The sequence below is a fragment of the Salvia splendens genome, chromosome 20 (genome assembly GCF_004379255.2).
Source record: "Salvia splendens isolate huo1 chromosome 20, SspV2, whole genome shotgun sequence".
Classification (NCBI taxonomy): Eukaryota; Viridiplantae; Streptophyta; class Magnoliopsida; order Lamiales; family Lamiaceae; genus Salvia; species Salvia splendens.
In genome coordinates this window covers 11,592,721-11,664,809 of record NC_056051.1, presented here as the reverse complement: position 1 = coordinate 11,664,809, position 72,089 = coordinate 11,592,721, and the positions used below count along the sequence as shown (strand labels likewise).

The following is a 72,089-nucleotide window of genomic DNA, read 5'->3' as shown; positions in this document are numbered from 1 at the left end:
AGGGTGGTTTAAAATAGTATGTCATGCCGATTTTATGTTTTGAATTGCCCATCTGATTGTCTACTGGGATATTATCCTACTAGACTTTGATAGTTAACGAATTCGGGTCTGACTAGGGAGTGAGTCCCTACTCGGACTAGTGCACTGATAGGGATCGTGAGCTGTCCCCTAGGTCGGCCGGTCCAGTGATCGAGATTGTGGCCACAGTCTCGTTTCACATGATGGTTCAGATATGGTATATGATGGAGGATGATGATTGTCAGCGCTGACACTTTTAAAGGAATGATTTTGGTGTCTCTCGGTCTTTTTAAAGTAAAATCTGAGTTTCACTCTATGATGGCTTGACATAATTTAAATGATAAATGTATTTCGGGCATGAGTTCACTGGGTGCATCAAGTACTCAGCCCCTGCATATGTTTTCCCTATGTGCAGGTTGAGCGAGGTCGGGAGGCGGAGGATGTTGAGCAATGAGCCAAGAATTGTAATCAATAACGTTCAGGTTACTATTGTGTCTTCATACATAGTAGTAGCTAACTCTCAATTGCTTCCGCTACTCTACGTTTTAAGAATTTCTTCTATTTCCTTGGAATTGTCAAACCATGTCATTCACGTTATGTACCTTCGGGATTTGAAACTTTGATTTGATAATGAAATTTCCTCTTTTGATCGTTAAGTTGCATTGTCTTGATTGTTTTCCCCCTTCTTCCCCGCTTCTTAATTCCCCCAGTAGTCGCGACTCCCCGTGCTTCCTATCCTTAGGAAGTGCGGTCGTGACAGAATTTCCTTGGGGCTGTACGGATACCGGCCCTAGATCCTCTTCCTCCTCCTCGTCCGCCTCCGCCTCCGCCCCGGAGCTTCCACCGCCTCGGCCTCTTTCCGGATTGGGTTCAACCGAATAATCCTCCCTAATCTGGGATAATCCCTGTGAATACCTCGAGGCGAAGGGACAGACGTATGCATCCATTTCAAAATGGGGTGGTTGGTACCCCCGGCGTCGCCGAACCCTGGCTGCCCAGCGTCGACGAACCGGAACCACCACCCAGGACATTGTACATGCCCCGCAGTCGCCGAACGCGTTGATGTCAAACCCGTCGGAGCCGCTACCGCCAGAGTTTCTGTCGCCGGACATTTTTTGATGAGAGGTTAGATAAAAATTGGAGAGGAAATGAAGATGATTTGGGAAAAATAGATGTGTATTTATGTGTGAAATGAGGATGAATTAGGAGTATTTATAGAGTAAAAAAATAAAAAATAAAAAGAAAAAACGGTCGAAAAAACGGTCGAAAAGTGGGGCGTCACGCATGGCGCCGGAGCCCGCCGCATCGCGCGGGCGCGTGGCGAGACGGCTCGCCATTCGTCTCGGCTGGACGGGACGTTCGGCGCGCTGGGGACGAGACGGGACGCTGCAACGCGTCTCGCCGCCGTCTCGTGATGGGTTACGAGCCACCCGCGTGACGCGTTGCGGGTGGCCTTATTACATCCCCCATCAGCACCAGGAACTGATTAACTGTGGGTAAGGTCTATATGCAACAGTTTGGTGGTTTTCCATCCAATACTCTTATCTTTTTTACCTACAATCTGCCTCCATAAGCATTCGTAAGGTCTGTCACATAGATAGTATTATTTAATGGACCCCTAAGGCGGTATTATGATGCTTGTTTACCATGATTAGCTAATTAATGTATTTTTTGTCCTAATACTGATCTAAAACAACCTCCTTAATTAAACAAGAGTGGTTAAGTTGGAGCTCACCGTCATCTTCGTTTTGCGCTTCATTTACCATTGACATTTTAGTCAAGTTGTTAGGTTATGTTTGTCCTTGGCTAAGGAACTCTTTTTTTTTTCTAATTAAAATATCTAAACATTGGAAGTTGACCAATCTGTTTTAAAATAACAATTTTCAAATGTGTGTGCATCTTGCAGAAATTCTTTGTTTATATAATTGAATAGTTTTATAGCATTTGGCAGTAAAATATGAAGTAACTTACAGTTTCAGCTCTGCTTTGCATTACCAATCACTTAATGTTATTAGAGAGTGAAGTTAATTTTGTTTTAACAAAACAGCAAAAATCTTTTCAGATTTGGTTACATATTGTGGCTAATTTTGTTTTCACAAAGCAACAAAACCCTTTTCTTGAAAACGGGACATCATCCGGTCTCAGTAATAATAAAAACCAAATTAATTATGAATCATTTCTAGTCAAGTTTGAGCCTAATAATCTTTTTAAAAAATTAAATAGATTGAATTATATCGACTGTCATCGTCCATGGCAGTTCTATCGACATGGCAATTAGAAGGTAGCTAAGTATGTTTAGCAAGAATTGGAAAAAGGAAACGTAAGAATGGGGAGAGAGATTCTACACTGATAGTACCTATTAGATAATATCTTGGTTACTGCTCCCTCCAGTCCCCATTAAATATCTCATATTTGACCGGTGTGAATTTTAAAAAATTGTTTGACTTTATGAAATAAAATGGATTGAAAAAGTATGTGGCTCCTATTTTATAATAATTGTGAGTAGAATTAGTTAATGGAATGTATAGTTCATTTATTAAAATAGTAAAAGTGATATAAGACATTGATTAGGGACCCGTCTAAAAAAGATATGGAACATTTAGGGACCAGAGGGAGTATTCTTAGGAATGATACAGAGCGAAAGACGCACGACATACACCTATGTAGGGCTGGCAAATCGTGCGGATTGGGTCGTTATTGGGTCAACCTGATAATGACCCAACCCAATAAGGTCTAACCCAAACCCGACCTGTTAAGGAAACTGTAAATCTGAACACGAACCCGACCTGCTACCTTCAAATCCAAACACGACCCGCACCCGACACGAACCCGTTATCGACACGATATAATATGGGTTGACACGACACGATAACAACCCGAACATGATATTACACGATTAAGCCTTAATTTTTAACCTAATTTACACAATTAAAATTCGTTTTATACTATTTAAACCTAATTTATAAGAAATTAAAAAAGTAAAGTAATATATATATTTTTAAATAATAACAAAAATAATAATATTATTTCTTAATGGGTTACCCGTATCCGACCCGCATCCGACCCGTACCCAACCCGAAATTATCGAGTTCTTAATGGGTCAACCCGATAAGGACACAGATCCAATAAGACTTGACCCCAACCCAATAATTTCGTGCGGATTCGTGTCAGAATATCGTGTCGTGTTGAAAATTGTCAGCCCTACACCTATGTATGTGTTTCAAACAATGCTTTATGTAACATTATTTGCACAACTTGACTCCTCGTTTTGCTAGACTAAAAAGTTGTATATTAAAAGCTCAACATCCCTGCCCGTCACACTTAATCAAGAAAGAGATAAAGAGTTTTAAGAAAAAAAGACGAGAAAAGTTTTATATGGAAAAAAATGTGAAATCTAACCGATGAGTGGTTGATTTCAATGTAAGAGAGAAATATTTTTATGCTTTGGGGAAAGTGCATGTTTTGAAGAGGAAAGATGAGTTTATACAAGTCGAGAAGTTTGAGATTTGAAGTGAGAAAGACGGTTCATATTTTAGTTAATGGTTTTATGACAGATGCTTGTTTTTTTAGTTCAAACCTTTTAAAGTGAAAGTAAAAGTTTTCTTATGAGGGATTTAATTCAAGTTTGAGGAGAAATTGTTTCCAAAATTTCGAGAAGTGTAAAAAGAGTTCTACAAGTGTGAAAGGATTAATTTAAAATAAGAAAGTGAAATAATATCCTGAATTATGAGTTTCATGCTGATTTCTATGTGGTACATATATATTACTATTGTGGTATTTATATGACCTGAGATGTCAAGTTATGTTTAAGGATGCATGTTGCTTGCATAGTGTGATCATCAATTTTGAGTACAATACATAGTTGATAAGCGTGAATGTGAGATAATTAAGGAATGAGATAGATGTGATGATCTCTAACTTAGTGGTATGTGACAAGTCTTGGATTTATCACAAACGATAAGACAAAAAGATGTTTTGAGAATGAGAATTGAATTTCACATGATCGTAATAAGTAGTAATACTACGTTTTGCGCACACATACCTCCTTTCAGACTATACCCATCTCAAACTGATATTGAGGAAAAATCTTTATCTTAACGAACAATACAAACCACACACAAGGGTGCTCAATTTAGAGTTACAGGGCGACGACCAATGTTCGAGTATCGCAGCTATCAGAAAGAGGAGGGAAAAGCTCTGAGAGAGTTCGTCGCCCATTTCTAAACCCTTTGGAGAAGATCAATGGATAGGAGACGGAGTATGGTGGCATCCGGAAGCTAGTTGAGCTAATTCCCAAGAGTTGCAATGAGTGGATGGGAGAGATGGCTAGTCGTTTCACCTGGTACGAACCACGAGATGACGAGATGGACGGTGTCATGCACGGCTTCCTGAAGGTCGTGTATTGTTCTCTAGTTGATACCCCTCATGAGCTACCACCATCAGCGAATAAGGAGGCAGATGATAAAAATACGAGAACAAACACGTGGTCGAGGCTGAACCCGTGGCGGGAAATGAAGACGGAGCAAGAGTAGGAATGGTTCCGGGCTTCGAGGGGCGACTATGAAGTGAATCCCATGGGCGACGATGATGAAGACCTTAGCTGGATTGACGACCTTTAGATGTTAAATTGGATAGTTTAGTCTTTCTTTAGTTATCGAATTGCCTCATCGAGAACTTTTGCATCCATTACTAGATATAGAAATCACTACTTCTCGGTTCGATAACAAAAGAAATACTAAACTATCAAGTTTAACATCTAAAGGCAGTCGATCCAATTGAGGTCGTTATCATCGTCGCCCATGGGATTCACTCCATAGTCGCCCTCGAAGCCCGAAACCATTCCTACTCTTGCCATGTCTGCATTTCCCGGCACAAATCCATCCTTAACCACGTGTTTGTCCTTGTATTCTTCCACGTCTGTCTCCTCATTGGCTGATGGTGGAAGCTCATGAGGAGAATCAACTAGAGAACAATACACAACCTTCAGGAAGCCGTTCATGTCATAGTCAATCTCGTCATGGTTCGTATCAGGTGAAACGACTAGCCGTCTCTTTTATCCACTTCTTCCAACTCTCGGGCATTAACTCAACTAGCTTCCGGATGCCACCATACTCCGTCTCATAGTACCCATTGATCTCTCTCCAAAGGGTTTCTAAATGGGTGACGAACTCTTTCAAAGATTTTCCTTACTCTCTTTGATAGTTGCGGTACTTGAACATTGTTTGTCGCAGTGTAACTTAAGATTGAGCGCCCTTGCGTGTGGTTTGTTTTATTCTTGCCATCTACTCCAAAGAGGAAGATTTTTCCTTAGTATTTGCTCAAGATGGGTATAGTGTGAAAGAAGGTACCTATGCGCAAAACGTTGTATTACTACTTATTACGCTCTCGTGGATTTCCATTCTCATTCTCAAAACATCTTTATGTCACGTCGTTTCGTTTGTGATAAATCGAAGGCTACTCACACACCACTAAGTTAGAGATCATCATTCCTTAATTATCATACATTCACGCTTATCAATTATATACTTTACTCAATATTGACGATCACATTATGCAAGCAACACACATCTTTACACTTAACATCTCAAGCCGTAGAAATATAACAATAGTAATATAAATGTAACTTGCAGAAATCAACATGCAACTCATATTCAAGATATTTCACTTTCTCATTTCAAAATTAATCCTTTCACACTTGTAAGACTCTTTTTACACTTAAAAAGTTGTATATTGAAAGCTCAACATCTCGGCCCGTCACACTCAATCAAAGAAAGAGATAAAGAGTTTTAAGAAAGAAAGACGAGAAAAGTTTTATATTAAAAAAATGTGAAATCTAATCGATGAGTGGTTGAGTTCAATGTAAGAGAAAGAAATATTTTTATGTTTGAGGAAAGAGCATGTTCTGAAGAGGAATGATGGGTTTTTACAAGTCGAGAAATCACCATGAAACTCATAATTCAAGATATTATTTTTTTTTCTCATTTCAAAATCAATCATTTCACACTAGTAAAACTCTTTTTACACTTCTCAAAATTTTGGAAACACTTTCTCCTTAAAATAGAAATAATCCCTCACAAGGAAACTTTTACTTGCACTTTAAAAGGTTTGGACTAAAAAACAAAAGAAGTATCGTCATAAAACGATTAACTAAAATATGGACTGTCTTTCTCATTTCAAAACTTAAATTTCTCAACTTGTAAAAACTCATCAGTCCTCTTCAAAACTTGCTCTTTCCTCAACATGTAAAAATATTTCTCTTACATTGAAATCAATCACTCAACGGATAGATTTCACTTTGTGTTTTCATAGTATTAAACTTATCTAGCCTTTCTTACTCAAAACTCTTTACCTCTTTCTAGGTTGAGTATGACGGGTCGGGATGTTGAGCCTTTCAATATACAACCTTTTCGTCTAGCGAAACGAGTCTAGACCAAGACTGAAGAAGACTCTCGCTCCAGAGCGGAAAGAAAATTACCCTGTTACAACTATGTTACCACCACACTTTCTAAGGATAGAAAACACGGTGGATCGCGTCTAGAGATCAATGTAAAGAAGTAGGAAAAGAAAGGGAAAATAATAGCAGTAAAGATAACAATAGTACTCGACTCAATGTAGATGTGCCCAAGATTTACGATTTCAGCGGTTAACCGTGAAACGGTTACAGTTACAAACCGGAACAGTGAGAATTTACCCGAACTAAAACCGTCAATTTTAGAACCGTGGTTCGGTTCAGGTTAAAAAATTTCAAAACCAAAACCACCGGAAAACCGTGAAACCGAGCCGGAATAGTAAAAAAACCGCCAAAAAAACCGATGGTTCGAAATCGTAAAAAACTGCTAGAACACCGCCGGTTCGGAACCGAAACTGAAAGCAGCGGTTTTGATATAGGAATCGTAACCACGAAACACCTTCACAGTTCGATTCCGTTTGGCAATTTCTAAAATCGGGACCGGCGATTCCGAACCGTAAATGCCGGTTCTGGAACCGTGGGCACCTCTAACTAAATTGGAATAACTGGGAGTAACATCAAAGTATAAAATCAACAAAAATTCAAGACGTGGCAACTTTCTCGATCATTGGACCAACCAACTCGAAAGATGGCGCATGATCCCCTCTGTGTACACTAGCCCCAGTAGGAACTCATTCCCTAGTCAGACCGAAATTTGATTAACCTCTTTACTATATAAAATCAGATAGGCTCATCTTCAAACAAAATACAACATATTTGGATTATAACTCATACTTGAAAGATATATGTCCGACAATAATGTAGGATAGAAAAGTCCACCTTGTTTGCTTAATTTCCTCAATACAAAACTCAAATTTTTGTTCTGGCCTCAAAAGACGTGTAAAAATCATCCTTTTGAAATAACATAACATGCTAAAATTAGACATTGGAAAAAAAACTTAATTTAGAAAAATACATGCATTTTGTGATATTCATTCATCTTTCATCTCAAAAAATTATATAAAGTCCATGTTGGTAAATAAATTACTTAATTAACTCCATGAACTAATCATATGTCATTAGATTTAGGGATATTGATCCCTAAAACTATGAACTTTGGCCAATTTTTTGTATTTCCTACGAATTTTGAAATTGGTATATAATATCATAAATTTTGTATTTTGTTTGTTATTTCCCATACATCTTCAATCAAATCGGCCTGGAGTGTGGTATGTGTTGTGCTCCTGCGCAAAATATTGTTTCTTCGGTCCAACCAGTTGGCGAACTGTCTTGACGAATGATAAGGCTCATTTCATGCATCGGTTTGGGGGTAAAATGTACGCTACTTGATCGGTTTTATCGTGCAAAATAAGTGTTAAATGTGCAGAATTGCCACTTGACCAAGGCAACAAGGCCAGATTGATCAAGCAAGTACAATAGGCGAACAAGGCAAGAAAGCATGGGAGTTCATCAAGGGGAGTAATCAAGCATCAAGGATGGGACAACTGGCTTCCAGAAGAAGGACACATGAGGCTATGAGCTGGATGGTGCGCAACATTCTGTTATCAAGGACAACGTTCTAGAAGGGGACATGTGTTGATATATGAGACGCAAGGACGGAGCTGAGTCACGAATCTGTAACAGAAAAGCGTCGTCATTCTAGAAGGAAAGCACGTAGCAATCAATGAGTCGCTCACTCTCAGCATGAGCGAATATTCCCTGCCAAGATCGTTATCCAGCTGGAAGTCATGCCAAGCCTATAAATAGAGGATGTGCCACCACGCAAAGCAGATCTGATCCTTTACTTTCCGTCTTTAGTTTAGTTTAGTTAGCTCTCTAGTCTAGTTCAGTTCTCTAGATAGCTTAGATACAGTAACGCTTAGTTAGAAAGGACGATCGAATGAGCGCTGTAGAATACTTGATATCTGTCGGCGTATTCTTAAGTTTCCCGCCGAGGATCTCCCCGGTTTTACTTGCTTTCGTATTTTCGAAGTGTTAGCTTAGTTTAAATTTCACGCTGTACTGTTCTGAGTTTTAGTTTTAATCAAAGCTGTTTTCGTTTTCATCATGGTGTTTACTGTTTCACGTAGTTAATTTTCATTCCAGTCTGAAATTCACTTGACCCACTAGTTAAAATTTCCTTGATCAAGTTAGTGACTTAAATTCTGTCTAGAGTAAAAATCAGTAGTTAAAAACTCCCTAAGTTAAAGCGTGGCAGCAGCCAACCCCCTGTTCACTACTCACACACTTGATACACTAGCTTCTCTGTGGGATCGACCCCGAACTTCCGCTTTACTGTTAAAGTAGTGCAAAATTGGGAGTTTATAAATTACATTGGTGGCGTGTCGCGAGATCAACTTGATCAAGTGGCAACGACATTTGCTAACTGATCCATCCGGTTCAGTTATCTCTTCCATATAACTTGAATCCAAGAGAAAAAGCCGCAACGTTAGGCCCGCCAAAATGGCGCCGTTGCCGGGGAAGCATGGTGTTATTTTATGTTTGTGTGTAGCGCATAGGTGTATATAATTTTGTTTCCTTCTTTTCTCATTTGTTTTCTTCTTCTGTTGATGAGAAGGTACCAACACGGTGGGCACTAGAATCTTTCCTTTTTATACAGAGAAACTAACGCGCGTTGGAGAGTCCAGGAAGCCGGCGTAGTTACCACTCGTTACAGAGCCGCGCTAGCAGCAGTAGCCGCTGATCAACTGACCAGCGAAGAAGAAGAAGAGCAGAACGCGCAACCTAAACCACCACCACTTGAACAAGCAGAGATGGCCCTCGTCGCCGATGACTCAGGAATTGGCTCTCTGCACGCTCATGACGAGAAAGAGACCACACACGCCATCGCCGTTACTCCTGGGATGCGGACTATCGCGATCAAGTCAGGAGTACTGGCCGTTTTGTCCCATTTTTACTACCTTTCAAAAGAATGTCCGTACGCCTTCCTGGAGGAGTTTTACCGATACTGTGATATCCAGCCTGTACCGACTGGATCTACGTCTGAGGACTATAGGCTGAAGGCCATCCCCTTCGTCTTGAAGGGTGATACTGGAGTATGGCTGTCGAGACTGCCAGAAGGGTCCATCAAAACATGGGCCGAGTTCCGAATGATATTCCTTGATTGCTTCTTTCCAACGTAAAAAACGAGTGCCCTCAAGCGGGAGATTACAGAAGCCAGACAGGAGTACGATGAGCCCCTCGGCCAGTATTGGGATAGATTCCAAGGCTGCTTCAAGCATGCCCCAACCACAAGCTGGGGGAGCGGGAGATCTATTCGATCTTCTATGGTGGACTGACAGTCGATAGCAAGAATGATCTAAACCTCGCAGCCCAAGAGGATTTCTCAAAGACCCCATTCAGCCAAGCCAAAAACATCCTGGAAAGGCTTATCGAGGACAAACGCTCGTACGAGACGTCCCGTGGCTAGTACAGAAGGGGTGCGGTGCACGCAGCCGAGGCACGCAATAACGAAAAGTTGGAGGCTCGATTTGAGCAGATGGAGAAGAAGCTGCTTGAGGTAGTGGAGAAAGCCAGATCGCTTCTACCAGCTGCACCGAAAGAGACGCAGTATGCGCCGCCACCGCCTCCGCCAGAAGAGCATCACTACCACTATTGCGAATTCCCCCCTGAGGTAGAGCCGCTGCCCCAAGTAAATGCCATTGGCCAGTGGAACGCAAATGATAACTGGATCCAGGGAAAGCAAAGAGACGCCCCATGGAGAGATCACCCAAACTTTCGATGGATTGACCAGAATCAAAACCAGCCACCACAGCCCTCTAGACAGCAGATGCAACCTTCTGAAGAGCAGCCCCTTCTGAAGAGCAGCCCAACTGGCCTGCTCGGATCCAGGATAGACCAAACACTGGAGGGAATAGAATGCAGAGAAGTCAGACAGGTTGGTCAAATGGACCCCAAGGAAACTAGTCCAGTGGAGGACAGCCCAACTGGTCAAGCCAACAACAGGAAGGGAACTGGGGATACAGATTCCAGGGTCCACAGTCAAACAACCAGGAAAGACAACCAAACAACCAGATGGTCAGCTACGTTCCACCACACCAACGGAGAAATTTGTACTCTGGAAATTAATAGCACAATCAGCCGCAATACCAGCAAGAGCATTATGGGCAATATGACTACCCGCAGCCCAACTACCGAGTGGGGACCGCCGGATCAAAGATACAACCGACACCCTAACGATAGTCAGGGGAATATGATAGTACCGCACCATCCTAACAATGCGATGCTGGAAATCCAAGAGGCTCAGAAGGAGCAGCGGGCGGCGTTGGAGATGCTGACAAAACAACTTTTGCAAGTTGCGATGTCACTAGGCGAGCTGAGAGGAAATGAAGGAAGGATTCCATCCACTGTGCAGCCACCCGGTCGAGAAAATATTAGCGAAGTAACCCTAAGATCAGGAAAAGCCTACCAGGGCCCTACTCCACCCGCGGAATCTCCAACATCTATGTCTGGGACGAGCCATGAAGGAGAAGGAGAATCAAGTGGAGCAGAGCAAGCAAAAGGGAGTGAAAAGGGCAAGGCAAAAGTGGGAGGTAAATCCTCAGAGGAAAGTCGGAGAGAGGAAGCTGAGAAAATTAAGCCATATCCGTACCGTGGAATGGTGATAAGAAAGAGGGATGCCACAATCGATGTGGAAATTATGTTCAAGGACATAGAAATGAAGGTACCACTCTTGACGGCGTTAAAGATACCCCCGATCAGCAAATTTATTAAAGACTACCTGGCAAGTAAGGTCAATGAGGAAGGTAGAATGATTGCAGATGAAAATATCTCTGCCGTGATCCAGCGGAGTGATCTTCCTTCAAAGAAGACCAACCCAGGGATGTTCACTCTCCCGATTTCAATCGGAGATATTCAAGTAGAGCACGCGATGTGTGATCTCGGGGCATCCATCAATGTGCTGCCATATACTATCTATGAGATGCTGGGAGCGGCCAAGCTCGTTGACACTGACATAATGATCCAGTTGGCCGACAGATCATGTATTCGCCCTGAAGGAATTCTGGAAGACGTTATTGTGAAGGTGAATAACTTTCTGTACCCAGCCGATTTTTTTGTAATCAAGATGACGGAGCCAGCAGCAAGGGAGTCGAGTGGAGTCGTACTGGGACGGCCGTTCCTGTCTACGGCCAGCACCATTATAGACGTCCGTAATGGGACGATAAGCTTGGACTTCAATGGAGAACAATTCACGTTCAATATCGATGAAGCCATGAAGAGGCCAGTCGACAACGAGAACATATACTCAGTAGATGTGACGGAACCCTTAGTACAAGAATTTTTGGAGGAAGAATTCCTAAAGAGGCAGTTCACTGACTCCGCTGTAGACGAGGAGGTCGAAAAGAAGTAGAAGAGTGGTATGATACCATGAAGATCGGAGAGATGGACGACAAGTGTCACGACCGCCCAAACTAGGGGTACTATAAACGAGGCGATCGTGACCACGAGATAACAATAAAGACAACATTTAAGGATAACATTTTATATGAAAACTTAATTCGCTTAAAGGAATAATATTTTAGTTCATTAAAAGTTTAGGCAACAAATTTTTAGTTTAAAGAAACTTAATGTTATAAATTTGTTATTAATTAGGAACAACTTATGGCAAAGGATTTTTCAAAAGAAGCAGCGGAGAAAATAAATATTAAAATCCAATTAACTTCTAAAAGAAAACATTTGGTTTAGTTCACGAAAAACCATTTCAGAGTAACAGGGTAAACATCAGATTAACACCTAACACAATCAAACATGCTCAAACACAGTACGAAACAGAATAAAGTCTTGAGGCATAGTTAAAAAATATAGCAGCAGAAATAAGGTTTAAAGAGAGTCAAGGATGACGTCTATGTATGAAGACACAACACATCCAAAGTTCCTAGGCCAACTCAACATCCACCGCAACATCCCGCTCAACCTGCACATAGGGAAAAACATATGCAAGGCTGAGTACTTGTTGTACTCAATGGGCTCATGCCGAAAACATTTATACAGTTATGTCATCCATACCAGTGATCTCGAGTTTTATACGTAGTAAAGAAATATCATCGAGAACACAAAAACGTTTCATAGACCGGCCAGTCAAATAATCTCCCCATTTTCTCAACAATCCATCAATAACAATCATCAATCCACAGTGCGACGAAAGTGTGGCCACACTATTCGCCCACGAGACCGGCCGACTAGCAAGGACGGCTCCCGATCTCACCAGTGTACACAGCCTGATAGGGTTTGCGGCCCTACTCAGACCCGAATTCATTTCACAACACAGCCATATAGCCTAACGGAGTAAACTCAGACGAACTAGGCATCAGGCACACTATCTCAATAAAAACAATCCATGGCATGACATAACAAGTTAAACCACCCTTATAACACCACATCATATTTTCGGAAAATAAAAAGATTTGTAAAGAAAGCCCACCTCGTTGGTTTAATCAATTCAATATCCACTTAAGGCAACCCTCGTTCCTTGTGCTCACGTACACACAATAACCCTTGCCAATCATCACAACACAAATCAGCCTTCCATAAATTCACATTACCATGCATGTCCTATCGTTCCTTTTATCATTCCCTTAATTTACCCATCCCAACATTCATCAACCTAAGGAACAACATGCCATAATATTTCTCAACGTGTCACACATAATCACGTCCCAGGATACCTTCCCAAATCATACATGCATCATATAATTCATTAAAACTTGGCAACAAGTGATATTTCCACTTAACAACAAATCTGGCAGAACTGCGCGGTTTGTTTGTAAAAATCACCAAAGATCCATCCGACCTCATATGAAACTAAAATTTGGTCACAATACAGTAGACACATTCAAGTTCATCCAGTTATAATTTCTCACTCAAATCATGTCGATTGGTCAGTCAAAACATTAATGCAACTCTCTGGTCGGAACATAAAAATTCTGGCAGCACTGCGCAGTTCATTTGAAAAATTCACCAAAACTTCATCCGATGCCCAATGAGGCTGAAATTTTCACAAAACACAGAAGACACTTCGAATTTCATTCAGTTCAAAATTCACATCAAAATGAACGTTTTGGGCGAGAATACAAGTTTCTGGCAGAATTGCGCAGTCGACTTCAAAAATTTATTAAAAGTTCATCTTTCGTCAAAAGGGGCTGAAATTTACACACCACACAGAAAACACCTTGAAGTTTACTCAGTTAAAAATTGGAACCAAAAACAGATCCTTTGGTCAGTCACAATCGCATATTCACAGTTTTTCTCATACAAACACAAATTCCCACCGATTAGTTTTGCGATCTATGATTCCTACACTCACTATATGCATGAAGGAATCAAGAACAAGGTTTCAATGGAGAAGATGAGGAAAATATTTAGTTATACCTTCTTGAATCGAAAACCAAACGGTAGAAGCAAAGATTGATGCGTTTCGTCGGGAACTCTTGAAAATCAAACTTCAATGGATGCAAGAACAATGATGGAAGAAATTTTGGAGAGGATGAAGAGAGGGAGGAGAGGTGAGGCACGAAAATTATGAGGGAGAATGGGGCTAGGGTTTAGTTTAGGTGATTATATAGTCCTAGGTTTAATCCCATAAATTAATTAATTAATTAATTGTGGAGGAATAAAATAGAGGCCAATAAATATAATCCCACAATTAAAATGAAGGCGAAATTTCAAAAATTAGGTTAATAAATTCAATAAGGAATTTATTTGGTATTTACTTGGAGAGCAATAGATTCACAATTTAGGAAATAAGTAAATGAATATTCCATAAACAAGGGAACAAAATAAATTAAATCTCCAAGTAGGAAATAATGAGGGAAGGGGCGAAAATCTTGATGGTGTCCACAAGGAAATTATTTAAATCCTCAATTAAATAGAATAAGATTTAAATTTGGTAATTTCTTTATAAGAAAAGACTCCCATAAAATAGGCATCAATAAAATAGATTTCCCCCAAGGAAATTAAGCTAAAAAAAAGTGTGGGATGAAGACACAATAGAAGGAAAATATTCACATCCCCAGTTAATTTGGCTTAGGTATTAATTTGGTATTGAATAAAGGGAATTCCACAAAATAGGAAACAAATATATTCTCCTCTACAAATAGGGGGGCGAAAATTGGCTTAATTAGTCACAAGGAAATAATGCAACTCTTAATTTAATTGGAGTGAGGGAATAAAATGCGGCAAGATTTAATTGGATTTAAAATGAATGAAGGAATCAACAAGGTACCAATTTTATCAAAGAAACTAATTCATCCTCTTAATTCAAGTAGAGGATATCCGAAACTCACAAAAATAATAGGTTAGAGTTCGAGTTTCATGTAGCACAATTTAGGGATAATTTGATTTGGATTTAATTTGGATGAATATCCCAAAACAATTAATTAAATCTAAGAAAATTTCTAATAATTGGAGGGGCCGACAATAGCCACTTTATTTGGCTAGAACAAGATGCATGATCTTTATTTAAATTGATTTCCCACATTAAATATAACTAGCACTTCATTCCAATTTCCCCATGACGATTTATTCCACATAATCAAACTCAATCACGTAGCAACAATTTAAATTTCATAAATGAAATTTCCAATCGACATATCTTAAATAAATGTCACAAAATTTGGGATGTTACATCCTTCCTCTCTAAACAGAAATTTCGTCCCGAAATTTGATCATCTCACATAAACAACTCGGGAAACTTTTCTTTCATTTTATCTTCTAACTCTTACGTGGCTTCCTCGGGACCATGGTGCTTCCACAATACCTTCACGGACGCTATCGACTTGTTTCGCAACTCTTGCACCTTCCAATCTAGGATTGCCTCGGGTCTTTCCTCGTAGCTCATGTCGGGGGTTGAGATCACTTCTTCTTGATGAATCACGTGCTTGGGGTCGAACACGTACTTGCGCAACTGCGACACATGGAACACGTTGTGCACGTTCCTAAAACTGGGAGGTAACGCCAAGCGGTACGCTACAGGGCCTACTTCATCACTAATCTCGTACGGTCCTACAAAACGCGGTTTCAGCCTGCCCTTCACTCCAAACCTCACAACTCCTTTCACCAGGGATACTTTCAAGAATACTTTGTCACCAACATCAAATTTGATTTCCGTTCGACGCACGTCAGCATACGACTTCTGCCTAGCTTGAGCTTCTTTGATCCTTACGCGGATTTGATGTACAATTTCTGTCATTTCCCTTATAGCGTCAGGTCCTAACATCTTCCTCTCGCCAACTTCATCCCAATAGAGTGGGGATTGACACTTCCTGCCATACAAAGCTTCATACGGAGCCATATCGATCGTCGCTTGATAGCTATTGTTGTAGGCGAATTCAACCAATGGTAGAACAGTTTCTCAACTTTCCCTTCGATCTAAGACAATGGCTCGCAGCATATCCTCAAGTGTTTGAATCGTCCTCTCTGACTGCCCGTCCGATTGCGGATGATAAGCAATGCTGGAGTTCAATTGTGTGCCCAATTCCCATTGCAAACTCATCCAAAATTTCGATGTGAACTTTGTATCGCGGTCGTATACAATGGTCTTTGGCACTCCATGCAAACGTACAATCTCACTCACGTAGAGTTTAGCTAACTTGTCCGCTCCATAAGTAATCTTAATCGGTAAGAAGTGCGCGCTTTTAGTAAGTCGTTCGATAATTACCCATATCGCAGTGTTGCCCTTTTGTGACTTCGGCAAACCCGTCATGAAATCCATAGCTAGATGCTCCCATTTCCACTCGGGAATTTCAATTGGTTGCAATTTCCCATATGGCCGTTGGTGTAAGGCCTTCACTTGTTGACATGCTAGACATCGCTCCACATACGACGCTACGTCCCCTTTCATTCCATTCCTCCAAAAACGTTGCTTCAAATCTCGATACATCTTCGTGCTTCTAGGGTGAGCAGTGTAAGGCGTGTCGTGCGCTTCACTCAAAATCTCGTCTTTTAGCGCCTCATCGCTCGACACACACAATCGTTCATCGCACGTCAAAGCATTATCCGCCTCCTCACGGCAGTGATCAAGCTTCTCGGCTCTCACCTTCACACGTTCTTCCAACTTCTCCTCACGTCGTTGGGCTTCTATGAGCTTGGTTCTCAAATCTGGCTCAATCACTAGTGTCGCGATTCTTCCTCCTACTGTCTCAGGCGCTTTCACTATCTCCAATCTCATTCTGTCAAGTTCGCGAATCAACGCTTCCTCTTGCGTTAGGAAATAAGCAAATTGCGGTTGGTTCTTCCTACTCAAAGCATCGGCTACTACGTTTGCCTTGCCCGGATGATAGTGAATACCACAGTCGTAATCTTTCACGATCTCTAACCAACGTCGCTGCCGCATGTTTAGCTCCTTTTGCTCGAAGAAATACTTGAGACTCTTGTGATCCGTATATATTTCGCATCTCACTCCATAGAGATGACGTCTCCAAATTTTCAGTGCATGCACTACTGCTGCTAGTTCCAAGTCGTGAGTCGGAAAATTCAATTCATTCGGTCTCAACTATCGGGAAGTGTATGCTATCACTTTCCCATCTTGCATCAACACACATCCAAGTCCTACTTTCGATGCATCAGTATAGACGGCGAAGTCCTTGTCGGCTGCCGGTACAGCTAGAACAGGTGTTGTAGTCAACTTCTCTTTCAACAGTTGGAAACTCACCTCGCACTCCGGCGTCCAAACCACTTTGATTCCTTTCTTCAATAGTTGTGTCATTGGTCTCTCGATTTTAGAGAATCCCTCGATGAAACGTCGGTAGTATCCCGCTAATCCCAAGAAACTACGGATTTCACTCAGCGTTTTCGGTGACTTCTGATTTTGCACAGCCTCGACCTTCACTGGGTCCTCTTGAATTCCATTAGCCGTCACGATAGGACCAAGAAAGTTCACTTGAGTCAACCAAACCCACTCTTACTGAACCTGGCATAAAGCTTTTCTTTTCGTAACGTTCCCAACACAGTTTGCAGGTGCCATTCATGTTCCTCCTCGTTCTCCGAGTGTACTAAAACGTCGTCGATGAAGACTAACACAAACTTGTCAAGGTACTCGTGGAAAACTCGGTTCATCAAGTCCATGAAGATGGCCGAGGCATTGGTCAGCCCAAATGGCATCACGACGAATTCATAATGGCCCTAACGAGTGCGAAAAGCAGTCTTAGGCACATCCTCTCGTCGGACCTTTAGTTGATGATATCCCGATCTCAAGTCCATTTTCGAAAATACGCCCGCTCCTCGAAGTTGGTCAAACAAATCATCAATCCTTGGCAGTGGGTACTTGTTCTTCAAGGTCATCTTGTTAAGCTCACGATAGTCAATGCACATCCTCATTATTCCATCCTTCTTCTTAACGAACAACACTGGCGCTCCACACGGTAACACACTAGTCGAATAAAACCCAAGTCTAACAGTTCTTGCAACTGGATCTTCAACTCTGCCAACTCTTTAGGGGCCATTCGGTATGGCGCCTTTGATACTGGTGCAGACCCTGGTTTCAAATCAATAGTGAACTCTACCTGTCTGTCGGGTGACGGTCCAGGCAAAGCTTCGGGAAACACATCGGGAAAATCTCGTACTACTGCCACGTCTCCCACTTTCAAATCCTTCTTTTCCTCTCCGTTCAAGTACACAAGATACGCCGGACGCCCTTTTCTTATCATCGTGGTTGCTTGCAAAGCGGAGATTATGGAGGCTCGTCGGTTCATGGAGATCCCAAATAAGATAGTCGGCTCTTTGCCCGGGGCTTGAAAAGAAATCTGTCTCTCTTTACAGTGACTCGTTGCGTGGTTCTCGGCCAATCCATTCCCAAAATTATGACTACGTTCTCCAAAGGCATAACGTACAACAGTTAGGCCACTACTCCTAATTCTCCTAACACAAACTCTATGTTCGAGCAAGTTCGCACAATATCAATTAAACTTTCACCAGGTGAAGACAACCTCAAACCCAATTCAACCTGTCTACAAACACGTCCGCATAAAGTGTATTCGAAAAGCTCAACCTCACCCATTCCTCCAAGTGTAGCATTAAGAACTCGAAAATTGATCAAGCAGTCTTACTTGAATATGAATTGATTCAAAATTGTAGCTACACTGCTGAAAGTGTCTTAAGCAGAAAGGTTGCAGAATTAATCAAGAAAACAACGTCTCTAGCTCGACTCTTTCGGGTCTCACTAACTTGCAACAATTAGATATGATCATCTCCACGGAGCTTGAAAGAACATAAGATAGATCATGAATATAGGGTGGAATCGAATTAAATCTCAATTCTCGTAGTAGGCTACGAAGGTCAAAGGAACTTTTGAAAGAAAATCTAGTGGATTGAATTCGATAAGGCAAGGTACAAAATGTAGGCCTTAACTTTGTTTTGTAAAAAGAAAAGTTATAATATGGAAATGATAAGTATAGTGGAACAGAACCAAAAGAATTTCACTCTGTATGAAAGATCTTGAACAGACATGGTTACAGAATGAAAGGCTGAAAAAATATTTCGAAGAAGAATATCCCATAGAAAACATGTCTGTGAAATGTGAACATGTTGAAGGACATAACTGCAAGCAGCCTTAGAAATGAAGTTTAATAGCAAAGGCTCACAAGGTCAAAATATTGTCCGTAAATAATAGGTCAAGGAAGACTACAATCAATCCAAGTGTCCAAAGTTATGAAGGCAACACCACTTTCCATGAACTGAAAGTGAGTTATGACTCAATGGATGAAAAGAAATAATAAGCGTTACTTGCAAAGAGTGAGTGAAACAAGATGTTAAATAGGCAGGGGCTCACGATTATTTGAAAGGTCCAGAAAGACAACTCCTTAGAATCCAAGTAAGAACTGTTGATTAAAAAGTTCGTTCTAGCTTTTAAAATCGCACCTCCTCATTCATCTTTCGCGGGCCGAAACTGGTAACATCGCTCAAGGAGCTGTGGGTTCCACGCTGAGATTCTTCATATCGTTGCCACTAATAATGATAGTCGGAATCCATATCTTCATAATATTCTTTGAACCTCATAAAAACCATTCTCTTAAAACATCGCAATTATACTCGCGCTCCCAACGTGCTATAACAGTCATCTTCGTCGCACCACCACTTTTGACGCAAGAATGAGTTTACATCTTAGATCACAAGTATGATCTCTCCCCGTTGTAGGATTAAATCATTTAGCATCTCCTCTTGAAGTTCTTTTTGTACGTAATGTCTCTTCGTATTCTCTTTATTCTTATCGTTCAGGAAAAACGATAGTGAATTTGTAATCATCTAATGGAGTTTGAATTCGCACTACATATTTCCATTTATCTTATCCCTCAGAAAAGTGATATTGTAGTTGTAACAACTAAGTTTGATATCGTTCGATCAAACAGACATCTTTGGCATTCTAGGTTTGCAACAAAGTTCATAGTATCATACTTTCTTCTACCAACACTTTCATAAATTACCTCACACCTTTACGTTTATAATTCATCACTTAAAACATGATTCACATACCAAAACATTCAACATGCATAAACGTATATCGCCATGCATAACTACGTCATATTCCTCATTCACTTCCAGATCTAAATTTTCCCAAAAGAAACGGACTAACATGCTTTCGTTCAAGGTTCAAAGATTTTATGAAATTTTCAACAATTTCCCATAACATGTTATAGTTTTGTCAATCAAATTCCACTATGAACAACTAGTCCTTACCATTGTAAAACATCAACCTCAAAGTTTTTTTTTCCCACATAATCAAACACCATGCACTTCACCTATATGTTTGAAACAAACTTTTTTTAAAAAAGTTACAACATTCTCAAAACAACTCATCAATCTTCATCTTTCGTATAAAACATTCCATCTTCCTATGTTCACATGCTTACGTCATCACTTTCACACATATAACACATACTTAGGTCATCATACCAATCTTGCTCATGTCCCACATAATCATACCATAACAATATCATATTCACACATACAACACGTGCTTAGATCATATTGTCAATCATGCTCATATTCCACATAATCACACTATCACAATATCGTTTTCACACATATAACACGTGTTTAGATCATCACGCAAATCATGCTCACATTTATGTCCTTTTCACATCATTTATTCATGAATTTAGAATCACATCACATCATCACGTAATTACATGCTCATGCATTCTTTTGCCCAAACCATCCTCATCATATCATCAATCTTATACATCATTCTCATATTTCATAAACAACTTAAAACATACCTCACTTTCCTTGGTTGAGCGTGATGCTTGGATGTTGAGCCTTCGTGACACTTCTAGTCAATAAGGGTTCACTAATCTAGACTTAAAGTGAAAGAAGACTCTCGGACCAGAGCGAAAGAACCTGGCTCTAATACCACTCTGTCACGACCGCCCATACTAGGGGTACTACAAACAAGGCGATCGTGACCACGAGATAACATTAAAGACAACATTTAAGGATAACATTTTAAATGAAAACTTAATTCGCTTAAAGGAATAATATTTTAGTTCATTAAAAGTTTAGACAACAAATTTTTAGTTTAAAGAAACTTAATGTTATAAATTTATTATTAATTAGGAACGACTTATGGCAAAGGATTTTTCAAAAGAAGCAGCGGAGAAAATAAATATTAAAATCCAATTAACTTCCAAAAGAAAACATTTGGTTTAGTTCACGAAAAACCATTTCAGAGTAAAATGGTAAACATCAGATTAACGCCTAACACAATCAAACATGCTCAAACACAGTACGAAACAGAATAAAGTCTTGAGGCATAGTTCAAAAATATAGCAGCGGAAATAAGGTTTAAAGAGAGTCAAGGATGGCGTCTATGTATGAAGACACAACGCATGCAAAGTTCCTAGGCCAACTCAACATCCACCGCAACATCCCGCTCAACCTGCACATAGGGAAAAACATATGCAGGGCTGAGTACTTGTTGTACTCAATGGGCTCATGCCGAAAACATTTATACAGGTATGTCATCCATACCAGTGATCTCGAGTTTTATACGTAGTAAAGAAATATCATCGAGAACACAAAAACGTTTCATAGACTGGCCAGTCAAATAATCTCCCCATTTTCTCAACAATCCATAAATCACAATCATCAATCCACAGTGCGACGAAAGTTTGGCCACACTATTCGCCCACGAGACCGGCCGACTAGCAAGGACGGCTCCCGATCTCACCAGTGTACACAGCCTGATAGGGTTTGCGGCCCTACTCAGACCCGAATTCATTTCACAACACAGCCATATAGCCTAACGGAGTAAACTCAGACGAACTAGGCATCAGGCACACTATCTCAATAAAAACAATCCATGGCATGACATAACAAGTTAAACCACCCTTATAACACCACATCATATTTTCGGAAAATAAAAAGATTTGTAAAGAAAGCCCACCTCGTTGGTTTAATCAATTCAATATCCACTTAAGGCAACCCTCGTTCCTTGTGCTCACGTACACACAATAACCCTTGCCAATCATCACAACACAAATCAGCCTTCCATAAATTCACATTACCATGCATGTCCTATCGTTCCTTTTATCATTCCCTTAATTTACCCATCCCAACATTCATCAACCTAAGGAACAACATGCCATAATATTTCTCAACGTGTCACACATAATCACGTCACAGGATACCTTCCCAAATCATACATGCATCATATAATTCATTAAAACTTGGCAACAAGTGATATTTCCACATAACAACAAATCTGGCAGAACTGCGCGGTTTGTTTGTAAAAATCACCAAAAATCCATCCGACCTCATATGAAACTAAAATTTGGTCACAATACAGTAGACACATTCAAGTTCATCCAGTTATAATTTCTCACTCAAATCATGTCGATTGGTCAGTCAAAACATTAATGCAACTCTCTGGTCGGAACATAAAAATTCTGGCAGCACTGCGCAGTTCATTTGAAAAATTCACCAAAAATTCATCCGATGCCCAATGAGGCTGAAATTTTCACAAAACACAGAAGATACTTCGAATTTCATTCAGTTCAAAATTCACATCAAAATGAGGCCATTTGGTCGGTCAAATAGAAAACGAAACGTTTTGGGCGAGAATACAAGTTTCTGGCAGAATTGCGCAGTCGACTTCAAAAATTTATTAAAAATTCATCTTTTGTAAAAATGGGTTGAAATTTACACACCACACAGAAAACACCTTGAAGATTACTCAGTTAAAAATTGGAACCAAAATAAGATCCTTTGTTCAGTCAAATACGCGTCGAAATCCACTGTCCGAACACCACAGTTTTCAGGTCTCAAAATTTCGAAATTAGGGTTTCTTCCTCATTCAACCAAACACAATTTTTCATGCTTCCCACACACAAACATGCTTCAAAAGGTTCTCACAATCATGTTCTCATATAACCACACATCATTCACCAATGAATCATTCAAACTTTACACATATTCATTCACAATCGCATATTCACAGTTTTTCTTATACAAACACAAATTTTCACCGATTAGTTTTGCGATCTATGATTCCTACACTCACTATATGTATGAAGGAATCAAGAACAAGGTTTCAATGGAGAAGATGAGGAAAATATTTAGTTATACCTTCTTGAATCGAAAACCAAACGGTAGAAGCAAAGATTGATGCGATTCGTCGGGAACTCTTGAAAATCAAACTTCAATGGATGCAAGAACAATGATGGAAGAAATTTTGGAGAGGATGAAGAGAGGGAGGAGAGGTGAGGCACGAAAATTATGAGGGCTAGTTTAGGTGATTATATAGTCCTAGGTTTAATCCCATTAATTAATTAATTAATTGTGGAGGAATAAAATAGAGGCCAATAAATATAATCCCACAATTAAAATGAAGGCGAAATTTTGAAAATTAGGTTAATAAATTCAATAAGGAATTTATTTGGTATTTACTTGGAGAGCAATAGATTCACAATTTAGGAAATAAGTCAATGAATATTCCATAAACAAGGGAACAAAATAAATTAAATCTCCAAGTAGGAAATAATGAGGGAAGGGGCGAAAATCTTGATGGTGTGCACAAGGAAATTATTTAAATCCTCAATTAAATAAAATAGGATTTAAATTTGGTAATTTCTTTATAAGAAAAGACTCCCATAAAATAGGCAGCAATAAAATAGATTTCCCCCAAGGAAATTAAGCTAAAAAAAAGTGTGGGATGGAGACACAATAGAAGGAAAATATTCACATCCCCAGTTAATTTGGCTTAGGTATTAATTTGGTATTGAATAAAGGGAATTCCACAAAATAGGAAACAAATATATTCTCCTCTACAAATAGGGGGGCGAAAATTGGCTTAATTAGTCACAAGGAAATAATGCAACTCTTAATTTAATTGGGGTGAGGGAATAAAATGTGGCAAGATTTAATTGGATTTAAAATGAATGAAGGGATCAACAAGGTACCAATTTTATCAAAGAAACTAATTCATCCTCTTAATTCAAGTAGATGATATCCGAAACTCACAAAAATAATAGGTTAGAGTTCGAGTTTCATGTAGCACAATTTAGGGATAATTTGATTTGGATTTAATTTGGATGAATATCCCAAAACAATTAATTAAATCTAAGAAAATTTCCAATAATTGGAGGGGCCGACAGTAGCCACTTTATTTGGCTAGAACATGATGGATGATCTTTATTTAAATTGATTTCCCACATTAAATATAACTAGCACTTCATTCCAATTTCCCCATGACGATTTATTCCGCATAATCAAACTCAATCACGTAGCAACAATTTAAATTTCGTAAATGAGATTTCCAATCGACATATCTTAAATAAAAGTCACAAAATTTGGGATGTTACATCCTTCCCCTCTAAACAGAAATTTCGTCCCGAAATTTGATCATCTCACATAAACAACTCAGGAAACTTTTCTTTCATTTTATCTTCTAACTCCCACGTGGCTTCCTCGGGACCATGGTGCTTCCACAACACCTTCACGGATGCTATAGACTTGTTTCGCAACTCTTGCACCTTCCGATCTAGGATTGCCTCGGGTCTTTCCTCGTAGCTCATGTCGGGGGTTGAGATCACTTCTTCTTGATGAATCACGTGCTTGGGGTTGAACACGTACTTGCGCAACTGCGACACATGGAACACGTTGTGCACGTTCCCAAAACTGGGAGGTAACGCTAAGCGGTACGCTACAGGGCATACTTCATCAGTAATCTCGTACGGTCCTACAAAACGCGGTTTCAGCCTGCCCTTCACTCCAAACCTCACAACTCCTTTCACCAGGGATACTTTCAAGAATACTTTGTCACCAACATCAAATTTGATTTCCGTTCGACGCACGTCAGCATACGACTTCTGCCTAGCTTGAGCTTCTTTGATCCTTACGCGGATTTGATGTACAATTTCGGTCATTTCTCCTATAGCGTCGGGTCCTAACATCTTCCTCTCGCCAACTTCATCCCAATAGAGTGGGGATTGAAACTTCCTGCCATACAAAGCTTCATACAGAGCCATATCGATCGTCGCTTGATAGCTATTGTTGTAGGCGAATTCAACCAACGGTAGAACAGTTTCCCAACTTTCCCTTCGATCTAAGACAACGGCTCGCAGCATACCCCTTCCAGCACATCTTAAGTACGCCTACCTGGGGGAGGAAGAAACAACACCCGTCATCATCAATAGTCAGTTGACCCAGGGGCAGGAAGATAGATTGCTGAAAGTGTTAAGAAAGAATCAGAAGGCTATCGGTTGGAAGCTGACATATTTGGTGGGCATCAACCCAGACTTGTGTATGCACCACATCCGACTGGAAGAAGGAGCCAAGCCACACCGTGACCAACAACGGAAACTCAACCCCAACATGAGGGAAGAAGTGCTCAAGGAAATTGTCAAGTTGGTATCGATCGGAATTATTTATCTACTCCATTCCAGATAGTAATTGGGTCAGCCCGGTATACATGGTACCCAAGAAAGGAGGAATCCAAGTCGTGAAAAATGAAAAAAATGAGTTGATTCCGACTAGGCCTGTCACGGGGTGGAGGATGTGCATAGATTACAGAAAACTGAACCAAGCTACGAAGAAGGATCATTTCCATCTACCATTCATTGATCAAATGTTGGAGAAATTGGCAGGGAAGCAGTACTTCAGCTTTTGGATGGTTATAGTGGCTACTTCCAGATCGTTGTAAATCCAGATGACCAAGAAAAGACGACATTTACCTGCCCCTTTGGCACTTACGCTTACAGGAGAATGCCGTTTGGCCTTTGCAATGCTCCAGGCACTTTCCAAAGATGCATGATGAGCATTTTTTCTGACCTGTTGGAAGACTGCATTGAGATCTTCATGGACGACTTTACTGTCTATGGGGACGACTTTGATCAAGGGCTGCGTAGCCTGAACAGGGTATTGGAAAGATGCCGCCAGAAGGACTTGGTGCTGAATTTCGAGAAATGCCATTTTATGGTTACTGAAAGAATAGTCCTGGGCCATGTAGTGTCAAGCAGGGGGATAGAGGTCGACCCAGCAAAGGTAGCAGTCATTGCAAAGCTGCCGTATCCTACCAATCAGAAGGAGATCAGAGCCTTTTTAGGCCAAGCTAGGTTCTATAGAAGGTTTATCAAGGATTTCGCAAAAATATTCCAGCCTCTGACGAAGCTTCTCCAGAACGATGTGGAGTTTGACTTCTCTGATACCTGCAAGGTCGCGTTCCAATTTCTTAAGGACAGATTGATAAGTTCTCCGATAATACGCGCCCCTGACTGGAATCACCCCTTTGAGGTGATGTGCGATGCTAGCGACTATGCGGTGGGGGCAGTATTAGGGCAGAAAATCGAGGGAAAGAGTTATGTCATCTTCTACGTGTCAAAAATGTTGAATCAGGCACAGAAGAACTATGACGTGACCGAGAAGGAGATGCTATCGGTGGTTTTCGCATTTGAAAAATTCAGGCCATACCTGCTAGGGTCCAAAGTGATAGTCTATACCGACCATGCTGCGATCAAGTACCTGTTGGCTAAGAAAGAGTCAAAGCCAAGACTGATCAGATGGGTCCTCCTCTTACAAGAATTCGACTGGGAGGCAGTCGACAAGAAGGGATGCGAGAACAAAGTGGCGGATCACTTAAGCCGAATTTTACAAGAAGATAAAGATGAAACTATTCTAGACGCATTCCCTAAGGAGCACCTCTACCTGCTCAAGTCAACATCTTACCGACCGTGGGTCAACCAAGTGGAAGAGGTTGATCAAGCCGAACAAGGAAGCAATAGACAACACACGCGGAAAGAGCCATGGTTTGCAGACATGGCCAACTACTTGGTGACAGGTGAGCTGCCTAGAAGTGATGAAGCTACAAGGGCACAGAAGCTAAAACTTAAAAGCGACTCACAATACTTCTATTGGGATGATCCTTACCTATGGAAAATGGGAGCAGATCAAGTGATCTGACGCTGTATACCAGACTGGGAGCAAGAAGATATGATGGTCACTTCGGACCAAAGAAAACAACAAGAAAAGTACTGGACAACGGATTCTACTGGCCTTCCATCCATAGAGATGCTTATGAGTTCTGCAAGAGGTGCCCTCGATGCCAGCTTACTGGAGGGATATCTACAAGAGATGAGATGCCTCAGGTCCCCATTATTGTTTGTGAAATATTTGATGTATGGGGAATGAATTTCATGGGACCTTTCCCATCTTCTGAAAGCAATCTCTATATCTTAGTAGCTGTGGACTATGTGTCCAAGTGGATCGAGGCAAGGGCAACAAGGACGTGGGAGTCCAGAGAAGTGACAAAGTTCTTAAAGTCGAACATTTTTACCCGCTATGGGGTGCCACAGGCTATTATCTCGGACCAAGGAACTCACTTTGTCAACAAAACCATTGAAGCCTTGATGAGAAAATATGGAGTCCACCACCGCCTCTCCACACCCTACCACCCGAAGTCCAATGGCCAAGCCAAAGTATCAAACAGAGAAATCAATGCTATTTTAGAAAAGACGGTCAATCCCACGAGGAAAGACTGGAGCCGTCGTCTGGAGGACGCACTCTGGGCCTACAGGACAGCATTGAATGTCCACATGCAGACTGGTATGTGGGAAGATGTGCCATCTGCCGGTGGGAGAGGAGCATCAAGCTTACTGGGCAGTCAAGGAAATGAATATGAATACCGAGGCAGGAGCTGCAGAAAGGAGAATGCAGCTACAAGAGATTGAAGAGCTCCGTCTGGATGCCTATGACTCTACCATGTGGTACAAGGAAAAGACTAAGATGTGGCACGATAAGAACCTTCACAAGAAGGAACTTAAGGTGGGCCAGAAGGTACTGCTGTTCCAATCCAGACTGAAATTGATGCCAGGGAAGCTTAGGTCAAGGTGGATAGGCCCTTATACCATTATCGCCATCCGAACGAATAGAGCGATCGAACTTCAGGGGAGCGATCCAGAATCGCCTTCCTTCATAGTAAATGGTCACAGGGTGAAGCCATACAGAGAAGGAATGGAGGCATTCGTTGTGGACGACATTCTACTACTCATGCCTAACTCTCGACATTAAGCAGGTAAAAGGAGTGATCAGGTACTCATGGGTAATCTGTTTGATCAAGTAATAAATTCTTAATCTATTTAAACTGATCAAGTGACATCCCAGGGGAACCCGGTCAAGTCCTTGTTCGTGTAAATAGTTTTAGTGTATTGTTTTTTTATTTCTTAGAGAATTAAAAGTCGGAAGTGGAGGAAAGAAACTGATCAAGTGAAATTATGTGAGTTTTCATCTGGTTTAATTGTCCACTTGATCAGTGCAATTTGAATTTTATTGGTGGTACAATGATTGAGTTGAAAAGGGCAGGTGATAGGACGTGTGCAGTCATTAGAGAGGTGTCTGGCGGCGCCAACTGTCGCAATGAAAGGACGTCTTAGAGAGAAGGAGGAAGCGTATCGGAGAAGCTTTGCCACCTGGCATTCTGAAAAGGCGCGCTTGTACGCGAAGGGTTGCAGAGATCTCAACCGGCAGAGATCTCAACAGTCGGGATTTCAGTATAAAAGGGGTCTCTCTGATCCTACTTTTCATCAACTTCCTCCAGAACATTCGTGCTATCCTCATCTAATTCTCTCTAAGCTCAAATCCCCTCTAAGGAATCACCCACAAATCATCACCACAAAAAAAATGCAAAGCACTCAACTCAATACTTCCTCTTCTTCTTCAGGAGCCGGTATCAATAGTCGTAATCGGAGATCCTTGTCACCAGCCAACCCAGATAACCCTAACCTTTCCCCACCGACCACCAGAACCCCATTATCACTTTCCAGATTCATCGGTCCACTCCAATATGTAGACCCGACTTACATAAGGTGTCTGGACTCCGTCTCCCCAGTGGTAAATATTGAGAGAAATGATTCTCTACCTCTCCCTAGTTATCTCCTACTACGACGAAGGGAGGCAGAATGGAACCTCTTTTCGACCATGGAAGATGACTCTGTCTTAGGAAGGACGCGCCGCCGGACGACGGATCAACTGCTGAAGGAAGCTGAGGTTTTGAGGCGGCAGGTGGATGAGAAGAGACAAACGACCCGAGGGACCGGGGCAGCCGTAGAAGCAAGCAAGGCTGTGGAGGACAGCCGGGTGAGAGCAGAGGAAGAAAGCAAGATGAAGGGGGAAGAGAGTATCCTTCCTCCCCCCAAGAAGGGCCACCATACCAGTCAAGGTATGGGGCTTACAAACGCTGCCCAGCATGCCCATCCACGCAAAGGAGATAAAGGAAAAGATACTAAGGAGAAGGAGCTCCGATGAACGCAAACGCCCTGCAGGCATAAGGAAGGCCTGTGAAATGGAAGCAATAAGGAAGGCTTGCAACATCCCCTGTTCAACCATCTCAAAGGCAGTAGTATCACCCTTAACTCAGTTTATTTGTATAAATTGTTGTTTTCTTTTCCGTTCTCACACTTAGTCCTGTGCATGGACTAAGTGTGAAAAGTTTGTGTAGTTTGCTATCCATTTTGCTAATGTGTTTTGTTTGTTGTTTTTCTGTTTTGATAGGAATGTTTGATTGTTGGCGCTGCCTCACACTTAGCCCAGTGTCTGGTCTAAGTGTGAGAAGTTTTCCTTGGTTTTTGTTGTGCCGTTGCCTAACCCTTTTTCCACTGCATCCAGTCCCTCGAGGACGAGTTCATATGCAGTGGGAGGGGGGAGGGTTAGTTCCAGAAAATAAAAGTCATACATGTCAGAAATTTTGAAATTTTTTTGTCTTAACGAACAATACAAACCACACACAAGAGTGCTCAATTTAGAGTTACAGGGCGACGACCAATGTTCGAGTATCGCAGCTATCAGAAAGAGGAGGGAAAAGCTCTGAGAGAGTTCGTCGCCCATTTCGAAACCCTTTGGAGAAGATCAATGGATAGGAGACGGAGTATGGTGGCATCCGGAAGCTAGTTGAGCTAATGCCCGAGAGTTGCAATGAGTGGATGGGAGAGATGGCTAGTCGTTTCACCTGGTACGAACCACGAGATGACGAGATGGACGGTGTCATGAACGGCTTCCTGAAGGTCGTGTATTGTTCTCTAGTTGATACCCCTCATGAGCTACCACCATCGGCGAATAAGGAGGAAGATGATAAAAATACGAGAACAAACATGTGGTCGAGGCTGAACCCATGGCGGGAAATGAAGACGGAGCAAGAGTAGGAATGGTTCCGGGCTTCAAGGGCGACTATGAAGTAAATCCCATGGGCGACGATGATGAAGACCTTAGCTGGATTGACGACCTTTAGATGTTAAATTGGATAGTTTAGTCTTTCTTTAGTTATCGAATTGCCTCATCGAGAACTTTTGCATCCATTACTAGATATAGAAATCACTACTTCTCGATTCGATAACAAAAGAAATACTAAACTATCAAATTTAACATCTAAAGGTCGTCGATCCAATTGAGGTCGTTATCATCATCGCCCATGGGATTCACTCCATAGTTGCCCTCGAAGCCCGGAAACCATTCCTACTCTTGCACTGTTTGCATTTCCCTGCACAGATCCATCCTTAACCACGTGTTTGTCCTTGTATTCTTCCACGTCTGTCTCCTCATTGGCTGATGGTGGAAGCTCATGAGGAGAATCAACTAGAGAACAATACACGACCTTCAGGAAGCCGTTCATGTCATAGTCAATCTCGTCATGGTTCGTATCAGGTGAAACGACTAGCCGTCTCTTTTATCCACTTCTTCCAACTCTCGGGCATTAACTCAACTAGCTTCCGGATGCCACCATACTCCGTCTCATAGTACCCATTGATCTCTCTCCAAAGGGTTTCTAAATGGGTGACGAACTCTCTCAAAGATTTTCCTTACTCTCTTTGATAGTTGCGGTACTTGAACATTGTTTGTCGCAGTGTAACTCAAGATTGAGCGCCCTTGCGTGCGGTTTGTTTTATTCTTGCCATCTACTCCAAAGAGGAAGATTTTTCCTTAGTATTTGCTCAAGATGGGTATAGTATGAAAGAAGGTACCTATGCGCAAAACGTTGTATTACTACTTATTACGCTCTTGTGGATTTCCATTCTCATTCTCAAAACATTTTTATGTCACGTCGTTTCGTTTATGATAAATCGAAGGCTACTCACACACCACTAAGTTAGAGATCATCATTCCTTAATTATTATACATTCACGCTTATCAATTATATACTTTACTCAATATTGACGATCACATTATGCAAGCAACACGCATCTTTACACTTAACATCTCAAACCATAGAAATATAACAATAGTAATATAAACACTTTCTCCTTAAAATAGAAATAATCCCTCACAAGGAAACTTTTACTTGCACTTTAAAAGGTTTGGACTAAAAAACAAAACAAGTATAGTCATAAAACGATTAACTAAAATATGGACTGTCTTTCTCATTTCAAAACTTAAATTTCTCAACTTGTAAAAACTCATTAGTCCTCTTCAAAACTTGCTCTTTCCTCAACACGTAAAAATATTTCTCTTATATTGAAATCAATCACTCAACGGATAGATTTCACTTTGTGTTTTCATAGTATTAAACTTATCTAGCCTTTCTTACTCAAAACTCTTTACCTCTTTCTTGGTTGAGTATGACGGGTCGGAATGTTGAGCCTTCAATATACAATCTTTTCGTGTAGAGAAATGAGTCTAGACCAAGACTGAAGAAGACTCTCGGTCCAGAGCGGAAAGAAAATTACCATGTTACAACTATGTTACCACCACACTTTCTAAGGATAGAAAACACGGTGGATCGCGTCTAGAGATCAATGTAAAGAAGTAGGAAAAGAAAGGGAAAATAATAGCGGTAAAGATAACAATAGTACTCGACTCAATGTAGATGTGCCCAAGATTTACGATTTCAGCGGTTAACCGTGAAACGGTTACAGTTACAAACCGGAACAGTGAGAATTTACCCAAACTGAAACCGTCAATTTTAGAACCGTGGTTCGGTTCAGGTTAAAAAATTTTAAAACCAAAACCACTGGAAAACCGTGAAACCGAGCCGGAATAGCAAAAAACCGCCAAAAAAAAACCGATGGTTCGAAATCGTAAAAAACTGCTAGAACACCGCCGGTTCGGAACCGAAACCGAAAGCAGCGGTTTTGAAATAGGAATCGTAACCACGAAACACCTTCACAGTTCGATTCCGGTTTGGCAATTTCTAAAATCGGGACCGGCGATTCCGAACCGTAAATGCCGGTTCTGGAACCGTGGGCACCTCTAACTAAATTGGAATAACTGGGAGTAACATCAAAGTATAAAATCAACAAAAATTCAAGACGTGGCAACTTTCTCGATCATTGGACCAACCAACTCGAAAGATGGCGCATGATCCCCTCTGTGTACACTAGCCCTAGTAGGAACTCATTCCCTAGTCAGACCGAAATTTGATTAACCTCTTACTTTACTATATAAAATCAGATAGGCTCATCTTCAAACAAAATACAACATATTTGGATTATAAGATATATGTCCGACAATAATGTAGGATAGAAAAATCCACCTTGTTCGCTTAATTTCCTCAAATCGAAACTCAAATTTTTGTTCTGGCCACAAAAAACGTGTAAAAATCATCCTTTTGAAATAACAAAACATGCTAAAATTTAACATTGGAAAAAAACTTAATTTAGAAAAATACATGCATTATGTGATATTCATTCATCTTTCATCTCAAAAAATTATATAAAGTCCATGTTGGTAAATAAATTACTTAATTAACGACATGAACTAATCATATGTCATTAGATTTAGGGATATATTGATCCCTAAAACTTTGAACTTTGGCCAATTTTTGGTATTTCCTACGAATTTTGAAATTGGTCTAAAATATCATAAACTTTGTATTTTGTTTATTATTTCCCATACCTCTTCAATCAAATCGGCCTGGAGTGTGGTATGTGTTGTGCTCCTGCGCATATCAGTGAAACGATGGAGCAAATATTCATTACTACGTGGTACACCCATCTGTATCGGTACGGAGGCAACACCGTGGCTTGAACTTGCACCATCTTCCGGTGTCCAGCGCTCCGCAGCAAAGCCTTCATCTTCTATTATCATATTGTGCAATATAATACATGTTAAAATAATATTCGCGACATCATCTTCGTGCCAAACTCGTGTCGGGCACCGTATAATGGCTCATCGCGCTTGGAGCACATCAAAAACTAGCCCAACATCCTTCCGAGCAGCCTCTTGTTTTCGCGCAAAGTATTGTTTCGGTCCAACCGGTTGGCGAACTGTCTTGACGAATGATAAGGCTCATTTCATGCATCGGTTTGGGGGTAAAATGTACGCTACTTGATCGGTTTTATCGCGCAAAACAAGTGTTAAATGTGCAGAAATGCCACTTGACCATGGCAACAAGGCCAGACTGATCAAGTAAGTACAATAGGCGAAAAAGGCAAGAAAGCAGGGTAGTTGATCAAGGGGAGTAATCAAGAATCAAGGAGGGGACCGCTGGCTCCCAGAAGAAGGACACATGAGGCTATGAGCTGGATGGTGCGCAGCATTCTGTTATCAAGGACAACGTTCTAGAAGAGGACATGTGCTGATATATGAGACGCAAGGACGGAGCTGAGTCACGAATCTGTAACATAAAAGCATCGTCATTCTAGAAGGAAAGCACGTAGCAATCAATTAGTCGCTCACTCTCAGCATGAGCGAATATTCCCTGCCAAGATCGTTATCCAGCTGGAAGTCATGCCAAGCCTATAAATAGAGGATGTGCCACCACGCAAAGCAGATCCGAGCCTTTACTTTCCGTCTTTAGTTTAGTTTAGTTTAGCTCTCTAGTCTAGTTCAGTTCTCTAGATAGCTTAGATAAAGTAATGCTTAGTTAGAAAGGACGATCGAAGGAGTGCTGCAGAATACTTGATATCTGTCGGCGTATTCTTAAGTTTCCCGCCGAGGATCTCCCCGGTTTTACTTGCTTTCGTATTTTCAAAGTGTTAGCTTAGTTTAAATTTCACGCTGTACTGTTCTGAATTTTAGTTTTAATCAAAGTTGTTTTCTTTTTCATCATGGTGTTTACTGTTTCACGTAGTTAATTTTCATTCCAGTCTGAAATTCACTTGACCCAGTAGTTAAAATTTCCTAGATCAAGTTAGTGACTTAAATTCTGTCTAGAGTAAAAATCAGTAGTTAAAAACTCCCCAAGTTAAAGCGAGGCAGCAGCCAACCCCCTGTTCACTACTCACACACTTGATACACTAGCTTCTCTGTGGGATCGACCCCGAACTTGCCGCTTTACTGTTAAAGTAGTGCAAAATTGGGAGTTTATAAATTACATTGGTGGCGTGCGATAGCAAGATCAACTTGATCAAGTGGCAACGACATTTGCTAACTGATCCATCCGGTTCAGTTATCTCTTCCATATAACTTGAATCCAAGAGAAAAAGCCGCGATCGTTAGGCCCGCCAACGAGGGTATATCCCATCTGCCAAATAGTATCCCCTGCGGTACTGCGTTCCGTTGGCTACGAAGCTGACTTCTGGACCCTCCCCCCGGTACTCATCATTGAAGAGAGGCAATGACTACAGAACGTTGATGTCGTTGCTCGGACCAGCAACACCGAAATACGCATGCCAGATTCGCAAGCGGTAGTCAGCAACGGCTTCCAGAATCATCGATAGACCTTTGCTTTTGAAACTAGTAGTGAACTGGCCTTTCCACACCACCGGGCAGTTTCTCCACTCCCAATGCATGCAATCGATGCTCCCTAACATCCCTGGGAAACCGTGCACCAAACCGTGCATATCTAGTAGTCTCTGGCACTCATCAGAGGTTGGCTTTCGTAGGAACTCCGGACCATAGATTTCCCGGATCCCCTTACAAAACTGTCTAAGCACCGTTAGGCTAGTCGTCTCACCCATCTGTAGATACTCGTCGAACATATCAGTCGGTCCGGCATATGCAAGCTGCCTAATTGCAGCGGTGCATTTCTGAAAAGTAGACAACTCGATCCGGCCAATGCAATCACTCCGGAGGGTGAAGCACAGGTACCGCTCTGCCAAATTCGTCGCTATATGGGTGAAGAGCCGTTGCGACATTCTGAAACACCGACGAAAAATCTCGGGTGGATAACGGGGGTTATCCATAAAGTAGTCCGCCATTAGCCGCTGGTGCGCTCCGCTATGGTCTCGTTGGATGGTTCGACGACGAGTAATCTCACGAGGGATCGCGGCCTCCGCCAATTCCGCCGCGCGCGCTGCATCTTCCTCGTCGGCTTGGTTCTCCACCTCTTGAATCAGAGAATTCCACGCGTAATTCCACAAATCATCCATTTTTAATACCAATGGAATCCACAAATTTTAGTGAGAGAAAGTATGAGTGAAGAGTTGGATGGTGTGAAAATAATGAGGGGAATGAGGTGTATTTATAGGTAAATTAAATTGAATTTAAAAAAACGAAAAAAATTACAATTTGTACGCCCCTAACCGGCGCGCCGCTGCCCGCCGCACTATAGGCCGGCGCTTCCAACTCGGTAGGCGCGTCCTCGGCGACTAGGCGCCGATCGCCCATCCGCCCCAAAATTTATGTCCGCTACGGGGCGGACGCCCCGCCCACTATATAGCCCACCGCGGCTTAGCCGCCTCCGGGGCGGCCGGCACGCCGCCCCTCTATTGGACACCCTTAGCGTCAGGGACGGAACTAGAAAGTTTAATAAGCCGGTGCTGAAGTTTTGAAAATTATTAGTAGTGTTGTATTAAAAATAATATATCAAAATCTTAACTTGCCTACTTATTTACAAATTTACAAAATGCTGAATTCCAAATTTACAAAAACATAGTAAATTCTAAATGCAAAATTTTATAATTTTAGTCATTTAAATCATAAAATTTAATAAAATTTATAATATATTTAAAACCAGAATATTAAATCACCAAATTTCAATTTTTCTTAATTATGAGATTCATATATAAATGTAGTAATTTTGAGATGTTTGAAAAAATATTGTATTATTAAAATTATAAAAGAAAAAATAAAAGAAAATTAGTACTTATTTTAATAAAATGTGCCTTTTTGAACGTTACCAAAAGCATGACATTTTAAGCATGATTAAGCAATTGAAAACAAATTTAAATTTGTGATTTAATATTTTGATAGATTGACTACAATTTTAACCAAATTTTATGATTTAAGTTACTATAATATAATTGCAATTTTGTGGTTTAATATTGTACTAGATTGATAAAAAAATTTAACCAAATTTCATGATTTAAATTATTATCAATACTTTTATATTAAAGCAGAGGGGGTGATCAATTGTTGACTCATCATTTAATTGTTAAGTACAATTAATTTAAGACCATAGGATTTTAGAAAACTTGTGGTCTACAATTTGCCACGTGTAATTTTCGTCTTTATTAATTAAATCAAAAAAGATAAAAAAAACTACCAAATTAGGGTTTTGGATGAAAATGTCAATATTGTGTTTCGAAAATATCAACACAATGCTTTGAGAATGTTAACACATTGCTTATATTGACATTCTACATGTATTATATTGACATATTTTATACAATATCTTGACATTTGTGGATGTACGAAAAAATTGAAAATTTTTGAATTTTTTTTTCAAAAATTGACATCGGAACATATGCAAGTGAGATCTCGTTAGAATCCTTATGAAACTACCTTTAATTTGATATATGTAGTGCGAAAAAATAATTTAAATCGAGAAAGTTATATGCATTTTAAAGTTATGGGATATTTTTTCAAAAGTTAGTTACAACTAATTTGTTGTAAATTGACCTTAATATTTTTATTAACATTTTTTGTTGCCATTTCGGGGCTGATGATCTTAGCCATTAATTTAAATATCTAATGACTATTATTTAATTGTAGTTAGAAATTAAGTATTGAGTTAGCAATATAACACTACCCTTTAAAAAGAAGTATTAAACAATAGATGCAAATAAATAACACACGACCTTATTCCATAAATAAAAGAATACAAGTTATTTAATGTATTCCTAAACTTAAACATACGAACAGAATAGGAGTATTACCCAAAGTAGTTATTTAAACATAAAAAAAGAAAATGAAAATCCTCAAATCACTTAAAATGGCATTAAAAGTGTGGCCCCCACTTTTGCCAACTGTAAAGTAAATGAACATAATTTTCTTTCTAACCCTCTCCTGTTCCCCAACTTTCTTTCTTCGTAAAAAACGTAAAACATGGGATTTCCGATTTCATCACGCAGCGCAGACACAGAGACACCGGCAGCAGCAATGGTGGGGGGGTTCAGGTACCGGCACCGGCCAAGCCGCCGCTGGAGCGGCGGCTTGGCCCATGCTAGGTCCGTCCCTGCTTAGCGTAACAAGGTAAAAAAAATGCGGGGCGTTACAAATATTGTGTGTGATTGTGCATGCATAATGTGTAAGAGAGACACACCATTACTGACACCACCCTTAGTGCAACATGCCATGCCTAACTCCATACCCGTGGGCTGAGGCAATTTACACACATTACTTAAATTTTTTTAGTTCAAATGGACTTTGTTCTGTTCGAGTTTTTTACTCTCTCCATCTCATAAAAATAGGTCATTTATGGTTGTCACGAAGTAAGAGAAAAAGAAAAAAATTAGTTAAAATTTTGTAGTGGAGGATGTGGCTAAAAATGATAATGTAAAAGAGAAGAAGAAGAAGAAAAAGATTATTATAAATAAGTATGAATTGTTTTTATTGGATAGATGAAAAAAGAAATATGATCTATTTATATAAAACGGAAGGAGCATTATTTTACATGTAGTGTTAAATTATATTTTCCCCATACACAATCAATATTCCATCTTTATTCATTTTTGTCCATCCATAAAAATTAGGTCTCTTCCATTTTTAGTAAATTATTCTATCTCATGGCATTCCAATTATCTTATCCTTATTTCTCTCATATTTTACAAGTTTTCAATTAAAATTCACAACATCCAACTATTTGCAATTCGTTAATTATTAGTAGTAGTACATATTATTGTTATTATTATTATTAAAAATGATATGTACTGATCATTGTATATTTTTGTGTCTCCTATATAACTGCAGATATACTGAGGACTTAAAAAGGAAGTTTGCTGAAAAGGTAATAAATGAAATGAAGATAGAATTAGTATAAGTATTCCAAAAATGGATTATAAAGTTGATAATTTTATTTGTGCAAGAATTGTTTAGATTGAGAAAGAGAAGCGACGTCGAACTGGGGAATAACTGCAATGCATTCTAATGGTACGAAAAGGAAACAAATTCTTCATTTCATACACAAATAATAATTGATATATATATATATATGGTGAGGTGAAGGAGGAGGAAGATGAGACGGGGGCAAATAAAAACTTATTAACGAAACGCATAGTTGGAACACTGGACTTGCACATTTATCACTTCTCAGCTGGGCACACATTTCCAGATGTAGTAAACACTTACACTAAGGGCCTGTTTTGTATAATTAACTTTGCTCGGGCCAAAACGGATAAAATTTTTATGATGTGGTTTTGTAGATTAGATTATTTTTAGGATTTTTATTCAAATACAATGTGAAATGACCTTATTAGCCTCATCACTGCCGTCTCAAATTTTAGAAATGACTCAGAATCAAAATCGACCTCCAATCCAGAAATAAATGAAACTCAACCAAAATCAGTTTTGACAGCCAAATACCATGCGAACAATCACGCAATCTCCAAAATTGAGATTATAGCATGAAGTGGACGCTAAATCGATCCACGTACTACCGCTGAGTTTGATTTATATTGATTTTATTTGATTTAATGAAATTTAATGTACAGAAAGAAAGGGATTATATGCCTGAGCCCTTTGAGGCACCAAATTACAATATTTATTAGCTTTCGTTTGATGAGATAACTTGTTGCTAATTACATCTCTTAGTCATGTAGAATCATGTCATCCAAATTTAAGGTATTGTACTAGGATTGTACGATATCCCAATTGTATATGTTCACACGAAATTTTTTATCATATCATCATCGCCGAACAATATTATCAATTCTTCGTCTGAAATGATAAATGATGTTTATAAAAGCAAAATATGATATCACTTTGAATTTGACTTAAGTTATTGTTGAAGACCAACGTCGTTATATATTCAAATATCATTTTGTTAAGAAACTCATTTATTATTAACAAACTCAGTATAATACACAATTCGATACAATATCATTAATTATGAAGACCAACATCATTTCCTCTTTTCTGAGTATCATTTTACAAAAAATATCATTCCACTAAAGTAAAATTCAATATCATTTGCTCTTTGACTCAATATCATTAGTGACGAACACCAACACCATTTTCTTTTCTTTTTTTAAATAGTAGTATCATTTTTTTAAGACACATCATTCTAGTTAAAACAAAAGACAATATCTTTTCTACGCATTTTTACTTCATCATAAAATCATTTTTTTAAGAAAAGGTATTAGTTTATTAAAAGCAAAATAAATTATCAATTTAAATGTGATGCAATATCATTATTGTTGAAAAATAACATTATTATCCAATCATCGTAATATCATTTTAGAAACATCATCTTATTAAAAATGACTGTACAAATTAGATAAGGACATATAAACAATTTTATTGTAATTAAACAAAATATTATTATTGAAGAAGACTAACATCATTCCATTATCCATCACAAGTAAAACACAATACTCTCTTCGTTCGTCATTAGGAGTCCTAGTTTACCATCATTTTTTTTAAATTTGTTTGCCTAAGTCGAGACTAATATGCTCAACCTTGTGTAATGCAATTCATTGTAAACGATGTTCAGTTCATCTTTGTTGTATAGTCTTTCAAAACTTGCAATAATATTTGGTTCAAATTGACTATTACCTAACCTTGTGTAGTTCATTTCATAGTAAACACTATTCAATTCATTTTCATTATCATTATATCGTCCGTTCATAATTAGGTAGTTCGTATTTGGCCTTAGTTTTAATATACTTCATATGTCCCACTCAAGGTGTCTACATTCTAAAGTGGCACGAGATTTTAGGAGAAATTGTTAGGTGTAATAAATAGAGAAAAAAAAGTAGTTGTAGATTTCAATGAGGAGAGATGAGAGAGGGATTTAGTTTCAAATTTAGAAAATGGATATCTTGTGTGACAAACTAAAAACAAAAGATGGACCGAGTAAGACGGAGGAAGTAATATTTAGCAATAAGTAGGGAGTACTACAATTTATTTCAACCCTACCTAAGAATGAATCAAATCAAATTTATTCTTAAATCAAAACTAGGCAATAACTAGGGAGTACAATTTATTTCAACCCTACCTAAAAATGAATCAAATCAAAATTTATTCTTATATCAAAACTAATGTCAAACTAGACTCATATTAATGACTCTAGATTGAAGCGGGTTGATCCGTTCACTATACATATACTTAAAAAAAACTAATTTTAAAGTAATATACATCTGTTTTATGTCATTTGATTTTTTTATTCGATGCACCAAAGTTTGCCATGACTCTAGTTTTTGTTATTGGAAATGTCCGAAAATCATTGAAGTAAATTTTTTTTCTATTATTTTCTGATATGCATTGATTTTATTCCCTTATGATATTATTTCTTAAATAATATTATTATAACAATATCTTATTTCTTTCTTAACAAGATTTAGTTCAGAACAAAATATGTAATCTACAATACTAATTAATACTCCATCTGTCCCACAAGAATATGCACTCTTTCATTTTTAGTCCGTCACATAAGAATGTGCACTTTCTAATTTAAAGTGAGGCGAGACTCATTCTCCACTAACAATACTTTAATTATTTTTTCTCTCTACCTCTCTCTATCTTTACCAATTTTACATTAAGATCCAACCACTGAAATGTCGAACCTAAAATGCATATTCTTTGGGGACGGAGGGAGCATTACTATTGTGTGTTGTGCTCAGTAAATTGTTGTAGAGTGGTCGGTATATACTTAGTCACAACGCTGGTCGTTAACGTTTTTCTAGCTAAAGTCTGTTTTTTTAGTTGTGATTTTATAGGGTAATATATACTTCCTATGTCCCACGTTACTTGAGTCACTTTTTAGTACTCATTTTGAAAAAGTTATTGATAAGACTCATTTCATGCATCGGTTTAAGGGTGACATACATGCTACTTGATCGGTTTATCGAGCAAAACAAGTGTTAAATGTGCAGAAATACCACTTAACCAAGGCAGCAAGGCCGAACTGATCAAGCAAGTACAAAAGGCTATCAAAGGCCAAGAATCGGGGGAGTTGATCAAGGGGGAGCGATCAAGCAGTTAGGTGGGGACCGCTGGCTTCTAGAAGAAGAACACGTGAGAAAATGAGCTGGATATAGCGCACAATTCTGTTATAAAGGACTACGTTCTAGAAGGGGATACGTGCTGGAATATAAGACGCAAGGACGGAGCTGAGTCACGAATCTGTTACCAAAAAGCGTTGTCATTCTAGAAGAACAACACGTAGCAATCAATGAGTCGCTCACTCTCAGAATGAGCGAATATTCCCTGTCAAGATCGTTATCCAGTTGGCGGCCGAATCGAGCTTATAAATAGAGGGTGTGCCACCACAAGAAGGCATCTGAGACTTTACTTTCCGTCTAGTTTAGCTTAGCTTAGCGTAGTTCAGCTCTCTAGCTTAGTTTAGTTCAGCTCTCCAGCTTAGTTTAGTTCAGTTCTCTAGCTTAGTTATATAGCTTAGTTTAAAGGGCGACCGAAAGGGAGCACTGCAGAATACTCATTTCTGTTAGCGTTATCTTAAGTTTCCCGCTGAGATTTTTCTCAGTTTGTACCGCTTTCTTAGATTACAAAGTGTTAGCTTAGTTTAAATTTCACGTTGTACTCAGCTTTTAGTTTAATCAAAGTTATTTTTGCTTTTAATCTGCGCATTTACTTTTCTGTTATTACCTGCAATTCACTTGATCCAGTAGTTAAATTTCCATTGATCAAGCTAGCTATTTTAATTCTGTCTAGATTAAAACCAGTAGTTAAAAACTCCCAAGTTAAAGCGTGGCAGCAGCCAACCCCCCTGTTCACTACTCACACACTCGACACACCAACTTCTCTGTGGGATCGACCCCGAACTTGCCGCTTTACTGTTAAAGTTGTGCAAAATTGGGAGTTATAAATTACTTTGGCAAGGCGGAAAGGGCGAGAGCTAGATTGCATTGATTAAGTGGCAACGACATTTGCTAACTGATCCAATCGGTTCGGTTATCATTCCATATAACTTGATCCGTATTCTATTCGTGTTTTCGACCTCTTTCCAAGTCCTTCCACTCTCTCTACGTTATACAATAATAAATAGTTATACAATAATAAATAGTTGAGAATAAAGTAAGTAGGGAATACGAAGGATAAGACTCATATCTACGTTATTTTCTTTACTTTACACTCTCTCCAATTTAACCATCATTTTTTTCAAAACGGGTGAAAAAAGAAGAAGTAACAGTCAAGCAACGTGAGATAGAGGGAGGAGTATTTTATAAAACACAAAAAGAGAACATTGTTTCTGGTAGAGAATATATTATTTGTAAAATGATCCCACGCTGCAGTTGCTGTTGATCGACAAAGATGAGTTAATGTTGAATTGTTGAGAGGAACAGGGCATGGGTAATAAGGCAAAATTACCTTCCTAATTCAATCACTCATGTTTCCACACCCATCAACTTCCAAATTTGATCGATTCAGCAATCTCAATTTGACACCCAACTGCCCCATCCATGTGCAACTAATTGCTACATGCAACACTTTTTTTACTAATTGAATACAGTAACACAGCTTTCACTCTCACATTTAAAATCAGCATTTATTTTAATTGATATATAATGTGGTTGGCCGGTAGTTATACATTTATTCTTTTAAACACAAATTTAATAACATATATGACCGTTTCACATAAATGATTGATATATTCTTAGGCTAATCAAACTTCATTTCTGGTCTTCTCGATCATAAATGCGAATTTCATTCAGAATATTCATATTATGACAACTTCAAACTTTGGAATATCTCATTTGTTTCACAAGAAGTGTGCGTGGCCGTGGATTTATTTTCTCTTAATTTATTAAGGAAAATGGTTTTGATTTTTATTTTTCATTGTGACCACGTTGTCAATAATTTATTACCAAGCATCAGTGTTTTCGCTAAGTATGCCAAATACCAAACATTAATTATCAAGCAATAATATTATGTGTTCGCTAATATGGACAGGTTTCCGGTTAGTGTGTTTGACATAATTCTATAATTATGTGTACTACCCATTAATCATTGAAACTGAATATTAAGAAAATAAAGTGTAAAGATTTCCACGATTATTCTTACAACCATTGGATTCGACAATGTTATTCGAAAACGGAAAACGTGTTTAGTGACTTCAGTTTAAACACACATGGAAAATGAATATAAAGGATCTAACTTATTGTGAAAATGACATTTTTTTCGAAAAAACTTGAAAATACTTTACTACATTAAAATTATATTGTCTCCCCCTATTAGAATACACTAGTTTACTACTTTAAATCCTCCCTTAAAATTAGATTAGCTCTAAATAAGAAAATTTTTAAACAACTAAACACTGACCTCACAATTCACTAACAACACTTCCATTAACTTTTGGCAATTTCTCCTATTTTACCAATTGCACGATAAAGCACTTTAGGAAAAAGTAGGATCAAATTTTTACTTTTCCATTTGTTTTTCCATTATCCAGAATCTACTTCCTACATAAATAATGAGAAAAAATAAAATTGGGATCTTTATTGAATTATTTCTCCTAGTTTTATTGCATTATCAATTGTTTTTCCATGTATTTGAGTTCCGATTAATCAATTTTACTATATTTACTCTATATTAGTAAAACATACGTATTTTGGAAAGAGGAAACATCTTTTTTGGTCCACAAACTTTGTCAAAGTATCATTTTAGATCCGTGAACTTTGAAAATATCATTTTAGATCCGTGAACTTTGAAAATATCATTTTAGGTCCGTCAACTTTCCAAGTACATTTTTACTATTTCCAAGTTTTCTGTACGAAAATACCCTCAATACCTTGAAGGGTATATATTTTTAATAAACTTATCATATACTCATATTTTTTATGAATATCTTTACAATATATTTTTTATGAATTTCTAAATATAATTTAACCTTTAATATTATCACTTAATTTTGTGACATACAAGAAATGTTCCTTATTCAACTTTTTATAATTAAAGAATTTCAAAATATTTTTAAGATATGTATACTCGTAAAATTAATGTCTCGGTCAATAGACGATACTTGAATACTTATATATTGATATTATTTTTAAATAATATATTAATATTCAAGTATCCTCTATTGACTGTGACATTAGTTTTACGAGTATACATATCTTAAAAATATTTTAAAATTCTTTAATTATAAAAAGTTGAATAAGGAACATTTCTTGCATGTCACAAAATTAAGTGATAATACTGGAGGCCAAATTATATTTAGAAAATTTGTTAAAAAAATATGAGTATGTGATAAATTAATTAAAAATATATATCCTTCAAAGTATTGAGGGTATTTTCGTACATAAAAACTTCGAAATAGTAAAAAAGTACTTCGAATGATATTAACTCATAGTTGACGGATCTCAAATGATATTTTCAAAGTTCACGAACCTAAAATGATACTTTGACAAAGTTCGTGGACCAAAAAAGATGTTCCCTCTTTTGGAAAATAATCGAAGTATCATGCCCAAAAAACAGGGAAAAGATCAGAGTTAGAAAAGAAAAGGAGGAGTAGTTCTAACTGCGAAGTTACCGCTTTACGGCAACGAATCCGACTCCGACTACAAAACTCCCAACATCATCCAACGGGTTCTCAGCCTTCTTGTTGCCGTTAAGCCCGACTCCGATCTCACACGCCTCCAAGTAATTTTACTCTGCTTTAGTAATTTCATTTTGAACATTAGTGTTAGAGAAATGTAAAATAAATAGTTACAGTGGAGAGAAATGAGTAAATTAAGAGAAATAATGTAGAGACTCTCTTGCTTTATTCTCTCTATTTTAACTATTTATTAGGAGTATGATCCTTTTCAAAATGAGTGTTCAAAACGAAACTCATCTGCTACAGTGGGACGGAGAGAGTATATCATATAGTAATTCTGAATCCTTGACCCATTAGTTGAAACGTTTTATTAACTGAGTTGTTGTGTATGGGAATTGAATATTGCAACTTCCGCCGCAGTTCAATATCCCGAAATCGCAGCTGCAGGTGTACGGAGAGTCTGTGTATTGCGTGAGCTCGGATTTGTTGAGCAAGTGTAGCAAGGAAGAGACGCCCCTCGGCAGAATGGTGTGCGTCGTGGCGTGGTGCGTGTCCTTGTATCGTCCGCTGCCTTTTGGCGTCGCGCCTTACAACCCGTTGCTCGGGGAGACGCACCACGTCTCCGTCGGATCACTCAATGTAGTCGTAGAGCAGGTAAGTGCAAATTCAACAACATTTAATTCTTTTCGTTTTCATATATTTTGTCACTTTGTCTAATACTAATTAATTCCAATATGGATTATTGACATGCCTGCATAGTTTACAGCTGCTCGACGGAAAAATGATAGCTATGGTTTAAAATAAAAATAATTTGAAGCTCGTGTATTTCAGAATTGATAATATTTCATAAAAATAGACTATTATGCTAGTTCATCCTATTAAAACATACACATCACACATCTATTTCCGGTAGCTTTTTTCTTTACTAAGGTGGGCTTAATCTCATTTAACAATATTTTAAATTTTTTTCTATTTATCTTTTACTTTATTCGTCATGTCATAAGCTAGTCACTATTTTGGACATGAGAATTTAAAATTGATATTTAAAAAATTAAAGTGGAGAGAGTAAAGTATGAGAGAGAAAAGATGAGTGTAAAGAATAAATTAGGTGGGAAAATAAAGTAAGATAGATGATTTTTTGCTTAAAACGGAAATGGCTCACTTATGAGGGATACAAAAAAAGGAATGTGATTTGCTTATGGTGGGACAAAAAGAGTACACTTAAGCAATCGTGTACTCCCTTCGTCCCAATAATTATGAAATGTTTGCTTTTCGGCACGTGATTTTATGTAGGGTTGTCAAATCATGCAGGTTGGGTCGTTATCGTGTCAACCCATTATCGACCCAACCTAATCGTGCCCCAACCCAACCCAACCCAACCCAACCCAACCCGAAATCATCGGGTTCTTATCGTGTCCCAACCCAACGGGTTCGTATGTGTTATCGTGTACCCAGAAAAAAGTCAACTCTCTATTAATGATAGTAAGTTAGCTTGACACGACACGATAAGGACTAAAACATGATGTTATTATATGATCGAAACATGATATTATACGATAAAATAAAAAATTACCAAATTAAAATAATTATATTCTTAATCAAAATAATAAAATTAAAGTATAATAATATTAAATATATATAATAAAAACATTTTCACAATATCTAAATGCATTAAAAATATCCAAAATGTTATTACTAATTACTAAAAAATTAAAAATTACATAATTAAAAACTTAAAAATTAAAATTTCATAATAAAGTCTAAAAAATAAAAATTACATAATTTAAATCCTAAAAATTAAAAATTACATAATTAAATTCATAAAAAAAAAACTACTATTCGTTGCCGAATTTCCCCCAAATATGTTTGATTAAGTAATCTTGTACCTCAGTGTGGGCTTTGGTATTGCGTATTGTGTGTCTTGTTTGGATCCTCTCGCGCACCGTCGTATGCATACCTCGGCGTGGGGGAGACCTTGCGGTTGAGCTTCTGGCTTCATCCTCGTCGTTAAAGTTAGCCGCCATCGGTCCTTCGTCAGCTATAATCTTATTGTGCAAGATAATACACGTGTACATTATGTCGGCAATATTCTTAACGTACCATAGTCGAGACGGGGCCCTCACAATGTTGAATCGGCCTTGAAGGACCCCAAAAGCTCCTTCGACGTCTTTCCGAGCAGCCTCTTGACGCGGCACATGAAGAATCTGTCTCGGGTCTTGGGGATTGTTGAGCGTCTTCACGAAAGTCGACCACCTTGGGAAGATACCATCGGCGAGATAGTAACCCCATGTGGTATGGATTTCCCTTGACGGTGAATTAGATCACCGGTGCTACACCATTCAAAACATCATTAAAGAGTGGTGAAGAATATAGCACGTTCAAGTCGTTGTTGGATCCGGCAACACCGAAATATGCATGTCAAAACCATAGGCGGTAGTCGGCGACCGTTTGAAGGATAAGTGTTGGGCCGCCGCCTTTGTGGCCGCTTAAGTGTTGCCCCCTCCAAGCATTCGGGCAATTCTTCCACTTCCAATGCATGCAGTCAATGCTGCCAAGCATACCGGGAAATCTGTGGACTGTTTCGTGAAGATGAAGCAACCGTTGACAATCTTCGGTGGTAGGTGCCCGAAGGAATTCATCATCGAAAGCAGAACGAACGCCGTCGCAAAATTTTTTGAGGCATTCGATTCTAGTTGACTCACCCACATGCAAATACTCATCGAAGAGGTCAGCCGTTTGCCCATTAGCTAGTTGTCGGATGGCACAAGTACACTTCTGCAACGCCGAGAGACTTTGCCGACCGGTTGCTCTTCTACATGATTGAAAGTATTCAACACGGGCGGACAATGTGTTTACAATACGCATAAACAACCGTTTTAACATGCGAAAACGGTGCCGGAAATAATATTCCGGAAACCGCGGCTCGTCGGAAAAATAGTCAGCAACGAGCCTTTCGTGGGCTCCCTCCCGGTCACGAGGATGTAGTAGCGATTTGATCTAGTTGGTCGAGGAGGAGGGGCAGGGGTAGCGGCGGGACATAGGCTTCATAGGCAGCACGATATTGTTCATAGTATTCTTGTTCTTCGCGTTCCGCTTCCACAATGATATCGCTGAAATCCATTTTTGAATTTAGAGAGGGTATGAGTGAGAGATGAAGATGTAGATGTGTTGTATGAAAAATATGAATGAGAGATAATTTGATGTGAAAAATGGATGATAAATGTGTGTATTTATAGATGATTTTGGGATTAAAAAAAATTTAAAAACGGTAATAAACGGCTATATTTTTGGAAATCTGAAAATATATATTTTAAATTTTTAATATTATTTTTGATTTTTAAAAAAAACAATAAAAAATGAAATTGCAACGCTAAGCCGTTGGCGAATAAGAACGGGCCACGTCGCCCTGCTCAGCGGCACGGACGTGCTCGATACATCGAGCAGCGCAAACACGAAACATACATCATGAACTCTCCCAAACTCGTCATAAGATTCTTGCCTTTTTCGAGCGTGGAGTGGATAGGAAATGTAACAATCCGATGCCAAGAAACTGACCTCGAAGCACAACTTTGTTACAGAGGAAACTCGTTTGCCAACGACCCTCACTACATAGGTCGATTAAGGGAAAGATCGTTAGATCATCGACTTCACACTTCATTTATGAAATCGATGGCCATTGGGACAGGTAAACTGATTTCATTTACTTTATGTAAAATTTGCTAGTACTTAACTTCTAAATTTAATCTGATTTTCTATTCAAACTCATTTTCGGTTAATTGTGTTGACAACGATGATGTTTTGGACTATGTCTTCATTAATTGGGGCATAATCTAACTCCCCAGCGAAATCAGATTAGTTATTGTTTGCGTTGATGCGTGAATCAAAATTTGATGTAATTTACGATTATAGAAATATTTTCGATGTATAGAAGCGTAATGGGGAAGGATGTAGCCACTGGGCAGCAGACAACTATCTACAATGCTAAAGAAGCACTATCTGTCATGGATCCAGAGGTAAAATATACTCCTCCATTCCTTATTATGTGTTCCAGTTTTTCATTTACGTTCGTCCCATATTAATTGTCTCACTTTATTTTTACTAGTGGATCTCATATTCCACTAACTTTAACTTTTTCAAGCCACTTTGTATTAAATTTGTTAAAATCCATGTCGGATCAAAGTGGGGCACATTTGGGGACGAAGGGGGTGAGGTGGTACAGTCTACATGGAATTGAAGTTCCAAACGAAAATATTGAGGTATTTTGAGTGTGTAAATGCAGGCGGTTTGTAGAAGTGAGTATGGAGTGAAGTGAGCAGGGCCATAATCGAGAAGAAGTGGGATAAAGCCAGAGAATGCAAGAGTGAGATTGCAAGAGAGAGACAACTCAAAGAGGAAGAGTGGCTTCCTAAGTATTTTAAGGTGTTCCCTGCTCCAATTCTTGTTAATCATTAATATTTAAACTTTCGTTCTTGTATTTCGAAATAACTATGTCTCTTTTATATTTTTATGAACAATCCTCTTCCGTACAAAGCATTTTAAGAAAGTGAGTGCCTCATTTTCAGGTGATATCAATGCAAACTCAAGTTAATGATTGATATTTTTATTCACGTGTATCCGATGAGCATTCTAATCCTTGATGAATATTTTTATTCTAGTATGGATGGAGGCGCCTTCATTTTTATCCCACATAACATCAACTCAGTAATAGTAGTAATGTAGTATCTTCTATGTATTCTTGCATAATCACACTTGTAAATGAAAAATAACTTTAATTCAACTAAGCAATACTTGACTTTTGTTAGAATTGCTTTGACAAATTTATTAAAGAACATACCTGTGGAGTATAAAACTTGATGTTCTGTGTTCATGTTCTTCATACATTAGGATTAGAGTGAGATTAGAAAAGAATAAAACTGAACTTAGTCTTTATTAAACACAATCGATCTTAATGCAACATTTCCCCGTTTTCAAATAAAAAACATCGACTGCGTGAATCTTCGTTGTCAACTTAAAAATTGGAGTGTACCACGGCAAAAATGACACTTTAGGATAAAATATGACTTATTTTTACAATAAAAGAGCATGTTTGTGATTTGTGTTCTACTCCATGTTGTGATTGTGAAGTGGTGGTGCTCTAAACATGCTTCAGGTGTATCTATGGCTCTATATACTAGATGAGCATGAATTTAGGGTGTTGGTGGGATTACCTGTTGAACGGTCATGGGTTGGCTGCCTCTCCTGTAACTCACAACTATGCTAAAACCTCTCTAACTCTTGAGCCCTTAAATGAGCTGCTATCTTGTCTTCATACTACAACATATCTCCTTTTTTTGGATCCTGCAGCAACTTTAACTGAAATTTGGTGTTGTGCTAGGAGATAAGGACTCTTGCATTTATGTTATTTGTTGGTGTTGCAGAGTGCAGGAGTTGTTGCGAGTATACTTGCTGATTTTGGAAAGACTTTGGTTCACTTGAAAGGTATTGTTGTCTCATTCCTCACTTACTCTCTTACTTGGCAGATTTTTGGGTATTACTAGTACATTAGGACTTAGTTTGTCTTGTTTGAATAATGTAGACCTTGGAAAAAAATTGGGCTGCCAAGCAGGCTTGCTGCTCTCAGCCCAACGGGCTGCATCGGACACTGGCCGTGGAGGTTTGGCTTGGCCTCGAGAAGAAATTCCCAGCATTTGCATGTTTGAAATTTGGGCTTCCACGTGACTAATTTAATGTGTATGACTATCTTTCAGCTGCCCAATTAAAGTGATTTATTAAAGATTAAAGTTTGGACTAAAGTGTATTTATTTATTATGGCAATAAGTGTAGATATCATATGTGATTTTCTATTTGAAGAGGGACCGAATGGAGTAAAGGGACTTATATTATGTATAAATATAAGTTAGGGTTATGGTCCCAGACGTCAGAAGAACGTACAATATCTCTGTATTCTCTCGGCAGACTATTGTGAAGGACGTCTGTTAAGGATGAAGTTCCTTAACTCGTAGATTTTGCGTTGAACGTCGCGGGAGCTTTTGCCCGTCGATCAATCCGGCGTCAAAATTAGGGTTTTGTGCGTTTTGCACGTTTGAAAGGAAAGAGAGTAAGAGAAAATAAAATAGAAATATAATTGATATTTCTTGAATGATTGAACTAAAGAACAACGTCCACTATTTATAATAGTGGATACTAACTTAATGAGCAAGACAAAAGATATGAAAAAGATATGCAAATCCATAATTAACTAACTAACTAAATAATAATAATAATAATAATCGTATCAACTCCCCCACGGTTGAAATCCACCTTGTCGCCAAGGTGGGCACCATGAAGCAACAATGAGTGTCGAGAAATCCTCCTGGGTCAAACATACACCGAATAGTTGAGCGTCTCCCTGCATCAATGCGTCCATGAATGCTCAAGCATAGAATGTTATTTTGCAGAGGAATCAATCGGGCATCGGCGTCGAGGAAAGTTGATCGATGATTAATACTTGTAACATCACCACACATGCCAAACCACATATACACAGACAATTACCTTCTTCATATCCTCAATGGAACCATCTTCGTCCTCTTTCAACAAAAAAGAATCAATCTTGTTGCTCAACATTGTAATATCCAACCTGTTATGCTCTACCACATGTATAGGTTCTCGGCAAGTAAAAACAACATTACATGGATCATCTATGTCATCTTTACTACCATAAATTGGTCCACTAACATCAACACTAGTATGAATAACATCGTTTTCCTCTTCATCATTATCAACGACAATTAATTCCATCGAGTCATACCCAAAATTGGAGTCGCACGACAGAGATATTGTGGCTGGTGGAGGCGGGATAGCACCGACAACAGGTAGCGAGGTTCTAGATGGATCGTGATGGAGATCAGCTGGGGCGGCGGCTGTCATCTGTGGTAGGGGACACGATACCGGCTCCGTGTACATGACACTGGCTATAGGGTCTGGTGGAGGTTGTGTCGCGGCGTGTGGATCGCCCAGGCAGCGTTTGTTTGCATCCATCCGAGACGTCAATTGCTTGACAGTTGCAGTCAAGTGCTCAAGCTGTGAAACCAAGGCAGCCAACTGTAGGTTCGGTTCTAAATTCGGCGTCATCGGATCACGTGCCATGCCGAGAGGCTCCGAACCCGAATATGGCGGTGGTTCCAGCAAATCGAAGCCCGTATAGGGCGGCTGCGCAGGCAGCTGGTCAACAGCCCGTTGCTGGTACGCTCCTAGTTGGTAGTAAGGATTCACGGTCTGCTCGTCAATATTAGGATTCGAATGATGAGGCGGTTGATAAGGCTGAGAGTATCCCTGCTGCGTGCACAACCTTGGCGGGTCCCAACAAGAGGGCGGTGGTGGCGAGTACAAATCTGGCTCGTAGGAAGATGGTTGTTGATACGCAGTTTCCTGGCGCAGCCATGGCGGGTCCAAGGAAGTGGGTTGACGGGCTCGGTAGGGATGGTGTTGTGGGTGGAGTCTCCCATCCTGTGGATATGGATAAGATGGTTGTTGATCTAACGCTCTGATCGGATGGAGCAGGGGTTGAGGTACGGGCTGCCATGGGTGGTAATCCGCCTGCCGGAGTTGATATCCGGTGTAGCCGTACGACATGTAGACAGTGATTCGGAGGAAGAGCTCTCGATGAAAGCACCAATTGTTAAGGATGAAGTTCCTTAACTCGTAGATTTTGCGTCGAACGTTGCCGGAGCTTTTGCCTGTCGATCAATCCGACGTCAAAATTAGGGTTTTGTGCGTTTTGCACGTTTGAAAGGAAAGAGAGTAAGAGAAAATAAAATAGAAGTATAATTGATATTTCTTGAATGATTGAACTAAAGAACAATGTCCACTATTTATAATAGTGGATACTAACTTAATGAGCAAGACAAAAGATATGAAAAAGATATGCAAATCCATAATTAACTAACTAACTAAATAATAATAATAATAATAATAATAATAATAATAATAATAATAATAATAATAATAATAATAATAATAATCGTATCAACGTCTCTGATAGTTTGGAACAATTCCGCCGTTCAATTCTTGATGGATCAAGGTACGCATCCGCTCTACAGTTTTTGCTTCTTCTCCGTCGTTCTTGATTAATCATCGTAGAGAGTTTTAAGTAATTGTTCTCTCTATTGATGATTCTATGAGAATTGGGAAAAGGAGAATATAGTTTTCGTTCTTGCTTCTTCTATGAATCTATGAAATATTGATTTGAAGTTTTGTGGATTTGTTCAGATGTTCTGTGGATTTGTTCTAAGTCCAATGTTTTAAAAACCGGACCGGCAAGCGAACCGGCGTCATTACTGGTTCACTGGTTCAACCGGTTCACTGGTCGAACCATTGGTTGAACCGGAATACTGTTTATATATATATATATATTTATTTAGTAGTAAATAATAAAATTTAATCAAATCTTTTATCAATAAATATTATAGTATTATACATTTAATAGTATTATTATAGAAAACAAGTCTTGTACTAGTATATTAGAATATTTATGTCACGACCACATCTCCCTAGTCAAAGAAAGTGTAGCTATTTCGCGACTAACATACTGAACTGTCTTAACTCGTCATAAGATGCTTAAATCAAAAGAAACATTGTCTGAAGTGTGTTGAGGGTACAAATCATGCTGAATCAGAGTAGTTATGGGAAATTGTCTTTGTTAAATGAATGTTCTGAATTTGCGCAACGGAAGAGTACCAAGACAGATGTAATATGTATGAAGACATACTACACCCGCTACCTTCCTACTTATTTGGTCTTCTGTCCCAACACCTCCTCGGCTTCGACAACAATCAACCTGCACATTAAGGAAAACAAAATGCAGGGCTGAGTACTTGATGCACTCAGTGGGCTCATGCCGAAAACTGTTTTTCTTTTAGTTGTCAGCCAAGCTGAGTGAACGCGGGGTTTTACTGAAAATCTATCCCGGTCACTAAAATCTGTTATTTCTTTCTGAAAAATAGACTGCAGTCATTTAAACTTCTGATGATATGCCATATCAGCTGCGTGAATCGGGAATGTGGCCACATTCCACGACCACTGGGCCGGCCAACCTGGCGCTAGCTCACGACCCACGGACCGGCCAACCTAGCGCTAGCTCACGGTCCCTATGTGTACACTAGTCCGAGTAGGATTTACTGACCTACTGGGACCCGAATTCGATTTAACTGGGTTGGCATAGCCAACAGATAGGCAATCATAAAACAAAACATGGCATGATAACTCATTCAAATAATCATATTTTCACATAAAGCATGCTTTAAAAGAAGGAAGAGAAACCCCACCTCAATTGCTTAAACTCTTGCAAAACGGGTGTTTTCCTTGTCCTGAGATTACTCGTCGAGCGACGACGTTCCTTTACAAAATTTAATATACTTAAATTAGGCTTTAAAAAATAATTGTGTATCTTGCATGAATGCATGCCTAAGCGTGTGCTCTTTTATTTTATCTCTTTCTTTCTAAAGCTTAGAGATCTAAATTCTTTAATTAAATCGACAATTTAATTTATTCTGAATCTGGCCGATCTGTTCGGGTGTTAACATATTCCCGGATTATCTTAAGTATTTTAAAATACTTTCTGTGACTAAAAAGTCAGCTTTAATTATTTTTCGTAAAACTATCCCACACGGTTTAACCTTTCGCTCCTTCCGTGGCTTAGGGAATTAATTCCATTATACTTTTGACTTAAACCAGGATAATGGCTTCAGCCAAGTTAATGGACCTAAAAAAATTCTCGGCCCCGAATATTTAATTTAAGGCCCAGCTTAATTAATTGGCCCATTTCTTTTCTCCTTCACAATAAATCTAGCCCAACTCAAATAATTTCAGGCCCAAGAGATAAAATCATGGCCCAGACTTTATTTCTCCTTTTTTTTTAAAGAGAGGCCCAAAATATACTCCCATCCGTCTAATGCTTCTCCCATTTCATCTTCATCAAAAAGAAATCCTCAAACTGAGGAAATCAAATCCCTAATCGGGAAACCACTGTTCCTCTCCACTAATCGGAGAATCGCCGACGGGCCTCTCGGCTCGGCTGTCGGAGCGCCGCTGGCTCGAACCCTTTGCGTCATGGGTCGACCGCGATTCGCACCCGCCGGATTCGGTGGGAACAGCCCCCCCCTTCGTTGCGTTTCCTTTACTCCAGTGGACGCCGTCTCCACTGCCTCCGTCTCCGGCGAGGGTTGATCGGGGCCCAGAGATCCCTCTCTCTCTGACGTACCGCCGCTGTCGCGACACCCCGTCGCCGCGGCCTCTGCACCCGACTCGGCAAGTAATTGTCGCTGCTTGTTCGTGGTGGAGACGCTGGTCGCGCCGTTCGTCGCTGTTTCTCGTCAGGTCGCTACCTCTCAACACCATCAGAGCAGGCAAGAGGAATGTCACTGTCGAGCCTGGCCGCGGTTGACCGTGCTGCTGTCGTCGTGCACTCAGCACGGCGTCTGACCACGCGGTCTTCTCCCGGACCGTCGGCTTGCTCCAGCTGCCTTGTCGCAGTTCAGTTCTCGTTGCCCCTCAAGCCCACCCGAAGCTAAGTCCCTCACTCACCTATTATTTGATTTATTTGCGAAACTTGATTGCGGAACAACTATTTTGTCGTCCTAAGTTCTAAATCCTCAGTTTCACTTACTGGTCTGATAAGATGTGGGATTCTAAAGCATGCTCCTATGTTCTTGAGCTTCTGTGCTCTTAAGTTCTCATGCTTTAGCTATTTGTGTTCTATATGATGCAACTGAGTTGTTGGGAGGTTACCTGCTGTGTGTTGATTTTGGCTGCTATCTGTAACTCGGCTCTTGGTCTCCCTCAATCCTCTTGCTGCCTCGGTCCCTCTCTCTCTTGGCTCACTGTATTGATTGTTTGTGGTGTTGAGGGAGAATGAGGCTGAGTGGTTTTTCCTTTATGTAGAGGGGAAGTATAATTGAAAGCTGCTAGGTTTGTTGTTTGGCTGGAAAGAATAAGTCTTAAGGCTGCCCCATGTTGGCTGCCATCCCTGCAGCATCCTTTAACTGATTTGGAGTTTTGTGCTGCCTTGTACTCTGATTCATTCATGGATTTTGTCTCTTTTGCAGGTGCACACTAGAGGTGGCATTGTGGGGGCTGATTTCCGGACTATGGCTGGTGGATAAAGGGGTAAGAGCTGCAAAAACTCAGCCTTGCATAGTGCAGCCACTGCGGTGCAAAAATCTGTTGGCTGGACTTGCCCCTTTCGACCAAGCCTTCCTCTTTTCTTTGGAAAGGTAAGGCTACTCATTCCCCTTTTAACACTTCTTTTAGTTGTCTTTATTTCATGCAACTAATTCTCTTTTTCGTGCACTTTGGCAGGAGCTGCGGCTGGCCAACGAGGTTGTCTTCCCTCGTGGTCTCGCCCTCCCGGCTCGTTCGAAAATCGGTGGCCGAGACGGCCCGGTGACGAAGGCCAAAGTAGCCCTTAGGGATTTCTAAATGTAATAGTGTAGTAGCTCAACTTTTAATTTTCGTCGTCAAAGATTGTAACTTTAGTTTTGAGATTCTGAAAACTGTAATTTGTACCATTTCTCAAGAAATAAAAATACTCTTTCATTCGTTAAATAAAAGCTGGTATTTATTTCTTAAGAATTCTCGAGAATCTAGGTCTCGGCTATTACATTCTACCCCCCTTAACAAAAATTTCGTCCCGAAATTTTGTCTCGGTTAGGTAAAAAGCTGTGGGTACTTCTCTTTCATCTAGTCCTCGAGCTCCCACGTCGCCTCCTCGCGGCCGTGATGCTTCCATAGGACCTTTACTGTTACAATATTTTTATTTCTAAACTCTTTAACTTTTCTGTCCAGAATTGCTTCTGGCTTTTCTTCATAGCTCAAATCTGGTTCTAACACCATTTCTTCTTGGTGCACTATGTGTTTGGGGTCAAACACGTACTTTCTCAACTGTGATACATGAAACACATTGTGAACATTCCCGAAGTTTGGCGGGAGCGCTAATCTGTACGCCACAGGGCCGACTGTTTCTAGGATCTCGTAAGGTCCGATAAAACGCGGTTTCAGCTTGCCCTTGACGCCGAATCTGGTTATCCCTTTTGATGGGGATACTTTCAGAAAGACCTTGTCTCCTGCTTTGAACTGTAAATCCGTTCTGCGAGCATCTGCATAGGATTTCTGTCTATCTTGAGCTTCTTTGATTCTCCCTCGGATCTGTCGGACAATTTCTATCATTTCCTCTACCGAGTCTGGTCCGAAAATCTTTCTCTCACCAACTTCATCCCAGTAAAGTGGTGATCTACACTTTTTCCCATAGAGTGCCTTGTATGGGGCCATATCAATAGTTGCCTGGTAACTGTTGTTGTAGGCGAACTCTATAAGTGGAAGTACTGGCTCCCAGCTTACTCCACGGTCGAGCACTACGGCTCTTAACATATCTTCTAATGTCTGAATCGTCCTTTCGGACTGTCCGTCCGTCTGTGGATGGAATGATGTGCTGAAATTCAGCTGAGTGCCTAACTCTCGCTGTAGGCTTATCCAAAATCTAGAAGTAAATTTTGAATCTCGATCTGAGGTGATCGTTACTGGTACACCATGTAGGCGCACAATCTCTTGCACATAAATCTGTGCCAACTTGTCAGATCCGTATGTGATACGAATTGGTATGAAGTGAGCACTTTTGGTGATGCGATCTATAATCACCCAGATGGCAGTGTTTCCTCGATGTGATTTTGGCAATCCTGTCACAAAATCCATTGCTGTATGCTCCCATTTCCATTCTGGATTCTCGAGAGGCTGCAACTTCCCATAGGGTCGTTGATGTAAAGCCTTCACTTGCTGGCAAGCCAGACATCTTTCTACAAACGAAGCTATGCTTCTCTCCATGCCATTCCACCAATATTGCTTCTTCAAGTCCTGATACATCTTCGTACTTCCAGGATGGGCAGTGTAGGGCGTCTCATGAGCTTCACTCATGATCTCGTTCCTAAGTGCCTCCTCGTTGGGTACGCATAGTCTTCCTTCGAAAGTGAGAGCGTTAGCCGCCTCATCGCGGTAACTGTCTCCATTTCCGGTCCTCACTCTGAGACGGATCTTTTCTAACGCCTCGTGGCATCTCTGGGCGTCGATGATTCTGGCCCTTAAGTCTGGTTTTATGACCAAAGTGAAAATTCTGCTGTCCACCATTTCCGGGGTTCTTACTATCTCCAGTCGCATCTTGGCGAATTCACGGAGAAGCTCTTCCTCTTGTGTGAGGAAAGTAGCTTCTTGGGGCGCAGTCTTTCTGCTCAAAGCATCTGCTACCACGTTGGCTTTGCCTGGGTGGTAATTTATACCGCATTCGTAGTCCTTGACTAACTCTAGCCATCTGCGCTGTCTCATGTTTAGATCCTTCTGCTCAAAGAAGTACTTGAGACTCTTATGATCTGTGAAGATCTCACATCGAACTCCATAGAGATGATGTCTTTAAATCTTCAATGCATGTACCACTGCCGCCAATTCCAAGTCGTGCGTCGAGTAGTTCAACTCGTGCGACCTTAGCTGGCGTGACGCATATGCTATCACTTTGCCCTTCTACATCAGCACGCACCCGAGTCCGACCTTCGATGCATCTGTATACACCACATAGTCGAACTGGTCTTGTGGTCAACTTTTCCTTTAGCAGTTGGAAGCTTGCTTCACATTCTGGGGTCCAATCGACTTTAACTCTTTTCTTGAGCTGTTGAGTCATTGGCCTTGCTATCTTAGAAAATCCTTCCATGAATCGTCGGTAGTATCCTGCCAGTGCTAGGAAGCTCCGAATTTAACTGGGCGTCGCTGGTGACTGCCAATGTTGCACGACTTCAACTTTAGCAGGGTTCACTCGGATCCCTTCTGCTGTCACTTTGTGTCTAAGGAAGTTCACTTCGTTAAGCCAGAACTCACACTTGCTAAACTTAGCATAGAGTTTCTCGGCTCTTAACGTCTCTAAGGTGGTCCTCAAGTGCATCCTCGAGAATACACCACCTCCTCGCAGCTGGTCGAAGAGGTCGTCGATTCTTAGTAAAGGTACTTGTTCTTGAGGGTTAACTTGTTCAGCTCTCGTTAGTCGACACACATTCGCAAAGTTCCATCCTTCTTCTTCACGAAGAGTACTGTTGCGCCCAAAAGCGATACACTGAGTCAGATGAATCCAGGTCTACTTATTCTTGTAACTGGGTCTTAAGTTCTTGTTTGTTCCTTAAGCGTCATTCTATCTGGTGACTGAGATAATATGACTGATTCAAGTCGTCCATTAGACGTTTCATTTCGTCTGGCTGATGAAGCCATTTCTAATCTTAGGTTTCATCGTCAGATATTGAGTTCTCAAATGCTTGCATCGATCGTAATCGTAGTCATTGAGCTTGCATATTGACCTCGTAACCTCTCGCTTAGCTGAGGTAGTCTACTTTCACCACTTCCAAGGTGCTTTTGTGCCTATCGCGACTCTTTCGTCATGATCTAGCACAAACTTTGTTCTACTCGCGTTAATCCTTGAATACTGGACCAGTGCATGTGGAGGTGTTGGCTTCTTTCTCCCAACGCTACTGTCTCCATGCCCTTTTGGTTCGACTAAGTGATTCGTGGTGAGATAATCTAGCATGAATTTCCAACATGGTCTAGATCTCGTGTCTAGATTAACACAAAATTCTATCGACAGCTCCTTTCTGAGCCGCTTAACTGAGGTGTGGCAAATCGTAGAATACTTCTTCCCGTTTTACTGCTAACGTTTGCCCTTGCTCTGTATTATAGGGCTCCCAATCGGTTCTTCTCCGATAACTCTTTAAAGGAGAATTTTGGTTCTTCCTTTCACAGTAGGGATTGTGAGGGTAGCGATGCTATCAAGCTTTCATCTTTCCCGAATGTCTCTCCAGTTTTAGCTTTTCCTGGCCACCTCTTAGACGAACCCCTCTTGCTGATGGGATTTGCTTCGTCATAGATAAGCTACGAAAGTATTTGCATTTTCTCCATGGCTTTCATTACATACCCATGACTGAGTCTTTGTTCTGGTGGCTTACTTATCCTACTCGGAATAAGCATTTCGTTCGATTAAACTGTCGTATAGGTCTTGTACGTCTTCGGGCGTCATTTAATCCACATATATTCCTTGATATTTCTCTACTCAAGGTTAGTTGCTTCTTTATACAACAAAATATTCGATTTTTTTTTTCCTACCGGCTTGTTACAAGCGGTACGTAGATGTGAAATATTTAACGCTCTGTGTCGTCGGTTATGCGACGCTTCTGGTTGGTGCATCATTTTCTGCACGTGTCTCAATAGAGACGTTTTTATCATGCGTATCTGAAAGGGATTAGGACTGTGTCTTTCCCGCTAGCCTTGTGTCACGAACTCGATGATTAATCTAATAGTCTTAACTTGGATAGGAACTGACATCATACAGAAGAAGTATGACTGAAAATTTGGAGGGCTCCAGAATGCCTGATTGGACAAGAATAACATCCCTTGCTCAACTCATAAATTTTCGTCGATATTTTACCTCGAAGGCAAGTACTGAGTTCAATGGAGTTTATCTTGTCCATTCAAAGAACTATGGGCTCAACTGGTTTCAAATGAACTCATAGAAGTTGAGGCTCACCCTTGATGGGAGCTAGAAATAATCATGAGATAGGTCATGAAAACTGGATGGAAATGAATCAACTGTAAATTTCCATAGTGAGCTGCCAAATAAGACAGTACTGTTGTCCAATTAAACTGAAAGGATATGAGCATCAAGGATAGTGGTTCAAACATGTCACCGCCTAAGATGGTCAACCGCGAAAATTTAGAAACGTAGGCGATTGCAATGAAGGAACATTGATCATGCTTCAAAGGCATCTTGATATGGAATAACAAAATCACATCAATGATTTCATAGGTTCAATAAGGCAATACACTGAATGAACTATTCAGAAAAATCAGCTATGCCAAACTCGTTAGGGAAAAGTACAATATGCTTGCCTTAACTTCAAACTGCAGAAAAATTCTGAGACTAGGAATAATGCATGTATTGGAACTGGGATGGAATAATTTCAACTCCGTAGGAAAAATATTGCTACAACACAGTTTTAAAATAGGGAGGTGAACAAGAGTGCCAACACAATATGAAATGCGCTGAGAAAATATTTAAAAGGCGCGACCATTCTGGGGGTCGGAACTGTAAGCATCATAAGAATGAAATTTCATTGCACGAGTCCAAGAAATCGGGATATAGATCCCCTATATTGTGGTTCAAAAGGGACAATCAACAAATAGCGATGCTTGAAACGTAGAAGGTATCCAAAATTTGGGAACTGAAACTGGGTTACCGCTTTCGTGAAAGAATGAAAGTGGCGTACTACTTGCAAAACGTGAGACAATCAGAAGTCTCCATAGACGATGTCTGAAGAATAAGCTTATTCTGAAGGTAACAGATAAAAGCATCTTAGAATTTATGACCGGAGCTTACACAGTCAAAACTTTACTCTTTATGAACGATGAGTCAAAGGGCTGCAGTCCATAAACTGGAAGTGAGTCAAATCTCGCATGGAAAAAGGAATACGGACATGTTACTTGCGAGTCAAACTAAAGTCTGAATAGACGGGGTACTGTCCTTTGGAAGGACTCTTAGAAGGAATCTCATGGAAATCCAAGTAAGTACTATTGATTATAATCATCGGTTCTAGTTATGTGACACTCCCTTGTTTTTCTTGTGGAGCTCGCCCATGATAAACGCGTTCTGGGAAACCATACATTCCAAGATGGGGTTCCTCGTGCTGTTAAACTGATAACCGCAGCTGGAGGTCATACTTTCATATCGTTCTCGATAACTTAGAACGCTGATTCTGGTAAAACATTACATTCTCCATCGTGCTTCGTAGCACGCTATAAGTATCGCTTCTGGATCACGTAGCCACTTGGGCTTGTTACGCCACATTAGATCACTTTACTAGATCGCGGGTACGATCTCTTTCCGTGTAGGGATGTATCTCCCGAACAGGCTTGAAAGTAAACTATTTTCGTTAAAACTTGGTCTTTGTAAAGACATTGGGAACTTCTTGGTTCATCGTCTAGTATACATATATATATGTATACTATCTGTGTGCTTAAAAGAATGGACTTCCTTTAATTGCTGTCTATAAGTAGTACAATAGTACTTTTTGGCTCGTCTTTTCTTTCTCATAATTCCTTGGAATTGGAAGCTTGCCCAAACTGATGGGTTTTAGTTGGTCTCGTCGCCCTGGAAGGCGGTAACAAATTCTCGTTCTGCTAGTACTTGATTCTGCATGTCTCACCTAAGGTACTTTTCTAAAGCACTCTAGGTTCACATACATAGTCCCCATGACATCTATACATTCATGTCAAGCTCTTTAAACATAAATCACAGATACATTAAGCATATCTCATGCAAAGTATCAGCTATCACGTTGCATCTTGCAAAAACCTCAAATAAACATTTTCGTTCCCATAAAGGGCTGTGAAAATTCCTTTCTTTTCTTTTTTTTTTTTTGGAAATCCCATGAAATTCATTTTCATTCTTAAATGGAAAAAAAATATTTTTCTTTCTTTAAAATTTTCTTTTCTGGACGAGCGGGCGTCGACCCCTGTTTCTGCTGCAGTTGATCGTGTCGAGCTGAGGTGTTAGGATCTTGTACTTAACATTCTGTTCATCTTCTAGCCTAGTACTATCTTTTCTGGACTGAGGCTTAGAAGGAAGGTTCTTGGGTCAGAGCGAAAGAAAAGTGCTCTGATACCACTCTGTCACGACCACATCTCCCTAGTCAAAGAAAGTGTAGCTATTTCGCGACTAACATACTGAACTGTCTTAACTCGTCATAAGATGCTTAAATCAAAAGAAACATTGTCTGAAGTGTGTTGAGGGTACAAATCATGCTGAATCAGAGTAGTTATGGGAAATTGTCTTTGTTAAATGAATGTTCTGAATTTGCGCAACGGAAGAGTACCAAGACAGATGTAATATGTATGAAGACATACTACACCCGCTACCTTCCTACTTATTTGGTCTTCTGTCCCAACACCTCCTCGGCTTCGACAACAATCAACATGCACATTAAGGAAAACAAAATGCAGGGCTGAGTACTTGATGCACTCAGTGGGCTCATGCCGAAAACTGTTTTTCTTTTAGTTGTCAGCCAAGCTGAGTGAACGCGGGGTTTTACTGAAAATCTATCCCGGTCACTAAAATCTGTTATTTCTTTCTGTGAAATAGACTGCAGTCATTTAAACTTCTGATGATATGCCATATCAGCTGCGTGAATCGGGAATGTGGCCACATTCCACGACCACTGGGCCGGCCAACCTGGCGCTAGCTCACGACCCACGGACCGGCCAACCTAGCGCTAGCTCACGGTCCCTATGTGTACACTAGTCCGAGTAGGATTTACTGACCTACTGGGACCCGAATTCGATTTAACTGGGTTGGCATAGCCAACAGATAGGCAATCATAAAACAAAACATGGCATGACAACTCATTCAAATAATCATATTTTCACATAAAGCATGCTTTAAAAGAAGGAAGAGAAACCCCACCTCAATTGCTTAAACTCTTGCAAAACGGGTGTTTTCCTTGTCCTGAGATTACTCGTCGAGCGACGACGTTCCTTTACAAAATTTAATATACTTAAATTAGGCTTTAAAAAATAATTGTGTATCTTGCATGAATGCATGCCTAAGCGTGTGCTCTTTTATTTTATCTCTTTCTTTCTAAAGCTTAGAGATCTAAATTCTTTAATTAAATCGACAATTTAATTTATTCTGAATCTGGCCGATCTGTTCGGGTGTTAACATATTCCCGGATTATCTTAAGTATTTTAAAATACTTTCTGTGACTAAAAAGTCAGCTTTAATTATTTTTCGTAAAACTATCCCACACGGTTTAACCTTTCGCTCCTTCCGTGGCTTAGGGAATTAATTCCATTATACTTTTGACTTAAACCAGGATAATGGCTTCAGCCAAGTTAATGGACCTAAAAAAATTCTCGGCCCCGAATATTTAATTTAAGGCCCAGCTTAATTAATTGGCCCATTTCTTTTCTCCTTCACAATAAATCTAGCCCAACTCAAATAATTTCAGGCCCAAGAGATAAAATCATGGCCCAGACTTTATTTCTCCTTTTTTTTTTAAGAGAGGCCCAAAATATATTCCCATCCGTCTAATGCTTCTCCCATTTCATCTTCATCAAAAAGAAATCCTCAAACTGAGGAAATCAAATCCCTAATCGGGAAACCACTGTTCCTCTCCACTAATCGGAGAATCGCCGACGGGCCTCTCGGCTCGGCTGTCGGAGCGCCGCTGGCTCGAACCCTTTGCGTCATGGGTCGACCGCGATTCGCACCCGCCGGATTCGGTGGGAACAGCCCCCCCCCTTCGTCGCGTTTCCTTTACTCCAGTGGACGCCGTCTCCACTGCCTCCGTCTCCGGCGAGGGTTGATCGGGGCCCAGAGATCCCTCTCTCTCTGACGTACCGCCGCTGTCGCGACACCCCGTCGCCGCGGCCTCTGCACCCGACTCGGCAAGTAATTGTCGCTGCTTGTTCGTAGTGGAGACGCTGGTCGCGCCGTTCGTCGCTGTTTCTCGTCAGGTCGCTACCTCTCAACACCATCAGAGCAGGCAAGAGGAATGTCACTGTCAAGCCTGGCCGCGGTTGACCGTGCTGCTGTCGTCGTGCACTCAGCACGGCGTCTGACCACGCGGTCTTCTCCCGGACCGTCGGCTTGCTCCAGCTGCCATGTCGCAGTTCAGTTCTCGTTGCCCCTCAAGCCCACCCGAAGCTAAGTCCCTCACTCACCTATTATTTGATTTATTTGCGAAACTTGATGGCGGAACAACTATTTTGTCGTCCTAAGTTCTAAATCCTCAGTTTCACTTACTGGTCTGATAAGATGTGGGATTCTAAAGCATGCTCCTATGTTCTTGAGCTTCTGTGCTCTTAAGTTCTCATGCTTTAGCTATTTGTGTGCTATATGATGCAACTGAGTTGTTGGGAGGTTACCTGCTGTGTGTTGATTTTGGCTGCTATCTGTAACTCGGCTCTTGGTCTCCCTCACTTCCACCCGTTGCTTCGGCCACTCCCTCTCTTGGCTCACTGTATTGATTGTTTGTGGTGTTGAGGGAGAATGAGGCTGAGTGGTTTTTCCTTTATGTAGAGGGGAAGTATAACTGAAAGCTGCTAGGTTTGTTGTTTGGCTGGAAAGAATAAGTCTTAAGGCTGCCCCATGTTGGCTGCCATCCCTGCAGCATCCTTTAACTGATTTGGAGTTTTGTGCTGCCTTGTACTCTGATTCATTCATGGATTTTGTCTCTTTTGCAGGTGCACACTAGAGGTGGCATTGTGGGGGCTGATTTCCGGACTATGGCTGGTGGATAAAGGGGTAAGAGCTGCAAAAACTCAGCCTTGCATAGTGCAGCCACTGCGGTGCAAAAATTTGTTGGCTGGACTTGCCCCTTTCGACCAAGCCTTCCTCTTTTCTTTGGAAAGGTAAGGCTACTCATTCCCCTTTTAACACTTCTTTTAGTTGTCTTTATTTCATGCAACTAATTCTCTTTTCGTGCACTTTGGCAGGAGCTGCGGCTGGCCAACGAGGTTGTCTTCCCTCGTGGTCTCGCCCTCCCGGCTCGTTCGAAAATCGGTGGCCGAGACGGCCCGGTGACGAAGGCCAAAGTAGCCCTTAGGGATTTCTAAATGTAATAGTGTAGTAGCTCAACTTTTAATTTTCGTCGTCAAAGATTGTAACTTTAGTTTTGAGATTCTGAAAACTGTAATTTGTACCATTTCTCAAGAAATAAAAATACTCTTTCATTCGTTAAATAAAAGCTGGTATTTATTTCTTAAGAATTCTCGAGAATCTAGGTCTCGGCTATTACAATTTAATGACGTTAAGTTTAAATAGAATAATAAATTATAATACACAATATTAAAAACTAGTATTAAACTCTATGTATAATTATAAACTCCTATATTATAAAACATTAGTGATTGTAAAAGTATAATTAAAATATAAGAAATATATTAAAATTAACAATTTCTTAAAATAATATATAAAAGTAAAATGACTTATCTTAAAAGAATATAAAATTAAAAAGAATATATTTTTAGTGAATGATAGAATTTTATTAATTTTTTATCAACAAATATAATTAAATATATAAATTATACTAGTAGTAAGTTATTGTAAATAAAAAATTTAATATTTATGTATAAAAATAAATAAGTTCATAGTATTATTTTCAAAAAGTAATGCGGCAAAGTAATATTATACACAAAGATATATGAATAAACATAAATTAAAAACATATATTTAGTAAATACTCCTAGTATATAATCAAATAGTAGTAAACTTTTAATATAATTAATCACATATTCTTAATATACATATATACGTATTAAACACGAATTATTAGTTTATATAGATAAATATTTCGCGTTTAACATATGAAAATAATTTATGTTCATATTACTACCAAGAAGTCCTTGTGGTGTAGTGGTAGAATTGTTGGTAAGTTCATCGGGAACTCTTGAGTTCGACCCCTATCAAGGCCAAAATTTTAGAATAAAATTTTGAAAAGCATTTGAACCGGTTAAAACTAGTTTGGTATGGTTGTATTATATACCAAACTAGTTTTAAACACTAAACGCCAAACACATCATTATATAATAATGCGGAGTTCATTACAACTTTATTTGTAGTTTATTATAGGGAATTCTAAGATTTAAAAACAATGACATCATCATGCATAATCTAGAAAGATGAAGTTCATTATATGTTTGTTATTAGTTCATTATAATGAACTCCATGTTATCATATAATGATATTGTTCGGCGTTTAAGGTTTAAGAGTGGTTCGGTATTGACCAAATCCTGACCATGAGATTTGACAATCCAATGGTCAATAATTAAACAAAAACACGGAGGGTCATTGTAAAGCAGTTTTAGGTCATATTATAAACTTTGGATTTGAGGTCATGTTAAGACCATTTCATGTCATCCTTACTATAATGACGTAAAAATAAGCTTACAATGACCTAAAAATGACTTTTGTATGCTTGGTTCTGCATTTTTGTATTAAGAATGCTTTTGCATGGATCAAAACCATATATATATATATATATATATATATATATATATTAGTTCGTCGACACCCTCTTTATTTTTGCTTCATGAACTATTATCACTTAAGTATCAACAAAAGTAACGAGTTCTATTTATTTTAACGTAAAAAGAGAGTTACACTCTTTCCAAAGTTTGGTAGAACTCTTAAAACTTAAGTAATTAAAAGAGCGGGTATTACATGTTCTTGTTCTATATCAATTTGGTATGATCTATCTCTTCTATATATTTTTCAATAATCTTCTCCCTAGAGGTATTTTAAAGGATGATCTTGTTCTATATCGATTTGTTATGATCTATCTCTTCTATATATTTTTCAAGAATGTTTTCCTCTTTAAAGTGACTCAGTTCTACGAGATATCCAAGCAAACCTAGTTTGCTGATGAATATCTTTATTTCAGGTGTGAAAAATTGATGTGCATTCCAACCCAAATTAAGTCGCGGCGATAAAACATTTCTATATATCATTGGGCAATCACAACTGCAATAAATAATATCTTTCATTCAAAAAATTAATAGTTGAGTGACACGCACTTCTACAAATAATCACACCTGTAACTGAAAAATAGTATCTTTCATTCTATGAAGTAATAGTTGACTTTCATTAGAAATGCTTTGACAGATTTAAGAACATACTTGTGCACTATAATGTGATTACATTTTTACTTACAATCGGGGTGATATTTCATACTATAAAATTTGATGTACGAGTATTTCATACATCAGAGTGAGACTAGTAAAAGAATAAAACTGAATTTAGAATTGATAAAACACAATATGTAACATTTCCACGTTTTCAAAACATTCGACTGTGTGAGTCTTTGTGGTCGACTTAAAAAATGGAGTCTACCATGGCAAAATGACACTTTAGTATAAAAAATGACTTATTTTTACAATCTTTACGGATATTGTAATGCGTTAAGATGGACCATTCCACCATTTGTCATATAGTAAAAGGAAATTGAAATAATAGCCAAGTTTTAGTCTTATGCTCTTACATATTGTTACAAAAACATGTAACACAAAATTTATAGCGGTAGTTTAACTGATTTTTCTATATTGATATTTATTTGATTACAATATCCCGTTAGTCATTGGGGTGCCACCTCTGTTTTTATCAATACATATCAAAGACAAGTTTTAGAACCAACAACAGATACACACAAATCAATAGAATTCGATCCATGCTCATGTATGTGAATGCAGTAAATCATTTGATCAGTTCCCTATTACTTAGTATTGGGATGAGAGATTAGTCCTCTAGCAGTCGGCAAAAGAGATGACACCAGAAACGAAAAACAAAAACAAAAACAAACCCGGATTGCCTGTATATTATATTACAGTCTCCTTCAAATAAAAATTACACCAAAAGAAAGCTGGATGTGAAAACCGTCAGTAATCCTTGGTATGAAGGGTTGGCCTAGGCCCCTCCTCCTCTCCACGCAAATCAGACTCACTTCTCCGATTAAACGACCTTTCTCGAATCGTCGACAAAATCGGCTTCCACGGCCTCGATTTCCTGCTCAGCGGCTCAATCTGATCGCTGCATTTCACTTGTGATTTGGTGTTGAGGGCAATGGAGGCGAGCTTCCTCACAATGGGGGCGAGCTCCACCGGCGCCACGTTCGACTGGAACAGCGTCGCCGGGAGCAGGAAGTATACGAGCCCAGCCTCCAACGGCGCCTCCATCTTCAGGGGAGTGGCGGCCGCCGCAAGGAGCGAGGCCTGAGTGAAGAGGAAGTCCTTGGGTTGGTTTCCGGTGACCTCGGCGACGGTGATCGGGTAGTTGATCTCTTCCACGGAGCCGTTGAGACGGACTATCCTTATGGATTTTATTTTTGGTTTTGGAATTGGCACAATGCAAGACAATGAGCAACCCATTTCTATCTCGATGGCAATGCATGTTATGATGGTAATGTATATATACCAAATTTTTCTATGCTTCATAGTCTAGTCCACTCATTGTTTATTTCTATACGTTTTCTATGATGGAAATTATTTATTATGGGATTCCCTAATTCCAGTCAAATCTAAAAATACCCCCCAAAAAATAGAAAAGTTAATAGTTTTAGAGTAAAATGACTTGAATGCCCTTAATTTTTTTATGAATTAATGTTAAGAATTAAGTAAAAACAAAACAAAAAGGAACAAAATAAGTAAATCGGTCAAAACAAAACTTGTTTAAAGGGTTCGAGTCTATCTTGAGCATTTACAAATTTGTGTTCCTTTGTCTATATAAAGTACTCTCTCCGTTTCATAGTAGTGGAGACGTTTCTTTCCGACACTGAATTTAAGAAAAATTGTGCTAAGTGAGTTAAGTAAAAGAAGAATAAAGTAGAAAATGAAAAAAATAGAGAGATGAAGAGAGAATAAAGTAAGAGAGAGTAAAGTAAGTGAGAAGAAATATATTGACTTTTACTAAAAGGGAAATGACTTCACTACTATAGAACGTACTAAAATGACAAAATAACTCTACTACTATGGAACGGAGGTAGTAAGATATAGTTAACTTTTTGATTATTTGTACATTTTGTAAGGTGGATAACTTTTTAAGGTGGATGAAAACGAAATTGGTTGGACAAAGTTACTTGTGAAAGGCTCTTAGCTACAAAACGATATTTATTACTATCATCGTTCCATAAAAATAGGAATTTTGAGAACGTCTGCGGAATTGGTAAAGCAGCATAAAGCAAAGGTACTCATATATTGTTAATGGAGACTGTGATACACCTCATAAGAGAAAAAAAAATATTAAAATGGGCTAATTTTGTGGGATGAAATAAAAATGGAAAAGGAAACTATTTTCATTGGATGGGGTTACTCCTGTCGTGAAATAGACTATTATTCATTTGGTATCGAATTTGGTATTTGAAGAAAACCTCTTGTTAAATTAGATAGACGTAGAGACAACATTTTTTTATGGTGATTTGGAGGATCGAGTGTACATGACACAACTTGAGGAATTGTTGTTAAAGGAAAAGAAAATCTTTAGAACAAGTTGAAGAAGAGCTTGTATGGATTGAACCAAGCTCCAACTAATTACTCCCTATGTCTTAACTAAGTTGAGCCACTTCTTTTTTACACTCGTTTTGAAAAAATTGTAAAAAATAGTTAAAGTGGATATATAATAAAGTAAAAGCTAGAATAACGTATATAAAAGTGAATTTTGTCCAAAGAAAATCTTGTGAGCAAGTGTACATCACACGTTGACCATTGTAATTACTACTCCCATCGTCCCCAGAGAATATGAACTTTACGGCACGGGTTTTAATGTAAAATTGGTAAAGTAAGAGATAAGTAGAGAGAAAAATTAATTAGAGTATTGTTAGTGGAGAATATGTCCCACCTCATTAGAGATAAAAGAGTTTTCAAAATTGAAAAGTGCATATTTTTATGAGACGGACTAAAAAAAAGAGTGTATATTCTTGTGGAACGGAGGGTGTATAACAGTTTTGACAAGAGCTATCTTATCCCTTTTTAATATGTTGATTGCAGGAGCTGTGAATAAGTTGAAAAAAAAAATTGTCCAACGATTCTCTGTTAATAATCTTAGAGGTTAATCAAATTTTGAGTATGGGAATCGAGTTTGACAATGCAACGAGAAAATTATATCATTGCTTGTTGTTTATGTTAGGGCTGGCAATTTTCGACACGACACGATAATCTGACAAGAATCCGCACGAAATTATTGGGTTTGGGTCAAGTCTTATTGGATCCGTGTCCTTATCGGGTTGACCCATTAAGAACCCGAAAATTTCGGGTTGGGTTCGGGTCGGATACGGGTAACCCATTAAGAAATAATATTATTATTTTTATTATTATTTAAATATATATATATATATATATATATATATTACTTTAATTTTTTAATTTCTTATAAATTAGATTTAAATAGTATAAAACGAATTTTAATTGTGTAAATTAGGTTAAAAATTAAGGTTTAATCGTGTAATATTAGGTTTTAATCGTGTAATATCAGGTTCGGGTTGTTATCGTATCGTGTCAACCCATATTATATCGTGTCGATAACGGGTTCGTGTCGGGTGCGGGTCGTGTTCGGATTTGAAGGTAGCAGGTCGGGTTCGTGTTCGGATTTACAGTTTCCTTACCAGGTCGGGTTCAGGTTATGCCTTATTGGATTGGGTCATTATCAGGTTGACCCGATAACGACCCAATCCGCACGATTTGCCAGCCCTAGTTTATGTTCAAAAGGTATCGAAGAATGAGTTGTTGGGGTTTGCAACGGATGATTTTACAAAATAAATAAATCAACAAATTAGATAAATTTATATGAGTTTATCTTTTTGTGTAAGTCAAATAGGTGGAACACATTTAATTCATATAAAAGGAAAAACCTTAATTCTTGAAATACAAGGGATACAAAATTGATGCACTTACGCACTAATTAAACTTGCAAGTATACATAGTAGATCTATCATCTATGCTAATGGTCAATACCGGATATCAAAGACAGGAAAAACGATCACAGACTGACTATCTCTTACTAAGCTTCTTTCACTATTTGGAGACACAATTGATTTTGGTGAAAAACAATAAATAAAATAGAAAGCAAGTAAACAAGTGCGATAAAACACAAAGATAAAACAAATGAGATAAAAAATTTCAGGGATGTGCTTTCACAAGTGCGATAAAGCACAGTTCATACTTTACTAGAACGAGTCACGCAGTATTTGCCCATGCGGTACAAAGCACATAAGAGTCCTATTGTTCTCACTCTCAATTAAAAGTAACGTTTTAAGGGGAATTAATTGTAGTGTCAACTAAGCTCTTCTAACGTGCAAATCCTCTCTCAATTACTTTGTAAGTCAATAAATCATCACAGAATGTGTCACTAACCAGAAAGAACCTAACTAGAGAAGAGACACAGATCTCAATGAAAAGAAAACTTAACTAGAGAAGAGGCAGAGATCTTTTGTTAGATGCTATACCACACCAACGTCATTTATTTTCTAAGGTACGTAATTTTGCGGACTGACACTGCAACCTTTTTCTATAGAGAGTAAAAGTCCATCTAGGTTGTGGAATACAATTTCTCTTATGCGGAAACTGACTGTTTCATGACCTACTGTGATAAACATGTCCACGAATAATCTAATAAAAAGAAGAATTAGACTTATTTACTTCTTATACATTTAAATGTAAGTAAAAATTTAATAAGTGCAATAGCTAAAAAATGGATAAAGATTTTTTACATATACATGCACTCGAATGATGTTTTGCAGTATACTTAACTCTAACCATAGTTATTGAGCACAAATT

At 39.2% G+C, this 72,089-nt stretch overlaps 1 long non-coding RNA gene and 1 pseudogene across 1 annotated transcript; one reads left to right on the top strand and one right to left on the bottom strand.

Moving 5' to 3' along the window:
• The first annotated feature begins 28,888 nt into the window (after positions 1-28,888).
• On the top strand, positions 28,889-50,560 carry LOC121781480 (annotated as a pseudogene).
• Positions 50,561-53,474: 2,914 nt separating this feature from the next.
• Positions 53,475-55,506, bottom strand: LOC121782316. The gene is made up of 3 exons (XR_006046293.1): positions 55,485-55,506; positions 54,023-54,093; positions 53,475-53,535 (listed from the first exon to the last, which is right to left on the bottom strand). It is a non-coding gene; the product is annotated as an uncharacterized LOC121782316 (long non-coding RNA).
• Positions 55,507-72,089: the final 16,583 nt, after the last annotated feature.